We start from the raw sequence: 72,089 nt of genomic DNA, 5'->3' as shown, positions 1-72,089 counted from the left end.
CCCGAGGTATCTAACCCAGTCATCGGCTAGCGCACCCCCTCAGCTTGCAGATAGGAGATTTGATCGTTCTACATATTCAGGGCCTAGTCAGAATTCCAGGGCCTCAAGTTCTCAGTATAGGGGTGAGTCAAGTCAGATGAGGCTGCCCTTGCCATAATGTGCTCAATGTGGTAAGCAACATGTCGGGTAGTGTCGTATGGGGTTGGGTGTTTGTTATACTTGTGGTTATCCGGGCCACGTTATGAGAGATTGTCCAACGAGAGGTGGTACAAGCATAGTTCAGCCAGCGGGATCTGTAGTTGGTTCGTCATCATCAGTACGCCCCCTAGGCAAGGTTCACAAGCACCAATCGGTCGTGGTAGAGGTAGAGGTGGAGCATCTAGCTCGACCGGTCCTCAGAACTTCATTTATGCATTAGCAGGTCGACATGATCAGGAGTCGTCACCTGATGTTGTTACAGGTATATTATCCGTCTCCTCATATGATGTATATGCATTGATTGACCCAGGTTCTGCCTTATCATATATTACTCTGTTGGTTGCTAGTAAGTTTGGAATAGAACCTAAGTTGGTTAAACTTTTTGAGGTGTCCACACCTGTTGGGGATCTAGTAATAGCTAGGTGGGTATATACAGATTGTACATTAGTAATTCATAGTCGATCTACAGTAGCAGACCTAATTGAATTAGATATGGTAGAATTTGATGTTATACTGGGTATGGATTGGTTGGCTTCTTGTTATGCCAACATTGATTGTAGATCAAAGACGGTCCGATTTCAATTTCCAGGGGAGCCTGTTTTGGAATGGAAAGGTACTACGGCATTGCCGAAAGGCAGATTTATTTTCTATCTCAAGGCAAGGAAGATGATCAGAAAGGGCTATATTTATTACTTAGTTCGGGTTCAGGATGTGAAAGTAGAGCCACCAACCATTCAATCTATCCCCGTGGTTAATAAGTTTTCTGATGTTTTTCCCGATGAGCTTCAGGGTCTTCTGCCAGAGCGAGAAATTGAGTTTGCTATTGACCTATTACCAGATACTCAACCAATATTTATTCCTCCCTATAGAATGGCACCCGCGGAACTGAGAGAGTTGAAGGAACAACTAAGGGACTTGCTTGAAAAAGGCTTTATCGTACGTTAAAGTTTAGTCGTAAGTTAATCGACGTAGATTCGGGAATGAGATTATTTTTTAGGTTATAAGCATTTATGCCATTTATAGCAGGCGATAAGTAAGTGCCATGAAGGTTAAAGGGTAAACGAATCAAAGAAAATGAATTTCGTTGAAGGTTGTCAATTTGGGATAAAATACGGTCTGAGTTATAATACCCGGTATTTATGGACTAGTGTCATACAAGGTACCACATGACCATGATAGTAAGGTGTATAAAGTGTGTTAAAAGTAATTAGTATTTTAAGTAATCTGAGATAATTCATAATTATGTAGATAATTGGGTAATTAATAATTTTTTATGGGAGATTAGCTAATTAATTATAATCTTTGGATAAGTTTAGTAAGCCTCCCAACGTAGCAGCAGTTGAGGTCTTGATCAAAGCCAAAATTCTGACTCTTAATTCATGTAAAAGGTGCCACATTTAGAAGGTTTTTGTGTCTAAGTCACCACATAAGTGGGGCCCACACCCAAAGATATTAAAGACCTCTCTAATTCACTTTGTATCTCTACAATGTAATGAAGAAAGCTTCAGCAAAAATTATATTATGTGCTAGCAACGTGATTTGCTACAAAATTCATACAAGACTACTTAGCAACGTGAGAATTGCGATTCTAAGAGAACATGGTACAATCTTTCTCAAGAATATCATACTGATTTTTTCCTACTCTGATTCGCCGTTACGTGTTTCGTCGCAATTGGCGTGTGTTCGAGGGATTGTCAAGAGAATCGATTTAGGTATGTTAAGTCTACCCCTTCTTTATTTTTGGCATGATTCATACGATACAAATGAAACGAGCAAATGCACAGCTTTCATAAATGACTCTATTCATAGAGGTACTAGGGGTGTCTATGTTCTTTATTCCCAATGTGACTTATTATTATATCTTCTGTTCATGAGTCTCAGAAAAATATGTAGTTGATAAAATTTATCCGAAGGCATATTGATCTTATGACATACCGAGAAGTCTTATAAACTTACTTCTTATGCATTTCATTCATTTATACATGTACATTCATCCATGACCATATGGCATTATATATGCATATATTATATGTATATGGGATATGGGAAAAGGTTACGACGTTATATACGCACCACCACAAGATCAGCTGGTATACGTGATGATTTCACCCACAGAGGCCGAGATGATATGACGGGATCCCCTCAGAGTCTATATGATGTTATGAACACATATACCTATGCATGATACAACATTTATATGCACATACATGACTTTATAAATATTTCAGGATTCACAAAGTTATTTAGACTTACAGGTGGATTCCTTTACTCCATGTTTCATTTATGTCTTTTATGGACTGATTTTCATGCCTTACATACTCGGTACATTATTCGTACTGACGTCCCTTTTGCTTGGGGACGTTGCGTTTCATGCCCGCAAGTGCAGGTTGACAAGCTGACGATCCCCCTTTTTAGGATACTTGATCATTGTGAGTTGGTGTGCTCCACTTGATTTGGAGTTGTTATTAGTTTTGGTATGCTACTGTTTTATGTAGATATGGGTACGATGGGGCCCAGTCCCATCCTTTATACAGTTGTACACTCTATTAATGGTATGTAGACAGTCATGTATAATTGGATAGTATGTGGCCTTGTCGGCTTCCAATTTTGGATATATAGTTGTCTATAGTAGCCTTGTCGGCTCGCCCTACCGTATTCCGGATGTATATGTATATATGTCTCTTGGACATGTTTTCCTCACGTATGTTATTCACGTGCTTCAGCAGTTTAATGGCAGATGTTATTCATGACCTACCCTTAATTCATGTTTATATCTTAGACGTATGCTTATGGATGTTCGATAGGTAGGACTCGGGCACTCATCATGGCCCATCAGTTTGGGTCGTGACAGCGCCCCCGGCAAAAGGGATGTGAGTACATGTGGAATAGTACTCATATGTAAGGCAGTCAAAACAACATATGAAAATACGGTAACTTAAATAAGAGGTAAATAGAGTACATCAAGAAACTACGAAACATCCCATAGAATCACATTTCAAGTCTTATTATACTTGCATCATTCTAAACTTCTTTTAGGATCAACTGAGCCATATGAACTATACGTGGAATACATAATATAATGTAATTGTAACAACATGTACAAACAAGGCCAATGAAAGTGGCACCTTCCTCCCTTATTTTATACATATACACTTCATAGACCGTCCTTAGTGTTCACATATCATATTATACACCTATGCGTCTCATAGACCATTCATAGTATCACATATACAATACATATGTGTGTTTCATAGACCGTTCATAGTATCACCTATACAATACACATGTGTGTTTCATAGACCGTTCACAGTGTTTACTTACACAATACATATGTGTGTTTCATAGACCGTTCACAGTATTTACTTACATAATACACCTGCGCATTTCATAGACCATTCACAGTCTTCACTTACACAATACAAATACACATATTCAAGGGCTTGGAAATAAAACATGAATATGATGAATCATGGTAACAGTAAAAGGTCTTAGATACCATTAACGTCAAGCAAATCTATTAAGAGCTTCCATTAAAATTTATAGATATTAAGTCAAGGATCCTCTATATCCACCTTCACACAAAGCGGTCATGCCGCCTCACCCCAACATATACGGGTGGAGGTGTATCATGATACCGCAATCTCTACACAAAGCGCCCCTGCCGGCTCATCCTAATATATGCGGGTGGAAGTATATCATAATACCATAATACCACAATCGCTACACAAAGCGGCACTGCCGCCTCACCCCAATATATCAAGATGGAGGTGTATCACAATACCATCATCTCTACACAAAGCGACCCTACCGCCTCACCCCAATATATGCGGGTGGAGGTGTATCACAATACCACAATCTTTACACAAAGCGGCCCTGCCTCCTCACCCCAATATATGCGGGTAGAGGTGTATCACAATACCACAATCTCTACACAAAGCGGCCCTGCCGCCTTACCCCAATATATGCGAGTGGAGGTATACGAAAATACCACAATCCCTACACAAAGAGGACTTGCCGCCTCAACCCCAATATATGCAGGCGGAGGTGTATCACAATACCACAATCTCTACACAAAGCGGTCCTGCCGCCTCTCCCCAATATATGCGGGTGGAGGTGTATCACAATACCACAATCTCTACACAAAATGGCCATGCCGCCTCACCCCAATATATGCGGGTGGAGGTGTATCACAATACCATAATCTCTACACAAAGCGGCCCTGCTGCCTCACCCTAATATATGCGGGTGGAGGTGTATCACAATACCACAATCTCATATATAACTCAAAGCGACATAGTTTGTCATTACATTTAAGGTCGTAATTTCCTATATCATTGGAATACTTCATGTTCATTCTCATCATAGAGAAACACAACTCATTATATTAGCACATGCATGGTAAATCAATAAGTCGATTTCAATGGCACATGAGCCCAATTTCTTTTCTTAAGGTTCATCATCATTTAGCATAGGACATCCCCCCTCCATCTCGTTATTCACTCCCTTGACATCTTGAGGTCATTAACTAGGTTCATGAATCTTGAGGACTTAACAACCGAAGTCATTTACAATCATTATTTCAAAAGCATACAACTATAGTTGAAACCATTGGGACATACAACACCTCATAATTCTCTTTTTGGCAAACGACTACATTTCATATTCATACCATCACTTACTTGTACTTGCCATGGGTGATCATAGGATATCAAGAACATTTAAAATATTTAGGAACACCATAGCCTCTGCTCATGAGGGCGTAGGAGCTTATAACACATTGGAAACATAAGTACAAATACGTTCATCTCATAACCTTACCCACTATATATCACTTCACAGTTACTTTCAACTACTTACAACATCATTATTTCATTGACTCCCTTGGCCATACATATTATTCTTCATTCATGGCATTGTGGACGTATATCATATTCAACACTTTTATTTCTTTACATTCAAGTATTATCATCACAAACACCATCATATAGAATATTCTTGAAATACCTTTCCCCAAAAAGGGCAATACACAATCTCAACTCATGAATATGTAAGAACTAAAAACATATTGGAAATACCTATCAAGCATAGCATACGTTAGAACAAGCACATTTGGACATGACTTGAGTACATAAGCTTTTGGACAATTCAATTTTGAGTCGATTTGTAACAGTTGAATCAAGGCTCATTTTATAATATTTCACACATCATTTCATTTCATTGGCACTATTGGCCACAAGTATATCTTTCATTCTTGGCACGGTGGCCACACTTTATATCACCAACTCACTTCTTTCACTTTCGAGTATCTTTATATATTATCAACAACAAGGCATTTCCAATCAAGACATTAGGTACACATATGAGAAATTTAAGAGTCTAAGCATATCGATTTTTCTCACACAATTTGGCATACTAGCTTTCATTTGGAGCGCGACTCAAAGCCATAACATTTTAATGCACAACCCATACTTTGAACATATATCTTTTGACATAACGCTCATTCGGAATAGTCAAGTTTATAAGGAATAGCTCGGAACATAGGAATTAGGAACTTTAGCCAACCATACTTGAAACTTACGGGAACATTATGGAATTCGATTCTGAGAGAGAAGTTTAGCCAACATACCTGAAATTCGCCCCTTAATGATACTACAATGATCCACTACACTAAGAAACTTCAATCTACAATAACAACATCCAATGGGGACAACATTAGTAACAAATCCCATAGTTTAGGCCATTTAGGCATTTTATCAAACACCTAGTAGACATGAATCTCTACATCTCTTAACCATAGAATTAGTTCATCCAATTACTACCATTTACCAAAAATGTACCCCACCATCATTCTTAAATAATTCATAACGTCCAACATCACATTCATGACCATCCATCCACACCCAACCAACAAAATTCCATCAAATAATCACCTTTCAATCTCTACAATGGTTATGTATTTAAATTAGGAACTTATGGCTTCCAATCACCATAATATAAGTTCAAATACTTAATTCATACTCATATTCCCATAATATATCCATACATGTAAGTCTAAGGGTGTAGGATTACCTTTTGGAAGAAATCTTGCAACACCCTCCTTTCTGTTCTTGAAGAAATTACTTGAAAGTCTATGTATTTTATGGAGGATTGAGTTAGTTTTAGGGTGGAATTGATGGAATGAAACACCAAATTAGTACGGATTACTCACCTGGAAGATGGGGGAGTTGGAGGTTTTGAGAGAATGGAGGAAAACCCCAAAGTTCGGCCAAGAGAAATGGGGGAAAATGAATCCCGAAATGAGTATATAATATTTCGGGCGCCACAGGTGGCGTAGGGCGCTGCCTGTGGCGCTGGTTCCAGAACCTCAACATTCCCAATTCCAAGGATAGCACCCCACATTACCCTGGGCGGTGGCAATGGGAAATCATTTCTATTTCGCCCGAAAATGGGCATAACTCTCTCATACGATGTCCGAATTTGATGTTTTTTTTCTATGGCTCCGTAATTTCCATACGGATCTAATGCTTTAATCAAAACTGAATTTGGAGCTCATTTTCTTAATATGATACCACTTATGCTTGAAGAAATAGCGTCGACGCATCCTAGAAATATCCAAATTAAATTTCGAGCATACGCCCGAGTACAAAATCACCATCCGAACCTAATGAAATCATCAAAACTCCGATCCGAGGTCGAATACAAAAAAAACTCAAACTTGGTCAATACATCATATGAAGCTACTCAAGACTTCAAATAGTTGAAAGGAGCGTAAATGTTCAAAATGACAAGTCAGGTTGTTACAAAAACTCTGACACGGTAACTTATAGACTCGGCTGCACTCCAAATGAAATGGTGTCTTACCGATCCTTTGTTGAATGCTAATGTAATACCCCGGAAATAAATTGAAGTACTTAAGTGTAAAGCCAGGTAAAATTTGCAAAGAAAATAATGTTTCATGATGCCGGGAAAGTAAAGGAAATTTTTTGGCGAAAAAGTGCATTTCTACGATCCATTATGCGACCGCAGAATCACTCTGCGGACCGCATAATGGCCGCAGAGTGAGGCAGTTAAATGGGTCAGTTGGAAGCAATTATGCGGTCGACTATGCGACCGCATAACTGTTATGCGGTGTACTATGCGACCGCAGAACAGTTATGCGGACCGCATAGTGACCGCAGACTCGGGCAAATTTTTGGTCATTTTGGACACCAATTATGCGACCGATATGTGGTCCGCATAACCATTATGCGGTCGCATATGCGACCGCATAACCTATTCCGGAGCTTCATCTTTAGGTTTTTTTAAAACCCGACCCTACTTCGTTAAATACACGCAAAGGGTCATTTTTGAGCAAATATTCTGATGTTTTAGAGAGAAGGGAGAGTGTTTTAGAGAGAGAGAAAACCCTAGGCTAATTATTCATCAAGTCTTGCTCAAATCTTGGAAGATTAACAAGGAAAAACCCACAAGTTCTTCATCTAAGAGGTAAGATTCCATACCCTAGTTTTCAATTTCAAATTTGGGTAGAAGATGGTTGATTAGGAGTATGATTCTTGGGTATGAGAGTATTATCTATACATGCATGTACCAAAAATATTTGTGGGAAGATTGTTGAGCTTAAATAAGTAAGTATTGGGTTGTGTAGTGAAGGAAATCTTGTAGAAGAACCTTGTGGTTAAATGTGCATACCTACTATTTGATAAAATGCTCAAAAGAGCTGAGACCATGAATATCTTCCTAATTGTTGTTAAATTTTGTTATGTCTCAAAATAGATTGGGATTGCTAGAATTTCCGGAACGTTGTAGTAATTTAAGGAAAGCTCAATTGAGGTATGTTGGCTAAATTTTCTCTCTTGGAATTAAATTCCATAATGTTTCTGTGAGTTTCAAAGTATGGGTTGCGTATTAAAATGTGGTGGCTTAAATCGTATTTCAAATGAAAGCTAGTATGCCAAATTGTACGAGAAAATCTCAATATTCTTAAGACTCTTAATTGCTCATATGTGTACCTAAAGTCTTGATTTGGAATATTTTATTGTTGATAACTTATAAAGATGGTTGGAAGTGAAATCAGTAAATTGGAAATATAAAGTGTGGCCAACGTGCCAATAGTGAAAGTTATACTTGTGACCAATGATGCCAATGAAATGAAATAATGTGAGAAAGATTATGAAATGAGATTTGACTCAACTATTTCAAAATTGACTTCAACAATATAATCGGCTAAAGGTTTATGAACTCAAGTGATGCCCATATATGGCTGTTTTAGCTAATGCTATGCTTTGTTAGTAATTTTCAATGTGTTTTGCGTTCTTACATATTCGTGAGTGGAAATTGTGTATGATTTTAACTTGTACTTCGATTGCCAATCATTTTACTCCATTTATTGGAAAGAAATCGATTGTGTTTAAAGCCTTCATTACTAATGAATTTAAAGTTGTGATTTCCAGAATATTCTACTTGTTGATAATTATGATGATGATCTATGAAAGGGAAGAAATGAAAGTGTGGAATATGAAATACGGTCATTACGCCATGAATAAAGAATCATATGTATGGCCAAGAGAGCCAATGAAATAATAATGTTGTAAGTGGTTGAAAGTACGGATTAGGTGATATGTGGTGTGAAAGGTTATGAGATGTACGTATTTGTACTTTTGTTTCCAATGTGTTATGAAACCCTATGGACGGTCTATGAAACACATAGGTATATTGTGTTATGAAACCCTATGGACGGTCTATGAAACGCATAGGTATATTGTTTTATGAAACCCTATGGACGGTCTATGAAATGCATAGGTATATTGTGTTATGAAATCCTATGGACGGCCTATGAAACTCATAGGTACATTGTGTTATGAAATCCTGTGGACGGTCTATGAACGCATAGGTATATTGTGTTATGAAATCCATCGTGATATGAAATCTTGGGGACGGTCTATGAAACGCATAGGTGCATTGTGTATAAGAGGTATAGATGTACGGTATGAATAAACACTATGGACGGTCTATGAAACGCATAAGTGTATAATATGATATGTGAACACTAAGAACGGTCTAATGAGACACATTATTAATGCATACAATAGGTGGCCCTTTTGTTGTCCTTGTTTGTACAGGTTGTTTCAATTACATTATATTATGTGTTCCACGTATAGATCATATGGGCATTCTATTTTGAAAGAGGATTTCTAGTTATACATACTAGTGCTATTCGACAGTAATAACGTCCCTTTTGCCGGGGGCGCTGCATCTTTAATGGATGCAAGTGATTCTACAATAGGTGGCATTGATCAGTGATAGCAGTACACTCCTTTCAGCTGATTTGGTGAGCCCCACTTCATTTTGGGGTCATGTATCTTTTGTTTCTCATGTACTTTGTGGTTGAAGTATAGCTGGGGCCTTGTTGCCGGCATTTCCATATTACTCTTCAGTTGTTCTTAGAGGATCCGTAGACAGGTTGTGGGTGGTATTTGATGTTGGCAATTGGATTAGAACTGTTGGTATTTGGCAACATATTTTTCATTAAATCTATAAACTCGTACTATTTTGGAAATATTGAATGATGTTGTTAATGGGAATAAAATGGAAGCGGTTAATGAAATCTCTTCAGTATTTGATTAACGGAGTACATCTCCTCTTTATTCACGAATGAATTTGGGTAGAATAAATCTAACAGGCTTGCTCAGTTGGGTTCACTCGGTTGAGCGCCGGTCGCGCTCCTCGGTTTTTAGGCGTTACAGCTAACCTCGTCTACTATGAGGGCTCAACAAACTGATTACCTACACCTGCAGGCATGAATGCAGTGTTCACATCAAAAAGGACGTTAGTACGAATAGTGTACCAAGTATGTAAGACAGAATAGAAACATGACAATAATCCAACATTAATGAGAGAGATATAAGAATCAACTTGAACCACTGAAGTGCCACTGAGGTCCATGATATGCATACTAATGATACTTATATATGTAATGCCTCTCTTTAGGACTACTATCCATATCGTAACATGACTGCCCAACTGATCAGTGATATCTGCCTGAGCGGCCATAGCGCGATGGTAAATACATGACTGCCCGACTGGCAATAGCTCGGTGGTCGTGTAACTGCCCAGCCGATCGTAGCTCGGTGGTAAATGCATGACTGTTCGACCAGCCGTAGCTCGGTTGTAAATGTATAACTGCCCAACCGACCATAGCTCGGTGGTAAATAAATATGCATATAACATTACATTATGAACATTAAAATCTTTATTGTATGCCTCAATAGAGACTTATGAACATATTTAGACATGCTTTGAATTACATTTTACATGTATGAATAACGTAGACATCCTTAACTACTAAGAGTAGAACCATTTATGGAATAACATTACATTTACGTTTATTTACTTGGATCATACCAAAATATGGAAGGATTAACCTTAACATACCTCATAATATCATGTCCAATCCTCAAGTGAACTTAACATGCAGATCCTTTTGTCTATAAGCAATGAACAACACTATCGTCACAATATGAATGCCATAACTTATCGCATTTGAACGCACATTTATTCTATTATAAAATGGATAGCACCTCTCTTGTTTATATATAACTTATCACAAGTTACAACAATCACCAAAAGGCCCAAACTATACCAACAATAATCATATTAAGCCTCTCAAACTGTCCAACAATCAACAACAACACACCTACGATTTTCAGAAAATTGGGCAGCACATATATCACTTCCTTCCAATTCAAACCAACACCAAACAATGACAAGAACAAAATCAACAACAAATATCTAATCTACTACATCATGAACCAGCCGAAACCTAGCTTAAAAACTTTCCAAAACAGTCTCATACGTACAACACCTCAAACATATTTTCAACTTCAAGTTTAACATATTTTCCTTCAACATCTATGCTTGCTATGGCCTAAAATGACTCAACCCAAGTAGATGGGTGAAGAACATACATTATAGAACATAAATCCCCAATTTTCATAGATTAATTCGTTGCTATATCTTCTTCTATCAGCCACGAAGAGAGGAAGAGGCAAACTATCGACAATAGTTCGGGTTCCTTGGGCTTGAATCCACTTGTTGTACCTTCTCCACCTTTTAATTGGATTCCAAACCCTAAGGATATTTTTAGGAGATTGAGAGAGAGTTTTATTCTGATTTGGATCGAAAATGAGGCTTGGAAACGAAGGCCACAACTTTATATAACAAGATAATCATGAACTGACCTTGTGGGTCCCGAAGGGAGCTGCTTGCCCAGTCTCGCAAAAATACGAATATCTTTTTACTCTGACAGCGTATCAACAAACAGTTTAATGCGTTGGAAACTAGACTCGTAGATATTCACTTTGGTGGGTGGATCACACCTTAAATCCAAGTATATTGGGACAACAACTCATTGATATTAGACCTAAATTTCAAAATAATTATGAGCGTAACTTGTGAAGACTTTTATCAACTTTTGTTTCATAACTCGCTTGACTTTAAAACTTAAAATAAGAATATTATACGACTAAAATACCTCATAACATCACCTTCTTATCATGTTAAGCATCCTAGTCTCTCCCCAAAAGTATGGATTATAACATTTTCAACTTGCCGACTTTCGACGAAACTTATTATTTTCGATTTGCTTAGCTTCTAAACCTTCCAACCCTATTGATACTTGCAGTTCATGATCTTAAATATTTTTAACCCCCAAAGTAAAATGATTAACTTACTTTATGTACTTCCAAAGATGATCTCATTTCCGAGTTTACATCAATTGATTTACAACATACTTTTACGTACGAACACATGGGGTGTTACAATTTCATTCTTGTAATTTCCTTTATTATGTAAATGTTAATGTTATTAAACTTGATTTTTTTATTATTATTGAATTTATTAGTGTTTAAGGTTTGATTTGTTGATTTAGTCTAGGTGTATTGAGAAATTTTTAGGGTTTAATTATATGTTAAATGTAACTAGAATTAATCTTAAATTGATATTTTCATATATTTTTATTTTGCTATTACAAGTTCAGACCATGTAAGGAGAGTACAAAAATAATCACTAATACCGTTGGCATGCTGTATAATGGCTCCTATGCGATGTGAACTGATTTTTCATTCGAGCTCAAGCATAATTAATCATGTTGCCATCTAAATTTAGACATTTGATTGTCACGATCCAAAATCCTAACTTGTCGTGATGGCGCCTATCGCGGTACTAGGCATGCCGACATTTACGAAATAACTCCAACACTTTTAACAGAAAATGGAATTAAGCAGTTTAAACAATAAAAAATTTCATAAACGGGATATAAACACAAAATACAACGCGGAAATTCCCAATATCGGGGTGTCACTGAGCACATGAGCATCTATACATCACAAGTCCGGAAAAATAATGTCTATGATAATCTGAAACTAAATACAATAAGTGGAAAGATAGGGAAGGAGAAGCAAGGTCTGCGAAATGCCAAGTAGCTACCTCGATAGTCTCCGAGAATCCTAACTCCACAACTCAGCAACCGTCGTGACCGGATGCACCTGGATCTGCACACAAGGTGTAAGGTGTAGCGTGAGTACAACCAACTCAGTAAGTAACAAGACTAAATAAAGAACTAAAAGTAGTGACGAGCTTCACAGTTATAGTTCAATTACAGTGATTTCAACATAGGAAAGTAGGCATGCTCTCAAGTTTGATAAATTAGGTCAAACAGTTATTCCATGACAAGTTTAAGTGAAACAGAGTGTAACATCTTTTACAAATTTCAAGACAGTGATACATGGCAGCTAAGTGCAACAATAATAAAATCAAATGCATCCTCCTAGGGCCACAGTCACTCAGTCCTCACATTCACTCAGCACTCGGCACCGCACTCAGTAGGTATCTGCGCTCACTGGGGATGTGTGCAGTCTCCGGAGGGGCTCCTTCAGCCCAAGCGCTATAATCCGCACGGACAACTCATGTTCTATAGTATAATATCTGGATCCGCACGGACAACTCACGTGCTATAGTATAATATCTGGATCCGCATGGACAACTCACGTGCTATAGTATTACTATCTCACAATCACACCCTCGGCCTCACTCAGTCATAAACCTCTCCAGTCTCTCGGGCTCTCAGCAGTCATGAAAGTCAGCCCCAACAGAAATGATATAATGTATCATCAAGGAACAATAGAGACTGAGGTATAATAAACAAGTAAAACTATGACTGAGTACAAAACAGTAATTTAGCAGATAATTCAACATGTACACGACCTCTGTGGGTGCCTACAGTGCCCACGCATAGTCTAAACATGATTTCTAACATGATTTGAGGTTCAATTTCCATACTACATGGAGAATGTACAGAAAACAACATATTATACCACTACACGGTTCCACGGAATTTGACCAAGTCACAATTCCTATGGTGCACGCCCACACGCCCGTCACCTAGCATGTACGTCACCTCAGAACCAAATACATGATACATAATACGGGGTTTCGTACCCTCAGAACCAAATTTAGAATTGTTACTTACCTAAACCCAAGCAACTCTCTACTCCAAAACACCCTTGCCTCGCGAAACGGCATCTGAATGCCTCGAATCTATCCATAAACAATGTGATATAATCAATACGGGCTAAAGGAATCAACTCCATAAGAAAATGCTAAGCTATTAATCAAAATCAAAAATCGGCTCAAAAGCCGGCCCCCAGGCCCATGCCTCGAAATTCAATAAAAGTCACAAAAACCCGAAAGCTCACTCAACCACTAGTTTATCCATACCAAATTCATCAAAATTCAACACCAAATCGTCACCCAAATCCCCAAATCAAACTCTCCAAATCCCTAGCCTCAAACTCCCAATCTACACCTTAAATACACACCAACTAGGTGGTAAAATCAATGAGGAAGCAATATTATTGATCCAAAATTAGCACAAGGGAATTACCTCAAGAATCCCCTCGAAAACCCTCTCAACAATCGCCTAAACCGTGCTTGAAATGTTTGAAATGAAGCCAAAATCGCAAACCCTTGTATTTAACTTTCTGTCCAGCTTTTTCGCTTCTGCGGACACTTAACAACATCTGCGGTGTCACAGAAGAGACCAAAATTCCGCTTCTACGGTGAACCACTGGAGTTGGGCCTCCACTTATGCGGTCCTTGCCCCGTATCTGCGCAACTGCTAGTGCGGAATTCGCCGTCGCACCTGCGAGCCCTCCGCTTCTGTGCTCTTAATGCCGCATCTGCGACCACGCAGGTGCGGAAATAACCTCGCACCTGCAACCTCTAATCACTTCCTCCCTGGCCTCTTTTGCGGCTCCCTTCTCGTTTCTGAGAGAACGCACCTGCGATCCCCACTCCGCAGGTGCGATTACACCAGAAGCTGGTGAGCTTCAGCATTCCCTCAAACTTCAAAATCGATCCGATAACCATACGGAATCAACCCGAAGCCCCGGGACCACAACCAAACATACCAACGAGTCCTAAAACACGATACAAACTTACCCGAGCCCTCAAATCATCTCGAACAACATCAAAATTATGAATCGAACATAGATTCAAGCCTAATGAATTTTGAACTTCCAATTTCTACAAACGACGTTGAACCCTATCAAAACACGTCTGATTTACCCCAAATTTTGCACACAAGTCACATTTAACATTATGGACCTACTCTAACCTCCAAAATTAGAATCCAACCCTGATATCAAAAAGTACACTTCTGGTCAATCTTTTCAAAAAATTTGACTTTCGCCATTTCAAGCCTAATTCCCCTATGGACCTCCAAATCACAATCTGGACTCACTCCTAAGTCCAAAATCACCTAACGGAGTTAACGGAACTATCAAAACTCCATTCCGGAGTTGTTTACTCAAAGATCAACATACGGTCAATCATTTCGACTTAAGCTTTCAACCTTGAGACAAAGTGTCTCATTTCATTCTGAATCATTTCGACATGCTACGCCCTCGACCTCACTCAGTCATAAACCTCTCCAGTCTCTCGGGCTCTCAGTAGTCATGAAAGTCAGCCCCAACAGAAATGATATAATGTATCATCAAGGAACAATAGAGACTGAGGTATAATAAACAAGTAAAACTATGACTGAGTACAAAACAGTAATTTAGCAGATAATTCAACATGTACACGACCTCTGTGGGTGCCTACAGTGCCCACGCATAGTCTAAACATGATTTCTAACATGATTTGGGGTTCAATTTCCATACTACATGGAGAATGTACAGAAAACGACATATTATACCACTACACGGTTCCACAGAATTTGACCAAGTCACAATTCCTACGGTGCACGCCCACACGCCCGTCACCTAGCATGTACGTCACCTCAGAACCAAATACATGATACGTAATACGGGGTTTCGTACCCTCAGAACCAAATTTAGAATTGTTACTTACCTAAATCCAAGCAACTCTCTACTCCAAAACACCCTTGCCTCGCGAAACGGCATCTGAATGCCTCGAATCTAGCCATAAACAATGTGATATAATCAATACGGACTAAAGGAATTGACTCCATAAGAAAACGCTAAGCTATTAATCAAAATCAAAAATCGGCGCAAAGGCCGGCCCCCGAGCCCACATCTTGAAATTTGATAAAATTCACAAAAACCCGAAAGCCCACTCAACCACGAGTCTATCCATACCAAATTCATCAAAATTCGACACCAAATCGTCACCAAAATCCCCAAATCGAACTCTACAAATCCCAAGCCTCAAACTCCCAATCTACACCTTAAATACATACCAACTAGGTGGGAAAATCAATGGGGAAGCAATATTATTGATCAAAAATGAGCACAAGGGACTTACCTCAAAAATCCCCTCAAAAACCCTCTCAAAAATTGCCTAAACCGTGCTTGAAATGTTTGAAATGAAGCCAAAATCGAGAACCAAAATTCCACTTCTACGGACACTTAATCGCATCTGCGGCGTCGCAGAGCAACCAAAATTCTGCTTCTACTGTGAACCACTAGAGTTGGGGCTCTGCTTCTGCGGTCCTTGCCCCGCATCTGCGCAACCGCAGGTGCGGAATTCACCGTCGCACCTGCGAGCCGTCCGCTTCTACACTCTTAACGATGCATCTGCAGCCACACAGGTGCGGAAATAACCTCGCACTTGCGACCTTTGTTCACTTCCTCCCTGGTCGCTTTTGCAGATCCTTCTCACTTCTACGAGAATGCACTTGCGATCCCTACTCCACAGGTGCGATTACACCAAAAGCTATTGAGCTCCAGCATTCCCTCAAACTTCAAAATCGATCTGATAACCATCCGGAATCAACCCGAGGCCCCCGGGACCTCAACCAAACATACCAACGAGTCCCTAAAACATGATACGAACTTAATCGAGCCATCAAATCACCTCAAACAACATCAAAAATATGAATTGCACATAGATTCAAGCCTAATGAATTTTGAACTTCTAATTTCTACAAATGACGCTGAAACCTATCAAAATACGTCTGATTAACCCCAAATTTTGCACACAAGTCACACTTGACATTACGGACCTACTCCAACTTCTGGAATTGAAATTCGACCCCGATATCAAAAAGTCCACTCCCGGTCAAACTTCTAAAAATTTTGACTTTTACCATTTCAAGCCTAATTCCACTACGGACCTCCAAATCACAATTCGGACACGCTCTTAAGTCCACAATCGCCTAATGGAGCTAACTGAACCATCAAAACTCCATTCTGGAGTCGTTTACTCAAAGATCAACATCTGGTCAATCATTTCGACTTAAACTTTCAACCTTGAGACTAAGTGTCTCATTTTATTCTGAAAACTTACCAGACCTGAACCGACTACCCCGGCATGTCACATAACAGCTATAAAGTACAAAATGAGCAGTAAATGGGGGAATGGGGCTACAACTCTCAAAACGATCGGTTGGATCGTTACATTGATTTGCATATCGAAGTGTGCATGGGAAAACTACTATAAATAGGAGGTTGCTAAAAAGTTTAGTACAAGTGTAAGAGATTGTGTGACCTTTTCTCAACTGGTCACAAGGTAAACAAGATGTCACGACCCCAGTTCCCTCCTTAGGATCTCATGATAGAACCTAGTCTCTACGACTAGGTAAGCCTAACATGTAACAATAACTTAACAGAAATAATCAACAGAAATACTAAAGCAAAACTGATAAACTCATATAAACTTCTAAAATGGGATCGCAACCACAGCTCTCCCAAAATCGGTGGAACTTAGTCATAAGCTCTATAGAATAATCTAGAATGTCTACTACAACACTGTCTGAATAAGAAATATAATAGAATGAAAAGATAAGGGAAGGTGACTCTGAGGCCTGCGGACGCCGAGCAGGTATACCTTGAAGTCTTACGGATAACAGCTACAATCAAACACTAACGTCCAGCATGGGCAGACGTACCTGGATCTGCACAAAAAGATGTGCAGAAGTGTAGTATGAGTACACCACAATGGTACCAAGTAAGTATCAAGCCTAGCCACGATAGAGTAATGACGAGGCCAGATCAAGACACCTACTAGGAAATAATAAACAGATGAAACATAATAATGAGAAGAAATGGAAAGCGGATAAATAAATGATACAAAACAAGTTAGTAACATGGACTAATGACACAATTGTGAGCATAGAGATAACATAAAGGAAGCATTTAAAGAGAACCACAATAGTCAAATACGGACAAAACTGATAAGACAAGGAAGAATAAAAGCAACAAGAAGTGTTCCACCAATAACTCTTTTCGACATGAGATGCACAACAAGAATCACAACCGAGGTACCGCCTCGTATACAACAAGAATCACAACCGAGGTACCGCCTCATATACAACAAGAATCATAACCGAGGTACCGCCTCGCATTCACATTTCTCAAATTTCAATCACATTTTTTCCTTATGCCGCCGCGTGAACCTTACATTTAAATAGTTTTTGAAAATACTTTTCCCGAAATAGCTACACGCACTTTAGCCCACCTTATGACGTCGTGTGACTTCAAGTAATTCTCTTACTAGCAACACACACATAAATCCCACCTTATGCATAAACATTAACCCCTATCCTTATACCGCCACATGTGCATCAATATCACAATACAATAACAACTCGCACCACAAGTGCCCATATGCCACAACTTGCCAAAAATTAACAATATCAATATTTCCACAACAATAGTCTATGGCTCAACCACAATGTGTACAAGAATATAAACAATAACAATGAATGTAAATTGCTCAAAAAGGAAGATATCTCAACAATTAACAATTTCGCCTCAATGTGATCACGGATTTCACAACTTCAACACCAACAACTCAACAAGAAGATAATTCACGAAATAACGACTTCAAGTAAAGTAATTCAACAATTAAGGATGTTACAAGGCAATAAGGAAATCAATAACTTCAACTAAATCATAAGAGCAAAGTATCAAGTAAGATGTAGAACAAGTGTTAACAAAGTCAAATAAGGCATGTAAGGATATACTAACATAAGTAAGAGTAGATTGACAATGAGAATTAAGACATTATATGAAAATTTAATTAAAGGCATGAAAAGAGTCTAAATAGCCTAAACCGGTCAAATACCATATATAACTCGTGTACCCACTCGTCACCTTGCGTACACGGCTTTCACATGACACAATTAACACAATCAATCCCAAATCCTAAGGGGTAGCTCCCCCATGCAAAGTTAGGCAAGACACTTACTTCAACAAGGCCAACTCAACCCTCAGAAATAGCTTTTCTCCTCAAATTCGCCTACACAGGGCTCAAATCTAACCAAAATTGACTTAATATCATCAAACAATGAAAGAAAACATAATTACAATAGATAAATATATGATCTTTACACTTTTCTCAAATAGTCAACAAAAGTCAATCCGGGGCCCGCCCGATCAAGATCGGGTCCACGGGTAGATTCTGACTACCAATAACTCCACGAGTCCATATATATGATTAGTTTCAAAATCCGAGTCTAAATCAGCTCTCAAAACTCAATTTCTTATTTTTCAAAAACTTGACAAACTTTTCCAATTTTTTCCTCTTTGATTCACATGATTTTGATATTAAATCTAAGATATATTAATGAAATATAGTTGGAAATTGATTAGAATCACTTACCCAATGTTTGTAGATGAAAATCCCCTCTCCAAATCGCCTCCTACCGAATCTAGAGTTCTGAAATGAGAGAATATGTAGAAATATCCTCACTCCCAGCCCTTTTGATCAGTTGCAGTTGTCGCAATTGCGAAGAAATTCTCGCAAATGCGGTCATTAACAGTCTAAGAGGACATTGGCTTCGCATTTACGAAACCTATCCTCGTCGCATATGCGACTATTTTGTTGCAAATAGGAACTACCCAGCCTCCTGTCACTATTCACAATTGTGACCCAGGTATCGTAATTGCGACACCTGAGCCTCCCCTCCCCCTGCTAAGGTCGTAATTATGACCCCGGTGTTCGCAAATGCGATACCAGAGGCATCAGCACACAAGATCCTATTTTTCAATCCAATGTCACGATATAGAACTCCCACCCTCGAGACCATGATGGCGCCTAACATTTCACGTGCTAGGCAAGTCAAGTTTCGATATAGTTATTAACCATTTTTAACAATTCAGGTCAAATGAAATCCAATAAGCTAAATAAACTAAAATAAAGTAAATAAATAAATAAAAACGGCGATATCCAAATACAATCCCAGAACTGGTATCACGAATACATAAGCGTCTAGAGTACTACAAATAATAGTCTGAATAAAAGCATAAATGTCTTAATCGAAATAAACAACTAAGATAATGTAGAAGGGGACTTCAGGGCTGCGAAAGTTGTGCAGTTGTACCTTAAGATCAACAACAGGATCCGAGCAAATCTACTAGATGCCTCTAGGATCCACTTCGAATTTTGCACAAGAAGTGAAAAATGTAGTATGAGTACAACCGACCCCATGTACTATATAAGTGACGAGCCTAACCTCGACGAAGTAGTAACGAGGCTAAGACGGGTCACTTATAATAACATGTATGCAGTAATAGTAATAATAACCGGGAAGAAAAAATAGAAAATGAAGGTAAGGCAGTTAATTTATGAAAATGAACTCAATCCTCGCAATCAGAGAACCCGAAATAACCGATCTCATAATTTCATATAACAATTGCTGGAAACCAACACAATAACAACAACGAATACAACATACATAATCCGTTGCGACGTGCAACCTGATCCCACCGTACACACACAATCCTCCCTTATTTCACCATAACATCATTTATTAATATCAAGAATCACATATAAAATTTGTTGCGATGCGCAACCCGATCCAACCATATCATCATAATCAACGTCATAATCCTCCCTTATTTTACCATGTATAATTTATCAATACCAAGTAATACGTTCACAACTGTTGCGGAGCACAGCCCGATCCCACCATATCATTTTAATCAATATCAAATCCTCCCTTATTCCACCATTTCATTTATCATTCTTCCCATTGCGGCGTACAACCCTATCCACAAACAATTTCAATAAACATAAACAATCCAATAATTTAAATTACAAGAACTTCTACAAGCAAGAGTATGAGTACAAGGTAATAAATGAACCACGTAATAATCAAGGAATGCAACAAATATTACAATAGTAACAAGACAAGTCAAGTACATGACAATTAAGGCGGGCAAGTAAAACAGTTAAAGCAAGTAGCAATTAATCACGGAGTCATGGAAGGGGACGAAAAATTCAATACAAGAGTAATTATGACAATTAACAAATTACAGCATAGAAAGCAATTAAAGCATGTAACAATTAAAGCATGGAATGAGATAATTCATAAAATACGAGAAAACATGGAAAAAATTATTTTGACAACGTATATATACTCGTCACCTCGCATATACGTTGTTTCACACATAATTCACATAACAAGTAGTTCAAGGGTTCCTAACTCCCTCAAGTCAAGGTTAGACCCAACACTTACCTCGTTCCACAATCAAATCAAAGCTCAACAGGGGTCTTTCCTCTAAATTTCGCCTCCAAAACCAATCGAATCTAACAATACTAGGTAAATCAATCACAGTAGATAAAGCTAAGATCTTTACACTTTTTCCAAAAAGTCAACAAAAGTCAACCAGGGGCTCGCCTGGTCAAAATCCGAGACCAGTGGTGGATTCTAACTACCCATGATCCCATGAGCTCATATATGTGATTAGTTTCAAAATTCGAGTTCAAATCGACTCTCAAAACTCAATTTCTTATTTTTCAAAACCTTGAGAAGGTTTCACAAATTTTCACTTTGATTCACATGATTTTGATGTTAAAATCTAAGATAAATTGATGGAATAGGATTAGAAATAGATTAGAATCACTTACCCAAAATTTGTAGATGAAATTCCCCCTTCAAAGTCTCCTCCTACCGAGTCTAGGGTTCAAAAATGAGAGAATGAGTTCACAAATCCCATCTCCCAACCCTTTAACCAGTTGTAGATGTCGCATTTGCGACACAGGGTTTGCATTTGCGAACCCTCGCAATTGCGGACCAGGGCTCGTATTTGCGAACCCTGACAAACTCATCATTCATCGCAATTGCGATTGTGTATTCGCATTTGCAAACTGGAGGGTCATCGCAAATGCGAACTATTGTTCACAAATGCAAATTAGGCTATAATATTGTTGGGTTCCCAAATGCGAAGGAGAGGTCGCAATTGCGACAACTTCCCCTATTCTATCATCTTCGCAAATGCAACCCAGGTGTTCGCATTTGCGACACCAGAGCACCAGACATCAGATTTTCTGCATTTTCAGTCCAAACCTCTCCAAAACATATCCAAAACTCATCCGAGCCCTCGGGGATCCAAACATCCACACAAGTCTAAAAATATCATACGAACTCACGCGTGCGATCAAAACACCAAAATAACACCTATATCTACGAATCAATCCTCAAAACGGTTCAAAGTGAAACTCAAGAACACTAGAATCACATTTAGGCGTCTGAATCATGTCAAATGAATTCCAAATTAAACCACATTTTGCAGACCAGTTTCAAATAGAAATACGAAAATATTTCAAGTTTTAACATCAAGATCTGAACCCGTTAGATAAGAAGTCAACTTAGGGTCAAACTTAGTAATTTCAAACTTTCAAAAATGCTAGTTTTCGGCAAAATGAGTCAAAACAAGTTAGGGATTTTCGAATTAAATTCCGGGCATACTCCCAAGTCCAAAATCAAGATACGGACCCATCGGGACCGTCAAAATACTCAGGTCCGTTTACACAAAATATTGACCGTGGTCAACTCAAATCATTTTAAGGCAAAACTTTACATTTTCGTCAATTTTCCACATAAAAACTCTTCGGAACAAGGCACGGACTGCGCACGCAAATTGAGGAACACTAAACGGAGCTAGTCGAGGTGTTGGAATATAGAAATAAAGGCCAAAACTGAAAATGACTTATCGAGACATCAGATTCTCCACCTTTAAAACAAATATTCGTCCTCGAGCGGACATTGAAAGGTACCTGGACTGGTGAAAAGGTGTGGGTATCTACTCCACATGTAGGACTCGGACTCCCACGTGGTTGCCTCGATCAGATGGCCTCTCTACTACACTCGAACTGAAGGATAACTCTTAGACCTCAACTTCCGGACTTGCCGGGCTAGAATGGCCACCGGCTCCTCCCCATAAGTCAAATCCATGTCCAATTGGACAGAGCTGAAATCTAACACATGGGACGAATCACCGTGATACTTTCGAAGCATGGAGACATGGAACACCAGATGGACTGCTGATAGACTAGGCGACAAGGCAAGCCTGTAGGCCACCTCACCACCCTCTCAAGAATCTCAAAGGTCCGATGTACCTAGGGCTCAACTTGTCCTTCTTTATGAACCTCATCACGCCCTTCATGGGTGAAACCCGGAGTAGAACCCTCTCGCCAACCATGAATGCAACATCACAAACTTTACGATTGGCATAACTCTTCTTCCTAGACAAAGCTATGCGAAGTCGATCCTGAATCATCTTGACCTTTTTCAAGGCATCCTGAACCAAATCGGTACCCAACAACCGAGCCTCTCCCGGCTCAAACCAACTGGCGAATGGCACCGTCTCCTGTATAATACCTTATAGGGAGCCATCTGAATACTCGATTGGTAGTTGTTGTTGTAGGCAAACTCTACAGCGGTAAGAACTGGTCCCAAGAACCCCCGAAATCCATAACGCAAGCGAAAAGCATAACCTCTAATATCTGAATGGTGCGCTCCGACTGTCCGTCTGTTTGGGGGTGAAATGTTGTACTCAACTTAATCTGTGTGCCTAACTCACGATGTACCACCCTCTAGAAGTGTAAGTAAACTGCGTACCTCGATCAGAAATGATGGACACCGGCACACCGTGAAGACGGATGATCTCACAGATATAGATCTCAACCAACCACTTTGAAGAATAGGTAACTGCTACTAGAATGAAATGTGCTGACTTGGTCAACCTGTCCACAATAATCCATATCGCGTCGAATTTCTTCTGAGTCTGTGAGAGCCCAATAACAAAATCCATTGTAATACGCTCCTACTTCCACTCGAGAATCTCAAGCTTCTGAAGCAAACCGCCAGGCCTCTAATGCTCGTACTTTACTTGCTGACAATTCAGACACCGAGCCACATATGCAACTATATCCTTCTTTATTATTCTCCACCAATAATGCTGTCATAAGTTTTGATACATCTTGGCGGCACCCGAATGAATGGAATACCGGGAACTGTAGGCCTCCTCAAGAATCAACTTACGAAGCCCATCTACATTGGGCACACAAATCCGACCCTGCATCCACAACACCCCATCATCTCCAATAGTAACCTGATTGGCATAGCCATGCCGCATCGTGTCCTTAAGGACACGCAAATGGGGGTCATCATATTAACACTCTCTGATGCGCTCAAACAAGGAAGACCGAGAAACCTTGCACGACTAGGCTCCGAAACATCTAACCTCACGAATGGATTGGCCAAAGTCTGAACACCTGATGTTGGTGGTCTCTCACCAACTGGAATATACTCAAGGTTACCCTTACTCGCAGCCTTTTTACACAAGGCATTGGCCACCACGTTGGCCTTCCCTGGATGATACAAAATGGTGATATCATAGTCTTTCAACAGCTCCAACTACCTCCGCTGTCTCAAGTTGAGATTCTTTTGCTTGAACAAATACTGTAGACTCCGATGATTTGTGAACACCTCACACGACACATCGTAGAGGTAATTCCTCCAAATCTTCAGTGCATGAACAATGGCTGCCAACTCTAAGTCATGAACAGGGTAATTCTTCTCATGAACCTTCAACTGTCGTGACGCGTACGCAATCACCGTGTAAGATCCTGAACCTGTGGGCAAAACCAACATGGGTGTTGTAGTCAAAGTAGTCTTGAGCTTCTAAAATCTCAACGCACACTCATCTGACCAGCTGAATGGAGCACCCTTCTAGGTCAATCTAGTCAATGGGGTTGCTATGGATGAAAACCCCTCCACGAACCAACAATAATAACCCGCCAAACCCAGGAAATTCCGAATCTTTGTAGCTGAAGTAGGTTTAGGCCAGTTTTGAACTGCCTCAATCTTCTTAGGATCCATTTTTATGCCCTTGACTGATACAATATGCCACAAAAAGGTGATCGAGTCTAACCAGAACTCACACTTTGAAAACTTGGCATATAACTGACTATCTCTCAGAGTCTGAAGCACAACTCGAAGATGTTGCTCATGCTCCTTTCGACTGCGGGAGTAAATAAAGATATCATTAATGAATACAATCACAAAAGAATCCAAATAGGGCTTAAATACCCGGTTTATCAAATCCATAAATGTTTTTAGGGCATTTGTCAACACAAATGACATCACTAGGAACCCATAATGCCCATACCGAGTCTGAAAGTCATCTTAGGGACATATGATGCCCTAATCTTCAACTGATGGTAGCTAGACCTCAAATCAATCTTCGAAAACACCTTGGCACCCTGAAGCTGATCAAATAATTCATCCAACCTCGGCAACGAATACTTGTTCTTGATAGTGACTTTGTTCAACTTCCGATAGTCTATACGCATCCTCATCGAACCATCTTTCTTCTTCACGAACAACACGGGTGCACCCCATGGCGAGACACTAGGTCTAATAAATCAGGCGGGGCCATACGGTATGGTGGAATAGATATAGGCTGAGTTCCCGGAAACAAATCAATACATAAGTCAATATCTTTATCGGGAGGCATCCTCCGCAGATCTGCAGGAAACACCTCTGGAAACTCAACACAATAGGTACCAAATCCATGGAAGAAACCTCCGCACTAGAATCACGAATATAGGCCAAATAAGTTAGACATCCCCTCTTGACCATACGTCGAGCCTTGACATAAGAAATAGCCCTACTGGTAGAATAGCCAGGAGTTCCTCTCCACTCTAATCGAGGCAACCCTGACACGGCTAAGGTCACCTTCTTGGCGTGACAATCAAATATAGCATGATAAGGTGACAGACAATCCATGCCCAAAATAACATCAAATTCTACCATATCAAGAAGTATGAGATGTACACTAGTCTCAAGACTCCCAACAATAATCACACACGAGCGATAGATACGGTCTACAATAATAGAATCTCCCACAGGCGTGGACACATACACAAGAACACTCAAAGAATCACGAGGCACAACCAGATATGAAGCAAAATAGGATGACATATAGGAATAAGTAGAGACCATATCAAATAGAACTGAAGCATCTCTATGGCAAACTAGAACAATTCCAGTGATAACGGTGCCAGATAAATCAGCCTCAGGCCTAGTTGGGAATGCATAAAATCGGGGTTGAGCCCTACCACTCTGACCTCCGTCTCTTGGATGGCCTCCACTTCTAACGGCCTAACCTCTACCTCTAACGACCTGACCTTCACCTATGGCAGCATGACCCCTGCCCCTAGCTGGCTGAGCGGGCAGTGAAGCAACCGGTGCCAGAACCATGGCACGAGAACTCTGTTGTGGCATGCTGCTCAACAATATCGGGTAGTCACTCTTGATGTGACCAGTACCCCCACACTCAAAACACCCCTCATGCTGTTGTGGCTGCTGAAGCTGAAGCTGACCCAAACGGGCTGAATAACCACGGTGGTAGCTCTGGATCGGAGGGGCACTAATAGGAGCTGATAGTGAACTATAGGCTAGCTGCCCAGGATGGGATACATAAGGACCATGACTACCCCAAGCACTGTAGGATGCCTGAAGCGCTGACTGAAATGGCCTAAGAGGATGGCCTCTACCAAAAGTACCCCTGCCTCCAGATGAGGCACCACTGAAACCACTGGAATGACGAGACCTCTTATTAGACACCAGCTCCCTCTCTTGACCACGAACCATCTCGATCCGCCTAGAAATATCTACGACCCTCTAAAAAGAAATATTAACTCCAGTCTCCTTGGCCATCTGTAGACTGATACTGAAAGTGAGCCCATCAATGAATCTCCCCATTCTCTCCCTCTCAGTAAGGAGTAAAACAATTGCATGGTGAGATAGGTCCACAAATCGAGTCTCATACTGGGTGACGGTCATGCCACCCTGCTGAAAGCACTCAAACTTCCTGCAATACTCCTCCCTCAGAGTGAAAGGAATGAACTTCTCTAGAAATAGTTGTGAAAATTGATCCCAGGTAAGTGCAGGTGAACCAGTTGGTCTAGTCAATATATAATCTCTCCACTATATCTTGGCAGAACCGGTCATCTAAAACCCTGCAAAGTCGACCTCATTGATCTCAACAATACCCATGTTGCGCAACACCTCGTGGCAACGATCCAAGTAATCATGTGGGTCCTCAGAAGGTGCACCGCTGAAATGAATAAGAAAGAGCTTGGTAAACTTATCTAGCCTCAGCAAGGCCTCAGAAGACATAGCGGGCCTATCCCTGACCTGTGCCGCCATAACCGACTGAACTACCCCAACTGGCTAGGCCACTAGAGTCTGATATAGGGGAGCCACCTGCTCCGGGGTGTGAGTAGCGGGAGTATGTGCTCCTCCCCTAGCTTGAGAGATGTCTGGTGCCACCGAAAATTCACCGGTCTGGGCCACACTCTCCATAAGTCCTACCAAGCAGACTACAGTGTCCTGAAGCACTAGAATGGCTATGAAACCCTTCGGGGCCTGAGCTAGGACCTACTCCTCTTGATCAATCTGAGGCTCCACTGGCGGTGCTGCTGCTCGAGCTCTAGGCTAAGCTCTGCCTCTGCCTCGGCCTCTGGCTTGACCTCGGCCTCTTCCCCTAGTAGAATATGTCACAGGGGGCTTCGGCTCCCGTTCGGCTGCAGATGTTGTGCGTGTTCTCGCCATCTATTAGAGAACAAGAATAGAATGGTTCAATCATCAATGACAGAATGAAATCGCATGATAGAGAAATAAGGAAGTGAAATTTTTTTCCTAAAACTCCATAGCCTCTGGAAGATAAGTACAGATGTTTCTGTACCGATCCTCCAGACTCTACTAAGCTTTCTCGTGACTCCTGAGACCTAGGCAACCTAGTGCTCTGATACCAACTTGTCATGACCCAAAATTCCCACCCTCGGGACCGTGATGGCGCCTAACATTTCACTTGCTAGGCAAGCCAACGTTAGAAATAATAATTAACCATTTTTAACAATTCAGGTCAAATGAAATCCAATAAGCTGAATAAACTGAAATAAAGTAAATAACCAAAACAAATGGCGATATCCAAATACAATTCCAGAACTGGTGTCAAGAATACACGAGCTTCTAGAGTACTATAAATAATAGTTTGAATAAAAGCATAACTGTCTAAACCGAAATAAACAACTAAGGTAATGTAAAAGGGGACTTCATGGCTGTGAACGATGTGCAGTTGTACCTCAAGTCTCCGTCAAGAACAGGATCCAAGCAAATCTACTAGACGCCGCTAGGACCCACTTCGAAATCTGCAATAGAAGTACAGAGTGTAGTATGAGTACAACTGACCCCATGTACTCTGTAAGTGTCGAACCTAATCTCGAGGAAGTAGTGACGAGGCTAAGGCGGGTCACTTACAATAACATGTGTGCAGTAACAATAATAATGGGGAAGGAAATATAAGAAATAAAGGTAAGGGGTTAATTTATGAAAATGAACTCAATCCTCGCAGAATAATCGATCTCATAATTTCATATAAAAATTGCTGGAAACCAACACAATAACAACAACGAATACAACATATACAATCTATTGCGGCGCGCAACCTGATCCCGCCGTACACCCACAATCCTCCCTTATTTCACCATAGCATCATTTATCAATATCAAGAATCACATATAAAATCTATTGCGGTGCGCAACCCGATCCCACCATATTATCATAATCAATGTCATAATCCTCCCTTATTTTACCATGTCATAATTTATCAATATCAAGTATTACGTACACAACCGTTGTGGCGCACAACCCGATCCCGCCATATCATTATAATCAATATCAAATCTTTCCTTATTCCACCATTTAAATATATAATTCTTCCCGTTGCAGCGTGCAACTGATACACAAATAATTTCAATAAATATAAACAATCCAATAATTTAAATTACAAGAATTTCTAAAAGTAAGAGTATGAGTACAAGGCAATAAATGAACCACGTAATAATGAAAGAATGCAGCAAATATTACAAAAGCAACAAGACAAGACAAGTACATGACAATTAAGGGGGCAAGTAAAACAGTTAAAGCAAGTAGCAATTAATCACGGAGTCATGGAAGGGGACGAGCAATTCAATGCAAGAGTAATTATGACAATAAAAATATTAAGGTATAGAAAATAATTAAAGCATGTAACAATTAAAGCATGTAATGAGATAATTCATAAAATACGAGAAAATATGGAAAACAATTATTTTGATGGCGTATATACACTCTTCACCTCGCATATACGTCGTTTCACACGTAATTCACATAACAAGTAGTTCAAGGGTTCCTAATTGCCTCAAGTCAAGGTTAGACCCAACACTCACCTCGTTCTGCAATCAAATCAAAGCTCAACCGGGCCTTTCCTCAAAACTACGCCTCCAAACCAATCGAATCTAACCAAAATTGACTTAATATCATCAAACAATATTAGGGAAATCAATTACAATAGATAAAGCTAAGATCTTTATAGTTTTTCCAAAAAGTCAACAAAAGTCAACCCAAGGCTCGCCTGGTCAAAATCTGGGTCCAATGGTAGATTCCGACTACCCATGACCCCATGATTTTATATATGTGATTAGTTTCAAAATCCGAGTCCAAATCGACTATCAAAACTCAATTTCTTATTTTTCAAAAACTTGACAAGGTTTCACAAATTTTCACTTTGATTCAGATGATTTTGATGTTAATATCTAAGATAAATTGATAAAACATGATTAGAAATGGATTAGAATCACTTACCCAAAGTTTGTAGATAAAATTACCCCTTCAAAGTCTCCTTCTACCGAGTTCAAAAATGAGAGAATTGGTTCAAAAATCCCATCTCATAGCCCTTTAACTAGCTGCAGGTGTAGTATTTGCAATACAGGGTTTGCATTTGCGAACCCTCGCAATTACGGACCAGAGATTGCATTTGTGAACCCTGACAGACACAGTATTCATCGCAATTGTTATTGAGTCTTCGCAACTGCGAACTGGAGGGTCATCGCAAAAGCAAACTATTGTTCGCAAATGTGAACTAGGCTATTATAACGTTCTCTTCGCAAATGCGAAGGGGGGTCGCAATTGCAACAACTGCCCCTCTTCTGTCACCTTCGCATATGCGACCCTGGTGTTCGCATTTGCGACACCAGAGCACCAGACACCAAATTTTCTGCATTTTCAGTCCAAACCTCTCCGAAACATGTCTGAAACTCATCCGAGCCCTCGGGGCTCCAAACCAAACATCCACACAAGTCTAAAAATATCATATGTACTCGCTCGTGCGATTAAAACACCAAAATAATACCTATATCTACGAATCAATCCTCAAAACAAATGAACTTTCAAAGTAAAACTCAAGAACACTAGATTCATATTTAAGCGTCTGAATCATGTCAAATGAATTCCGAATTGAACCAAATTTTGGAGAAAAGTTTCAAATAGAAATACGGAACTATTCCAAGTTTTAACATCAAGATTTGAACCTGTTAGATAAGAAGTCAACTTACGGTCAAACTTAGTAATTTCCAACTTTCAAAAATGTTAGTTTTCAGTAAAATGAGTCAAAACAAGTTAGGGACTTCCGAATAAAATTTCGGGCATACGCCCAGTCCCAAATCACGATACGGACCCACCAGGACCGTCAAAATACTTATCCAGATCCGTTTACACAAAATGTTGACCGTGGTCAACTCAAATCATTTTAAAGGCAAAATTTCACATTTGTTTTAATTTTTCACATAAAAACTTTCCGGAACAAGACACGGACTACGCACGTAAATCAAAAAATATTAAACGGAGCTAGTCGGGGTCTCAAAATACGGAAATAAAGGCTAAAACTCAAAATGACCTATCGGGTCATCATATCCGAACATTCTGAAACATGTCCGAAACTCATCCGACCCCTCGGGGCTCCAAACCAAACATCCACACAAGTCTAAAATCATCATACGAACTTGCTCGCGCAATAAAAACACAAGCATAACATCTAAAACTACGAATCGGACACCAAAACACATGAATTTCAAAGCAAATTTCAAGAACTTCTAGAATTGCAACTAAGCATCTGAATCCTATCAATCCAAATTTTTCAAGCAAGTTATAAATAGCATAACGGGCCTATTCCAAGTCCCAAAATCAAATTCCAAACCCGATATCCAAAAGTCAACCTACATTTAAACTTCTAAACCTCAAATTGCCAATTTTCGGCAAAACAACACAAAATCAACCTATGGACTTCCAAATTCAATTTCAGGCATACGCCCAAATCCAAAATCACGATACGAAGCTGTCGGAGCCATCAAAATACCGTTTCATGGGTCATTTTTACAAAAGTCAAAGTTTGGTCAACATTTCTAACTTAAGCTTCTAAGTCAAGAACCAAAAGGTCTAAATCAATCTGAATCTGCCCGGAACATAAACCAATCAATCTTGTAAGTCATAAAACCATAAACACATATGTGTGAAGCATCAAAAGGGGAAACGAGATGCAATTACATAAAAACAACCGGTCGGATGGTGGCTCCAGCATTTATGGGAGGATCTAGGGCAGTGAGCAACTGAAATTTTTTAAGAAGAAGAATAAACAAAGAAAGAAAGCCCAAGCTTCTGAGAATGGTGGCTCTTTGCACTGTTGAGGTGCTATCATCATGAGAACGATTAGGAGGCAACTCGTAATTCCTTACAGCCTTATAATCTTATTTTTTTTAACTATATTCAATTTAATTTATTTAACATTTTATTTCATGTGTAGGGAAAAAAAGTTGATCTATATTTTTCTTTAATAAATATGAGTTAATTAATATTTTCAAAAACAAATTGTATAATCATGTAAAGAAACTAAAAACTTTTAGAAACGGAGTAAATTTTAATTATTCAGTTAAGTGTGGTTTCTAAGAAAACTAGGCCAAAATCATCTTTCTCCATCAAATTTGGTCTAATTCTCTTATTCTATAAGTGAGAGTTTAGTAGCCCTCCGTCAACATGTCTATTTCACTATGAGGATATTTATAAGATTTCATATCTTACATGCTTTAAAGGTATTGTATATACTAGCTTTATCACATGTACACGGTGATAAGTTAGCCAAATGAATGTCCCATGCCACGTGTTCACTACAGCATTTAAAGTTGCCACTTCTTGATCATGTGGGCCACACTTTGAATGTTTCGAAGGCCTTTCCTAGTAGTCTAGCTCTCCGTTTTTTATCGAGCAATATATTCTATATACCTACTTAACATAAATTAATTACCCTTTTTACCTTCTCTCAAAATAGTTACACTATACACCTAGCCGACCAAAAATATTTACTCTGTGTACTTTCTTATTTATTCTTCTACTGCAACTATGCAGTTTAAAGTTGCCTTGTACTTTTTCCCCATATTTTTCTTCTCCCTTTCTCTTTCTTCACTTTATCTAATTGGATTATCTCCCTCCGTATAATCTCTGATCTATCCACCTTTTCTATCTTCTCTTTTTCATGTTTTTTAGATAAACAAAGCTAGAAAGTAAATCTATAAAAAAGAAAATTAGGGTTTCAATAGCTTCTTCTCAAAATTCTCAAACTCATTGAGCTAGAAGATTTTGTTGTTTGATAGTGGATATGTTGTCTATAGTACCTTTGGGAAGTTTATACTAAAATTTTATTGCATTTGGAGCTTATTTAAGGTGATTATTGGAATTAAATTTTTAAAGACCTTCCATTGTTGAGCTTGAAGCTTTTTAATCTGAAGAAGAAACACAATTTTCCAACAATATATCATTACAGTATGCAATATAATATAAATGTATATTGACATATTATACAGTTTACTACAACAATATAATTTAGCAGTACATACAATATTTTTACTACAATAATAGTATATAATATACTATAATAGTATATAATATACTACAATAGTATAAAATATGCAGCAACAGTATCATTATAATTAGACCATTTTTCAGATTTTCAAATTTTTCAGGTCCTTATTCAACTTTTAGACGACGTTTTTATGGTGGAGATTTCGTAGTAATTTTTTTTAAAATTTGGGTTAAATCTGAGTTAGAACTAGAAAAGAAGAATTTGGACTTTATATCAGAATGATATACTATATACCATTTTGGTATATAGTTTATTCCAACAATATTATTACAGTATACTATATAACGTAACAGTATACTATTACAATTTGGTCCTTTTTGAATTTTTCATTCAGTTCTTTTTCAACTTTTCAATGGAGTTCTCATATTTTTTCAATATTTTTATTAAACCAAAATATTTAATTTGAAATATTTGATTGGAGGTTGTGACTACAGTTTGAGTTAAGTTGGTGGAAATTCTGGAGTAAATTTTTTAAATTGAGTTGAACTAGCGAAGAAGACTAATTTATACTATATACCAAAATACCATACTATATATCATTTTGGTATATAATATTTAATTCATTAACTTATAATTTATTGCGTTGAACTAGTGAACAAGAATTTGTACTATATACTAAAATGATATACTATATACCATTTTGGTATATAGTTTATTCCAACGGTATACTGTTGCAGTATACTATATAAAGTAACAGTATACTATTATAATTTGGTCCTTTTAAATTTTTTTGAAATTTTCATTGAATTCTTTTTGAAATATTTGATTGGAGGTTGTGGTTAAAGTTTAAGTCAATTTGATAAAAATTCTGGAGTATATTTTTATAATTTAGGTTGAAATTGAGTTGAATTAGCAAAGAAGACTAATTGGTACTATATACCAAAATAACATAATATATATCATTTTGTTATATAAGTTTTTATTCAATAGTGTATAATTTATTGCAACAGTATACTATTTACAATATATGGTATAATGTAACAATATAGTTAAATTGTTTTTTTTTAATTTTTTTTAAAACATTCGATGGGTCCTTTTAATTTTCTAACCGAGTTCTCGATATCATCTACCTAGTCAATATATGATATATAGCATGTGGGTATCATACTATACTGTAATAATATACTTCAACTGCTACTAATATATTATTTTTTATATACTATATGCTAAAGTAAGTTATTTTCTAATAATTAATATAAAAAAATATATAAGTAAATAAAAAGAACAAAAATAAAGGAGCCAAAAATGTGTGCAGAATTATATTTATGAAAAAAAGAAAATAAAAAATAATTTGAAATAATGATAAATAAGAATTTTAAACAAAAATCAAAAAAAGAGAAAATAAAATAGTTATAATGTATAAGTTATTCTAATAATTGAATTAAAAAATAAGAAAATAAGAAAAACAAAAAAAATGTATATTATACCAGTTATATTTTTAAAAAGTGAATAAATATTTATTTTATCAGTTATCTTTTCTTATTTTATAAAAAAAGAAGAATAATAAAATAGAGCAAAAAAGTCAATGAAATTAGATTATGAAGAGAAAAAGAAAATAAAGAAAAAAAGAGTTAAATGAATTTAAAAAAAGAACAACAAATAAAGAAAATTAAAAAAAATAAATAAAGAAGGAGCCAAAATTAAGTGTGAAATTAAATTATAATAATAATAATACGATTTGGAAAAAAAAATGAACAGAAAAGAAGAAGAAAAATAAAAAGAAAAGGAGAAAAGAAAGAAAAAAAGCAGAGAAAAAAGAGAAAATTACCTACAAAAGTTACCATGGATAGGAAATGTAATTAGTTTAATGGGTAAAAAAGTAAATGGACAGGCAAGGATAAATAGTTTTATTTTTGTGGGTAATTGTATCATTTACCCTTTTTATATGGGTTTTGCTATTGTGTTCTATTCGAAGAAAACGTTTACATTTTCAAATTTTTAAAAACTTTATTTTTCAGAGCAGAGGAATTATGAGGAAACGGATAATTTAGTTGGATTTAGAAGGTACTAGTACTGAAGTTATAAGGAAGATAAAAAGGGTACTACAAACTTTAAATGATACGCATTTGCTTGAGGAGGAAAATGATCTAATTTTAAAGTTTTTAACTTCCAACACTAATCCACTTGTTCACTAAAAAAATTAATTTTTTCGGCTATTTTTATTTTGTCACCGCATTGAATAGGCTTTTAATATTAAGACCTAATGTTTTTAGTGAACACCCATGTCACGACCCGAAATCCACTATAGATCGTGATGGCGCCTAACGCCGCCGTCAAGCAAGTCAGCGGTGATTTACCAATTTAATTACTCATTTTAGTATTTTGAAATCATAAGTTTTCCTTAATTGAACAGTATAAATTAGAATTTACAGAGTAAATGAAAATTTTTACACGAACCACAATAATGAATAACCTGAAAGAACCCCCAAAACCCGATGTCACAAGTGCATGAGCATTTTCTAAGAAGCACAACAACAATACAACATCTATCCATAATATAAATAAGACATGATAAAATAATTAGTACGATGGAGACTTGGTGGACTGCGATGCGTAGCCCGAGTTACAGCTCACGTAATGTCTCCTCAACAGATGCGCCTACGCGCCAAGATAATCATCCAATGAACCTGTCAGATCCTGCACATTTAGTGCAGAAGTGCAGCATGAGTATGTAAATCAACGCATATCCGGTAAGTATCTAGCCTAACCTCGAAGAAGTAGTGATGAGGGGTCGACATCGACACTTACTAAAAATCCAATAAAGCAATATAATAAAACATAAGCAGATATGAGGCATATGGCAATGATGGGGTAAGTATGTAAGTTACATAATCCTCCAATTTCTTCTTTCAAAGCATAAATTCTAAATCTTGTATTCTACCTTAACAGCTCGGAAAAATGTCAAGTATCATTATCCAATAAGTAAAGAATACCATATAAAATGCCGGGCATCAGTGGAAGGTTTATCTCGTGAACATTCGGACTACTAGCGATATAACGCACGATTCCGCCGAGGTCGTTCGGCCCGATCCAGAATAATATGTACACTGCCTCGCTCTGAAGTTCCATAACAGGCTCCAAAGCCTCTCTAACACCTCAAACTGATGCACGTCGATCCAAAACTAGTCAAACAAGGTGCAAACCAATCAATATATACCCTAATACCCATAATTAATCAATTTAAACAATTTCCAACTCCGCTCGAAAAGTCGATAAAGTCAACCCTCGGGCCCACGTGCCCGGATTCCAAAAATATTTGAAGATAAACCTTACCCATAACAGCACGAACTCAAATATATAATTTATCCCTAATTCCATGTCCAATTTCGTGATCAAAATCCAAAGATACTAATTTTCTAGGTTTTCTACCAAAATCCCAATTTCTACAAATTCTCATGCTTAAATCCATATATAAACCATGTATTTAACTCACAATGTGAAAAAATCACTTACCCCGTGATAGTTGATGAAGATGGCACTCCAAAAGTGTTCCAAAATCGGCTCCCATAGACGAAATGAAGTGGGATTGAGCCAAACCCTTGTTTTAAAGAAACATACTGCCCAGCCCGACCTTTGCACATGCGGTCCAATAGCCGTTCATGCGGCTCCGCACCTGCGGAAAATCCATCGCAGGTACGGCTCTAACTCAACCCAGCAGCCTCCGCTTTTGCGGCCCAAATAGCTCTTATGTGCTTGCGCTTCCGCTTCTGCGCTCATGTACCTGCGCGCCAAAGTCCGCTTCTGCGGCCCTAGGCCTTCTTGGCCATTTCCGCTTCTGCGATCTCCCCTCCGCATTTGCGGCTTCGCAGGTGCGGACATTTTCTCGCACATGCGCTCCTGCCCAACTCGCCCAGAACTGCTTCTGCGACCCTCTTGGCCGCTTCTGCAGCTCCGCACCTGCGGCCAAAACCTTGCAGGTGCAGTTACACCAGATGCCAGCTGCTTCAACATTCCTCCCAAGTCCAAACTCGATCCATTTTCAATCTGACTCGCACCCGAGGCCCCCGGGACCCCGTCCAAACATACCAACACATCCCAAAGTACAATACGAACTTAGTTAAACCTTCAAATCACATCAAACAACGTTAAAATCACGAATCGCACCCCAATTCAAACTTAATGAACTTTAGAACTTCAACTTCTACATTCGATGCAGAAACCTATTAAATCAAGTCTGATTAACCTCAAATTTTGTACATAAGTCATAATTGACCTTACGGACCTACTCCCACTTCCGGGATCGGAATCCGACCCTGATATCAAAAAGTTCACTCCCGGTCAAACTTCCCAAAATCATCCAATTTTTAACTTTCGCCAATTGACGCCGAAATGACCTACGGACCTCCAAATCGACATACGGACACGCTCCTAAGATCAAAATCATCATACGAACCTGTTGGAACCTTCAAATTTCGATTCCGAAGTCGTTTACTCAAAAGTCAAACCTTAGTCAATTCTTCCAACTTAATGCTTCCGAAATTAAATTTTTTTTTCCAAATCAACTCCGAACTTCCCGAAATTCAATTCCGACCACGCGTACAAGTCATGAAAGATGAAGTGAAGCTACTCGAGATCTCAAACCGTTGAACGATACGCTAGAGCTCAAAATGACTGGTTGGGTCATTACAACCCATGTGGCCAAATTAGCCTGAAATTGATAAGATAATATTGGTTAGTGACAGGCTGTTAGTTATTAGATAATCGATCATTCATAAGAAATAAAAAATTAAATTACGCATATCCATTACTCCTAATGGTCAATATTAATTTCTTATGAATAAACTCAAATTGAGGCCAATAGTTGTCCTAGAATGCTAGCTTTCGCTGTTTTATTCTTTCATGAAAATTGAAACGATCAAAACCTTATTTTATTTCTAATTAGAAGACATGTGAACGAATCATGATATTTAGCATACTTTCATTTATAATATTTACTTGCTTCCGTTTATAACATATGGTAATTCTATGTATGTATATAAATCTAATCTATATATGCACAATGCATTATTATACTATTGGTAAAGGATTACAAACAAAATGAAGGGAAAAAATAGTTTCTTTCTTTATGATTCTTATAAATTGGCCACACAAAAAAAAACTAAAATAGATTTGTTTAAGGTAAAGAAGGATTTATGATGGGTTTGGGCCTTTTTTTTAAGGTGGGTGAAATTGCTAGACAATTTTTGAACCGCTAGGTGGACGGAAGGTATATTTAGCCCGGGCCAATAATTTTGGGACAGTTTTGGCCCTTTTTTATTTATTTAATTTGATTAGACCAGTAATAAAATAATATGTGAATTTAAATGATTTTTTTAATTCAAGTTGACCGTTAGACATAAGGGCAGAAAAGAGCTAAAAAAATAATTTTGGGGCCATTTTTCGGCCGATGGGATGGACGGAGGGTATATTTAGCCCTCGACCATCAGTTTAGGGTCAATTTTGACCCTTTTCCATAAAATTAAAAAGTATAGTCAAACTGCAATCTTTTCCGGAAGAAAAAAGTGTACTCTCTTCATTCTCAAGAAACAAATAGTTCAACAACTTTAAGATAAGAGTATCATATGATACTTTCTCTTTAACTTTTTAATAACTATATTGTACAAATTATTTTTCTTTTTGAGACTATCCTTGTTTTTTTTTTATAATTTTACGTATTTTAATTCATCACTCGAAATTGCACAGATAAAAAGGGAACTCAGAGATTACAATTTTTTATGTTTTAAGAATAAAATTTAAATGTGTTGCTATTAGGAAGAGCGAAAATTGCTCTATACTTTCAGTTTCATGTATGCTTTTTGAAGAAAAAACTTTTTTGTTTCCTCATCAATAGTATGGAATATAACGAAAACCTACAAAATATAGATAGACAAAAAAAATTAGTACATAACTAGGACATCTAATTTGACATGAAAAATGGTCGATTTAGCCACATTTATGTCTAATTATCAAATATTAATTAAAATAAATTTCGTGTGAATAAGCTTGTAATAGAAAATTAAAGAAAGAAACATAAAAAATTCTACCGCAATCCTAACTGCAAGTAAACTCATTATCTTGATACACTTCTGCAAAAGGATTGAGAGGTTCCTTGCATGCGGGATAAAAATCATTTTTTTCTATAGATAGGTTAAGAATATGAGAACTTAAGACTATTTCACTTCCGAAGTTCTTCATGTACATTCTACTATATTTTATTTTAATTATATTGTTAATAGAGTATACAATAAATAATTTTCTAAATGAGTCAATCCTTAACAAACACTGTACAATATCAGAAATACTAAGATAGCATATACAGGTACAAAAAGAGGCAGAATCATTCTTTGTTTTCACATTTGAAGTTATTCTTCAAATAAAAAAGTGGGAGATGACATTGTATGTCACTCTCAAAATAATAATCGAAAAAATATATATTTTTTGTATATATATACATTTTATATGTTATATACAAAAATGCATATTTTTGTATATATATATTTTTATATACAAAAATTATATAAATTTTATACACTTTTTCGGCTACCAAATGTAAATAGTTTCTGACGCGGACTAAAAGTGATAATACCCAAAAAAAAAAAAAAAAAAAAAAAAGTTTTAGAAAAGGTCAAACAGATCACTTTATAAGTACCATTAAAAAAGATTACAGCTATATGTATCATGCTGAGCCCGTGCAGCACGGGCATACCCTACCTAGTATTTGCTAAATGATGACATTACTTCACTTGTTCAATGACCGCTGCTGCAATTTTTGCGATTGCGAACGTTTTTAGTCTATACTTTTACTCCATACGTTACAAAGAAATCCTTATAGAGAACTGAACCAGAACAAAATTAACCTTGTGCCTAGTTTGTATAAAGGAACATGCATATTAACGTAAAACAATGCCAATGTTGATGAAAATCAAAAGAAAACATAGGGAATTAAATGCAAAGCCAGAAAAAAGCAAATTATTCTGTCAAACTAGAAGAAATGATGAAATGCAGCGTGTTAAATTAAACACCTAAGAAATCACTAGTAGAATATTTCAGTTCCCTGGAATTGGGAATTAGCCTCACAATGCACAAAACAAATCCTGCAAGAAAAATGTTTCTTTCTCAACTCCATCAGGCTTCAAATCAATGTTTTGCATCTTCTTCTTCACAGAACTTGGAGTACTGGTCATGGTCCATCAAGGATTTGAGCTCGTCATTGTTGTTCATCTCCACCTTTATGATCCATCCATCTTGATACGGGCTTTCATTAACCTAAAATTTTGGAAGAATATTGTCATTTTAAATGATGAGAAAGAACTAGAAAATGAAAAGATAACACGAGAAAACCAACATCATGCTATCTGGTGTTAAAAAAAGAGAACACTTGAACTAGTAAAATATTCAGCAAGTAATCCCACGGAGTACAAGAAATTAGCCTCGAGATGTGATATTTAATCAGCTAAGTCTCACCAATCAATTTTGTTGTCTCCAGATTCGGTGAGGAAGTTACACATTCTTCTTTCTTTGTTTTCCTCTTTTCTGTGATATTATTAGTGAACAAACAAACTTTGCGCACCTCAACTAATCCACCACGCAGGCAGATTGTCCAACCGACAAGCGCATATTGCCAAGGTTTCCCATCAAGGATGTAGCAGATAGGGTCGAACTAAGTGTTGTAGCAATGATGTGTACCTGCAATCTCCAGGTATTATTGTCATCCCTCAACCATTTCACCATCTCTTGGGGACAAGAAAGCTACACGTTCTTAGATAAACAAAATCCAAGTAAACAATCTATATCCTATCTCTCCCGTTAAAAGCTAAGTTGCTCGGACTCGGGAGCGAGTGTCCGGTATGGGTGTGGATCTAGAGGTTAGGTTCTTCGTGATCTAAATTTTAAGATTCAGGAGTACGGATCCGGGTACGGATCCTGGAGTAGGGATTCAACTAAAAATAATTCATTAAATATCAAGTTATAAACACATACCTAAATTATGAGACATTATTTGAAAAACTTAAGTGGTGACTAAATCCAAGAAGGAGATATAAGGAAAAGGACTGGCATAGAAGTTTCTACATACAAGGTATTTTATTTCTTCAATTTCACTCTACCTTTTGTTTTGATTCCAGAAATCGTTGTATTTGTCTCAAATTTTTCCGTTGATTTTCGTTAAAGTACCCAAAATCGATTGACTACATCTAGTACGGATCCCATATCCATGTTATGTCGACACGGGTGTGGCACCGACAGTGAAGAGTCTAAGACGGAGACTTGAGGTCCTGTGTGAATCAGGCAGAAAAATAAGTTTAAAACTAAGCTAAAGAAGGCAACGATAGCTTCAAAACCTCATGGGACAGTTGTAAAAGTTATTTGTTTGCTAAAGAATCTGCTCGACAATTTCACAACAGATTCAAGCTAACTCAGATATACCACTAGCTTATGATATTTTTCCTGATAATGATAATTATGAGTTGAACCAACTCTCATATTTTTAGAAATGCAAATATCCTGTAGTTTTACCAAAATTCTGCAAGGTAGTGTTTGACGAATCTCTAAACATCAACAATTAATCCATATGGATTTCGGATACCTATGACAGCTAATTTTGCACAAAAGCAAGCATTGTCAATAGGTAATCGAGCAACCAAAGCAGTATGGGAGTTCTTTGAGTGGGTTGAGAAAAGATAAACAAAGTTCATGAAGTTTTACACAAATGCCTTGAGAAAGGTCTTAAAGAGTCAATAGTGAATCTACATAAACTGGTGACCGTGACCTTTATAGACTTTGTAAGGGAGCTATTTTTTGCATTAGCAAGCATTGTGATTCTGAAGTCCACAAAAGAGAGCTGTTTTCTTTCTTCTTCTTCCTTTTCTTTTTTTTTTTTTTTTGGGGGGGGGGGGGGGGAATTATATTTATAGGAACGCATAACAGAACTGTTTATAGCACCATTACTTTAACATATTCACCAAATCATCATATCCAAAACTCAGAATGACCTTCTGGATTAATGACAGTACATTTGTTTGAAGATAAATACACTTGGTTTCAGCTGTTGGGTATGTGTAAATAGTTCTTCCAATTTACTAGCTTGAAGCATATGCCGTAGATTAAACACCAAAAAATCCACTCAATTTGCAAGAATGTCATGTTGAAGTATTCAGCATTTTACTTCAACCTCTAAGGCTATACCTCAACATCAACAACAACTATGCCTCAGTCCCAAATAAGTCGGATTCGGCTATATGAATCCTTATTGAACATGTTTCTCTATTTAAAAATTCAACCAATAAACAAAAATACAAATAAAAAGCACTAGAAATTCTCTATATTTTCTACTAAAAGCTACACCTCAATGAAAGAAAATAATCTAGAGAACTCGGAAACTCACCAGATCAGGAGTGTTGTTGAGCTTCTCGTTAACTTCGACCACCTTTCCTGAAACTGGAGAATTGATATCGCTGGTGGCCTTGACACTTTCAACAGCGCCAAAACTGCCAGATTGAGTAACAAAAGCCCCCACTTCGGGTAATTCAACATACACAACATCACCCAAATGATCCTGAGCATGATCTGTGATGCCTATTGTGGCAGAGCTACCATCAACTTTGACCCATTCGTGAGAGTCTGCATACTTCAAATCCTTGACAACTGCAAAGGAATTTGAACCAAACAGTCAATACGCTGACGGATCATATTCAAACATTAGTACGTTACTTAATCTTTTTACATTCCCTCCCTTTTCTGCTTTTCCCTTTCCTTTCTTTAACAAGTTTTTTCTTCTTTGTTCTCTTTATCAGTAGAAAAAGAGAGAGCGGTTTTATCAAATGGGGTCACTAAACATTGTCTGCCAGTTCACCCCCTTTTGCAGGAGGAGGCATTATTTCTTGCACCCACTACCAACCCTTCTGAGTTTTATATTACATACTTTTCTATGTTCACATGGTCCAAGAAATAAACACCTCCCATAATATACCATTAAGTCCAAGGGACCAGACATATCATGGTAGAAACCAATTATCACATGGAATTCCATCTAAAAATTTAGCATACGAGTGAACAAAATCGACAAAACCAATTGATATAAGGAAATCCAATATGATCACTCTAAACTATATCACCATTCAGAGTATAACATAATTCAAATTTTTAATTGGTACGATTCTTTTATCTGTATTCATTTTTAACTGAAGGACTATGGTACCTGATTTCCATTAAATTCATTTTCCAAGAAGCTTTGTCATCACCAAGGTTCCTGGGTGAAGGATACTCTTGGTTATGAATTGAACGTACCCTCCAGCTCAAGCATGATACCTCAATCAAACATGACGAGGGATTATAAAGAGTTGTACATCTTTTGGCAGTGATTAACTCAATGGAAAAAATCGTATAGCAGCACGCTTAAATCCTGCTAACTATACCCAGATAATACACCCAAGCAAACTCAGTTAAAGGAGTTCCATATTCTTTGCATTTATCCATATGAAAACATATGGTAATGCATTGATAAAATGCCTTTGTATTTGAAGCTTTTAGATAGAAGATATGAGAAAAAACAATTAAATATAGAGAAGTCCTAGCTATAGAAAAGGATAACAACTAACATATACCATAATTCTTCATTTAGGCATACTAATAGACACTGCTTTAGAACTTCTCTTTGATTTGGTAGAATTTAAAGGGAAGATCTTATTTGAAAACACCGAAAATTAAACAAAAGAAGAAGAATTGCTATAAGTTACTAATCTGATCTAACAAGTTATACTCTCGTTCTCCATTAGTGAATCCTTTAAAACAAATGCAAAATTTCAGAGGTCCACCACTAAAATTTGGAAACTGTCAATGCTGAGATATATATTCATTGCCATTTTCCAGTACTACATCAAAGTAATGAACATCAAATGCAAATAACATTCCATTTCATTATTAATCTCGATGATAACCGATCCCACAACCAAGGGAGTGGCCTAGTGGTCAATGGAGTAGGCAAAAATCACTAGTTGATTTCTTCCCCGTTTACCTAAGCTTTGGTGGACAGAGTTATCCGATACATGTACTGGTCGGAGGTAACAGGTATATCATGGAATAGCTGAGGTACGCCAAAGTTGGCCCGGACACCACCATTATCCCACCAAAAAAAGAAATATTGATCCAGCATATACAGATCTCACAGAGTATAACACATTTTTAACAACAAATAGATAAAGCAAATAACAGTAACATCATTTGCCCCTCAACACGATCTTGATAATATTCACATGACAAAGGTGACAGATTGTAAAATCAAGAAAACATTAAGAAGAAAAAAAATCCTAATACTTCTATTGATCTAAATAGACAAAATAAGCACAACCAATTTCCAAAAATCGGATCTTTAATCGACGGGATGACAGATCAAGAAAAATCTTGTAAAACAAATTCATGATTCACATTCATACAACCCAAAACAAAACAAGAGAAAACATGATAAAAATGTTATATATATAAACGTGAATCTATGTCCATATATATTACCAGTAGCAAATGCTCTGTGAAACGTTGATACCCTGAGGTATGAAGCAGCCCTTGAAGCCCACAACTTGGTAGCCATCTTTTAAAGTACTCAAAGTAGTGCTCCTCTCTGTAAGTGCGGCACACACACTCTCTCTTTTGCTAGGCTAAAAGCTTTAAAAAATTATGCAAAAAGCTGGAAGCTATAAATAGTTATTAATGATTAAATACATAAATAATCAGGGAGAAAATTTGGCAATTGGCAGAGGAGTTGGTGGATCGATGTGTCACTAGAACCAATATGGAGAAGTTGGAGTGTTGTTGTAACCTTTTTCTGGCAGGTCATTCCATGTGGAGTGTCTCATGGTAGCTTCCTGTTTCCTAGCTTTGACTTTTGACTTTTTCTTTTGTCACTTCATTAGTAATTGACGTAGGAAAAAAAAAGAGATGTAATTGATTCAAGCAACTAATTTGTGATTGAGATATAATTGGTCAATTATTTTGTAGAAAAATAAAAAATAAAATAAGGAAGTAACAATATATAACGATAAATTTATTTTTCTCAAAAGAGACTTAGTTGCATGCACTTACCAAAATTGTCCTTACATTTAAAATATGATAAGGAAGTACGAGAAACTAGTATGTACCAACTTTTTGAAAAGAATTTATTCTTATAAAGTTTTCAGTTTTACGATAGACCTTTACAACTTGTTTGGATAGTTGTTATGTATCATTTCATAATGTATCGTATAATATTGTATTGTATTGTACTGTATCGTTTTGATATAGATAATATTTGGATAAATTGTATTGTTTGTCGTCATTTCATGATGTCATGCACCAATAATATGAAGAATAAACTTGCAAAATTATTAAGAAAAAAGTAAGGTACGAGGTAATATTATTATATAAAAGGCAGGGTAAAGGATAATATAGGATTATTTAATAATAAAAAAGGGCAAGATTAGAGAAAAAAATAAGAAAACGACGCAACCACACCAAATCGGTCATTCCATAAATTGGCACTTTTCGTCGTTACGTAACCACGGATTTAAACGATACGATACAATAAAATTTAAGTAACAATCAAAAAAAATATTGTAGTTAAAGTAACAATATGATATAATATTGTATGGGATAAAATTGATTAGCAACAGGTGAATGAATGACGAGATGACACGTGGATCTGGAGACATGTAAGAGATGAGTCAGCGAATAGTTAACACCGGATAAAACATGTGATCGGTGCTGAATAAATTTCGAAGGCATGGGAACCGAGAACGAAGATTTGAAAGGAAAAAACAGCATTCAATGACCAACCGTTACAAAGAATCTTTGTATTCATGATATGTTGTTATGCAGCCATCAAAAGGGGTTTTGTTCTAATTAAAGAAGAGCTTGATTTGGGGATCTTGTCTCCCTGAATAGAGCTATAAATAGAAAAATTTGTATCTATAGTTGGACACGAAAAATCATATATACTCAAAAGGATATAATTTGATCTTACTATATCAAATTACTCTCTTTCTTTATGTTCTTAATATTGCTCTTATTATTGCTTCCGGAGAAGCTACGTCTACAGCTACGCTTGTATTTTTCTTCAAGTTATTTCTGTAATATTACTTTTGTTCTTATTTTCTTATATTATTGGATCAAATTAATTCACGTGTCTATAAACCACGGTACAAATTCAACTGTACTGTTTTACGGGTAAACAGTTTGGCGCCCATCGTAGGGAATAGACAATTGTGCAATTACTTTGATCCATTTATCTATTACTATTGAAGTTTGATTTTTTTTTAATAAAAGAACAATAAGATATGGTAGCTAACGATGTGAACAATTCTTACAATGTTGAAACACACAACGAGCATGAGGATATGTTCCAACGTGATGATTCAACCTGTATAACTCACAACAAAGGAGATGAAACAACTCCGGTTCATGGAGAAAAAAATCCTCGGCATGTGAGAAAGCCAACTCCTGACGATATGGATGATGAACGAGTGGTTGAGATGGTTAAAATTTTAAGGGAGCAACAAAGGGAAATTATAAATCACCTTTCAAGATAAGACCGGGTGATGACGAAATTCAAGTAGGTGCTTACAAAAAGATCAGAGAGCGAGAAGTGATTGATTTCATATAGGACAACATCATTTGTCGGTTTGGAATACCAAAAGAAATTGCTTGTGATAATGGGCTGCAATTTATAGGTTCCAAAGTCACAAAGTTTTTTGAAGGATTAAAGATCAAATAGGTTACATCTTCTCCATACCATCTAAGTGCTAACGGACAAGCGGAGTCAACCAACAAGGTAATAATTCAAAATCTCAAAAATAAGTTAGAAGATGCTAAAGGTAATTGGCCGGATGAGCTACCAGGTGTGTTATGGGCATATCGAACAACGACGAAGTCGAACACGGGTGAAACTTCATTTTTACTTGTGTACAGTGCGGAAACTTTGATCCCGGTAGAGATTGGAGAACCGACTATAAGGTACTCCCGGGCAAACGAGGAGGCAAATAATGAAGTTGGTTAAGTTGGATTTTCTTGAGAAGCATCGAAACTTAGCATATGTAAGGATGGTAGCACAAAAGCAAAGGATGGAAAGATATTATAACCGCAGAGCAAATCTTAGTAATTTCAAAGTTGAAGATTTAGTTTTGAGAAAAGTAACTCAAAATACCCGAGAATTTAATGTCGGGAAGCTGGGACTAACGCCGGAAGGACCTTACTGAATTTCAGCTATAACCGGTAAAAGTTCATAGCAATTGGAAAATCAAGATGGAGTTAAATTGCCAAGCAATTAGAATGTGACTCGCCTCTAAAGGTATTAGTGCTAAAGATCCTTATTGATACTGAAAGTATGTGCTGCACTCTTTTTTCCTTTGTCCCAATTGAATTTTTCTGGCAAGATTTTTAATGAGGCAACAATGTAAAGCATACTACGAAGAAAGGGTCATCGACGATAGCAAGATCTCCTGTGTTCGAATTATTATACTTAGCATCCAAACGCTGGGGGAAACTATTGCATATTAGAGCACTAAAAGTGTAACAAAGATCAAGGAGTGTCAGAATCGGATGTTATATCTTATCAGGACCGGGGACTGCATGATAAGTCCCATAGAAATAAGTTGTACGAGTTAGCCACATGTATTGACAGCTTTATTTACTTAAGCAACTGAATGTTTATGTGAATGTACTTTTAAAGATGGAAAGAATAAATCAAGTCCTTTTATTTTTATCTTATTTCTTGTCCAAATGATATGTTAAATTATTTTATATTTGATAGTTAATTAAACTTCAAATGCTTGTGCCAGAATAAACAGAAGACGTCCTCTTCAAGAGCACCGTAAACATAAGGTCTCTCTCTTATGAAACCCTCACAGTCAAAGGGTAGATTCCGGAAGTATGAATGCCCGAGATTAAAGTTATCGGATGTAAAAAGAATTCTCGAGCTTTTTTAGTTAAATAAAAAAGAATATTTCTTGCACAATACTTAAGCAAAAACTTTCTTTCATTACTTAAATTGCCAAACTCAATAAAGAAGTTTTGGCATAGTTACAAAGAAAAAGTGAAAATATATACATCAATTATTTTTACATGCGGAGCCCAAAGGAAGAGAATTGTCTTCAGTTTCTTTTGAAGGTGAAGGTTGTTCCGCATCAAGTTCAAGGCCTTCATCCTTATTTTTTCTTCTTCTTCAGGTTACTCTTCGATTTTTGAATACTCGGAGCTGGTGTTCGAAGAGCTTGAAGCAATGGGTCGAGCAGGAATGTTGTCGAGAGCAGTTGTCTCCAATCCACGAGCTTTGGCAATGCAATCATCTATGTTTGCAATTCCCTCTTTGGCCTCCTTCAAAGTCTTCCTCCTCATATGATAAATTGCATATGTTTTCTCAAGGAGGAAAAAGTCTTCTTGATCTTAGAGTCAAGCTCGGAGCCTCTCAATTTTGGATTTCAACTAATCATTTTCAACCTTCACAATGCCATAGGTTCGGTAAATGTCCGTATTTGTCTTTGCATGCTCACGGTTCTGCTCCATCACCTTTTTAGCCTTTCCTCCATTTTGGATCTCTTCTCTTTGGCAGTGGCAGACTCCTTGGTTTTGGAAAGTAAGTTTGCTTCCAGGTTGTTGATTCGTTTCATGGAAGCAGACTCACGTTCGGCCACGACAGTTACTGCATCATGCAATTCAACCCACTTAGCCTTCGCCTCGTTAAGCTCTTCATGTAATTGAGCGGCTTCTTGGTTGTAGGTCATTTTATCTTGCTCGGATTGCTCTAATTGAGCCTCGAGCTCACCCATTTGAGCAACTTTGGCTTCCAAAAGTGGGAGGCGCTCGGCAAGCTAGTTCCGTTTGGCAACAAGTTGATTACGTTTAGCAGTGAGTTCCTCTTTGTCTAATATCAACTTTTGTAGCCCCTCAGGGGCAAGGAGGTTATCCTATAAAATTTGATTAAGGGTATGAAGATAAAGTCTAGAAAGAAAGAAAGGAAGAGAAGAAGGTTAGACTGATACATAAGCTGAATAATGCATGTTGTTGTTGATCAAACACTCAGCAGAGAGAATCCATCTTTTTCCAATCTTTGTCTGTGACCAGAGGCTTCAAGTAATTGGCGACCTCTACCGGCTTGGAAAGTAGGTGGCACTCATTCGAAACCATGAGAATGACACTCCATTTTCTACTAGGGTTTTGAGTGGGTGCCGGGTAAGTGTTCCCTAAATTTCCATGGTCGGATGACCATGGGGAAGGAACATCTTCTGCCTGTTCGGTTGGGCCCGATGGAGAGGTAGTAGTTGGTGTAGAAGGTGTTGCAGTTAATGTAGAAGTTGATGGCGAAGGAATGTCAAGGGTAGAACTCCTTTGAACGGAAGCATCGACAGGAGCCCAAAAACGAGACTCAACATTTTCAACAATTTCTATTTCCATGAAGAGTCCTTGAAGTTCTCCTGGTTGTGGTGCTTGACGTTCTCTCGGTCGAGCATCCGGTTAAACTGATGAAGATATTTTTCTTATTTGAATAGGAACCACTTTATAATTTGTTCCTTCATCATCAATGACCATTGTGGTTGGTCCTATTGGGGCTTCTTTTGTTGAAGCTTTCTTCTGAGTCCCATCTGAAGAGGACGTCTTCTCTTTAGTTTTTTTATCTTTGGGTTGGGGACTCCGGGATGAGGCACCTTCACTGAAAGCGAGAGAGGCTTCATGATCCCTCTTTCGGTTAAGGAGATCTTGTAATTGTTGTTGGGCTTCCTCTGGGTCCTCAACAATGGGGCAAACAACAGAACCCTTCGGAAGGCATGTGTATTGCAAAAGGGAGTCAAGGTTGGTTCTAAGTCATGTTGAAAATTGAAAGAACGAACGAAGAACTTTTACTTATCATGGTTTTTGGCTTTCCAATTAAATCTGGGGACAATTTCTTTCCACCTACGAGAGTCAAGGGTGGAAACATCTAGAATTTTTTGTACCCATTGGACCAGGTTCTTAACCGATGGTGGTTCCCAATGAGTAGCTGGTATAAAGAAAGTAAAAGTTAGCAAAGAAGGTAATTATTTTTAAACATGATAAGGAAAGGATATCTGAATACTTACAAGCGAAATTCCAAGATTCAGGAATGGAAGGGGATGTTGCCGGAAGAATGTCCCTGGTGGCAATGACAATGAATCGTTCCATCCAGCCATGATCGTTATCATCATCGATGCTGGTAAAAATGGCATGGTGACTGCGTTTGCTGAGTTTAAGCACACCCCCATGAAAGTTATTCTGGGAGTAGAGATTTATTAAATGTGCGAGAGTGAGGGTTTCTCCGGTCTCGAAGCATAATTTTCGAAAGTAGGACACAATACGCCATATTGATGGACTCACCTGAGCCAAATAGATTTGGTAGCAGTGGCAAAATTCTAAAATTATGAGGTCAATTTCTTTACCAATTTCAAAGTAAAAGGGTATATATAAACATACATGAACCCTGGCTTGCTAAAGGTGACCCTTTTTACCTTATTAGAGGCAAGAATTTTGATGTTATTCCAGTCGCAATCTTCCTTTACAACTGAAATACTGACAGGGCGGATGGAAGAAGGATACACGCGGATAGGATAATTTCTATCACTGTGGGGGTTGATAGTTTTCTTTTGAACTTGAAGGTCTAACTGGAAGTTAAGTTGAAGATATATGATGGTGTTAATGGTGGGAGGCTCGGATTCAACATCAATTTCCTTTATTTTGTTCCTTTTAGGGCTACCACAGAAGAAAAGGCTAGAGTTTCTAAGAGCAACGGTAGTAGAAGACATGGTATTAGGAAATCTGAGTAATGAGATTTTACTAAGAGAAAGGGTTTTGCAGTCAGGTTCTAAGGAAATTTGAAAAAGAAGAAGAGTTTGTAAAAGTGAAAGGTAAAAGTAATGAGTAGTGGAGAAGTTTATAGACGACAAAATTCATGGTCATGAGTACCTTAGAAACTGGTGAAAATATTTGCCAAATCAAGGGATAACACATGTTCGGCTCATTAAATGCGAGGAAACGTGCGTCCTTTCAAGTGACATAAACTGTTTAGGAACTTTTTCGCCAAGAAAAAGGATTTTATCTACCTTCGGGTAACATAAAGTTTTGTCACCGAAAAGTAGGGAGACTATTTGTATGGGGTAAAATTGATTAGCGACAGGTGAATGAATGATAAGATGACACGTGAAACTGGAGACAGGTAAGAGATGAGTCAACTAATAGTTGACACCAGATACAAACATGTGATCAGTGCTGAATACATTCCGAAGGCATGGGAATTGAGAACAAAGATTTGAAAGGAAGACATCAGTTAGAAAAGACAACATTCAAGGAGCAACCGTTACAAATAATTTTTGTATTCATGACCAGTCATTATGGAACCATCAAGAGGGATTTTATTCTTATTAAAAAAGAGCTTAATTTGGGGATCGTGTCTCCCTGAATAGAGCTATAAATAGAAAAATTTATATCCATAGTTGGACACGAAAAGTCATTTGTACTCAAAAGGCTATAATTTGCTCTTACTATGTCAAATTACTCTCTTTCTTTTTGTTCTTAATATTGCTCTTATTATTGCTTCGGGAGAAGCTACGTCTACAGCCAGACTTGTATTTTTCTTCAAGTTATTTTAGTAGTATTACTTATACTCTTATTTTCTTATATTCTTGGATCAAACTAATTCAAGTGTCTATAAACCACGTTACAAATTCAATTGTACCGTTTTACGGGTAAACAAATACAAAAGATAACAACCATCCAAACAAGCTATTATTTGTATGGTCGATCAGTCTTTGTGTCACGACCCAAAATCTCCTAAAGGCCGTGATGACGCCCAACGTCGTTGTCAGGCAAGCCAACGGTGAATTATCAACTTAATTACTCATTTTAAATTTTTTGAAATCACATTAAATAAATAAAATAAACACCTGGTACTCGTAGGAGCCAGTGAATTCTCTTTATAAATTTACGTATAAAGTATAAATTACAGGGTAAAATGATAATAATTATGTGAACTACAATAATGAATATCCAGTAGAAACCCCCAATACCCGGTGTCACAAGTGCATGAGCATCTACCGAGCAATATAATAAAATACAACATCTGTTTGGAATACAAGTTAGATAGGAGAATGTAAATAACTCTGATGGAGACTCTGTATGTTGCGGATCGTAACATGGAATGCAGCTCACCATAAAGTTCCTGCAATAGCCGCGTCTCTGCGCCCAAAAGACTACATAAAAAAACCATCAGACATATAAGTACCTGCACAAAAAGTGCAGCAAGTGTAGCATGAGTACGTAAATCAACGCGTACCCAGTAAGTATCTAGCCTAACCCCGGAGAAGTAGTGATGAGGGGTCGACATCGACACTTACTAGTGGTCCAATAAATCAAGTACAACGGAAAGTAAACAAGTATAAGGCATGGTAAAAATAGTGTAAACAAATATTTAGCACGTGGTACGATCCTCCTCTAAACAGTAAATGCAAGCCCTCAATCATCGGTCACCTCCTGAACCGAAGTGGATATGGAAAATGGTCCCCGCCAGATAGATTATCACAACTCAAATCAGGAAAACTCACGGATACGATGGCTTCTTGCCAAATATTATGCACAACGCTACCGAGGCGAACGACCCGATCCCATAAGAGTATTTATAGAAATGTCAAGGCGTACGACCCGATCCCAAAATAGTGTGTGCACTACTGAGGGTCGAATGACACAGACCATAGATGCATCTATTATACAGCCGAGGCGAACGGTCCGCTCCCATGAGAATATGATACTTTAACGGGTCCTTGACCCCACTCACAAAGATACGTGTGAGTTATGAAATTTAAAGAAGGTCTTCAGTGAAAACACACAACGTGAGAGGAATTCGTAAGGGAGACACAGTTGTTCCACGACTAATCAAGTAGCTCATCAATTCTTTACAATAGTGAGTCTATCACTCTACGCAAGCCTAGTCTCAGGTCTCAACGCGAAATAAGGGAATTATACAGGCAAGGATAACTCAAATAATATAATAAAAGCATGGCGTGAACCTAAGTCTACCCGAACATAATCAGGAACTCTAGCATACGCACGGACACTCGTCACCTCATACGTGCGTCGCTCCCACAACATGTAGCATACAACAAGAACAACACCTACGGGGTAAATTCCCCCTCATAGGGTTAGATGGGAGACTTACCTCACTCCGAAGTTCCATAATCGGCTCCAATGCCTCTCTAACTCTTCAATTCAAAGCCAAACGATCCGAAACTAGTCAAATAATGTGAAAATCAATCAAAATATACTCCAATGCTTATAATTAATCAATTTATAATAATTCCCAACTCCGCTCGAAAAGTCAATAAAGTCAACCCTCAGGCCTACGTGCCCGGATTCAGAAAATATTTGAAGATAAACTTTACCCATAACGCCACGAACTCAAATATATAATTTATCCTAAATTTCATGTCCAATTTCGTGGTAAAAATTCAAAAATACCAATTTTTAGGTTTTCTACCAAAATCCCGAATTTCAACTAATTTTCATGTTTAAATCTACATATAAACAATGTATTTAACTCACAAAATACGGGAATTACTTACCTTGACATGGATGATGAAAATCTTCCCTCCAAGAGCTCCAAAAATCGCCCAACCCAATGAAAATGTGAGAGAACTGGGCTAAGTCTCGGATTAAAAGCACCCCACTGCTCAGCGACTTTCGCACCAGTGGACCATTAGCCGCACTTGCGGACAAATTCATCGCAGGTGCGGTTCTCCCTAAGCCCAGGCAAATCTGCTTCTGCGGACCAAATTCCGCTCCTGCGCGACCGCTTTTGCGGTCCAACCTTTGCTCCTGCGCACTCGCACATGCAGAACCCTTCCGCTTCTGCGACTCCAGTCTTGCCTAGCTCATTCCGCTTCTGCGATCACTTCTCCGCATCTACGACTTTGCAAGTGCGGAATTTTCCTCGCACCTGTGCCCCCAGGTCCCTTCCACCACGATCGCACTTGCGATGGCCCCTACGCACCTGTGGCCATTTCCCACGCAGGTGCAATTGCACCAGATCTCAACTGCCTCAGCACTTCTTCCAAGTCCAAACTCGCTCCGTTTTCAATCCGATTCGCACCCGGGGTCCCACGGGACCCCATCCAGCCATACCAACGTATCCCAAAATATGACACGAACTTAGTCGAAGCATAAAATTATGCCAAACAACATCAAAACTATGAATCGACGATCGAAACCTTTCTTTAAACTTTCAAACATTCAAACTTCGCCGATTGCGTCCGAATTATGCTTAAACATACCGGAATGATGCCAAATTTGGCATGCAAGTCACAAATCATGATACAAACCTATTCCAAGGCTCGAAACCCCAAACGGACATCGATATCACCAAAGTCCACCTCAAACCAAACTTAGGAAATTCTAAAACCTTCAAAATGCTAACTTTTCACAATAAGTGCCGAAATGCTCCCGGGGTGACCCGTTACTCAACCCGAACATACACCCAAGTCCAAAATCATCATATGAACCTATTGAAACCTTCAAATCTCAATTTCGAGGTCATTTACTCAAAAGTTAATTCTTCCAACTTAAAGCTTCCGAAATTAGAATTTTCCATCCGAATCAACTCCGAACTTCCCGAAATTCAATTCCGACTATGCGTACAAGTCATAATACATGAAATGAAACTACTCAAGGCCTCAAACCGATAAACGACGTGCTAGAAATCAAAACGATCGGTCGGGTCGTTACATTTTGCTTATGACTACATGATAGTAGATCTTTCTTCAAAGTTATGTATGTCTTGCTCAAAAAAAATGTACAAGTAATTCTATAAAACAAACAATTACAATCTTACATCAAATCAATTTGCTTGTATGCTTCTTTTAAAAAAAATATTTTTCTATTGAGAATTTCAAAAGACTTAAACGTGGGACAAACTCATTGCTAGGGCTCGTTTGGTACGAGGGATAAGGGATAATTAATCCCATAATTAAATTTGAAATAAGTTTATCCCACGTTTGGTTGGGATAAAATCGTTGTATAAATAATTCAGGGATTAGTTATCCTGGAATTGTAGAGTTTTTTTTATCCTCATGGAAGGGTGAGATAACTAATCTCGGAATAACTAATCACGGAATAATTAATTATGGGATAACTTGTTTCCCAACCAAATGACCCCTTAAAGTGTTATATACACATGGAACTTTAATCTCGTCCAGATTTTTCAAATATTTCTGTCACGACCCAAAAATTACACATGTCGTGATGGCATCTATCCCGATACTAGGCAAGCCGACAACAACAATAAACCATAATTTCTTTTAAATATTGGAAACATAATAATTAATTTAAGGGGGGAAATCCCACCAATACTAAATATAATTTACTCCCAAAACCCGGTGTCACTAAGTACATGAGCATCTATACATTACAAGTCTGGAAAACACAATCTATAATAGTCTAAGATCAAATACAGTAAAGAAGAGGATAGGGAAGGAGAGACAATGTCTACGAAACATGACAGCTACCTCTGAATCTCCTGAAAATCGACTGTGTGAAATAATCAACACCCACTGTGTCCGGGATCACCTGGATCTGCACACGAAGTGCAGGGTATAGTATGAGTACAACCAACTCAGTAAGTAACAATAATAAATAAAGAACTAAAAGTAGTGACGAGCTTCTCAGTTAAGTCCAATTACAGTACTTTCCAACACAAAAGGGTAGGCATGCTTTCGAGTTCAACATTTAAAACTCCACAGTAATTTCATATCAACTTCGACTGAAACAGAAGAGAATGTCTTTTAGAAAATTTTCCAAATCAGTAATATATGACAGCTGAAATGCAGCAATAATGAAATCAATGCATCCTCTCAGAGCAACAGTCGCTCAGTCCTCCCATTCACTCAAACCTCATAGTCACTCTTTTCTCACAGTCACTCTTTCCTCACAGCCACTCATCACTTGGCACTCGCACTCAGTAGGTACCTGCTCTCACTGAGGGTGTGTACAAACTCCGGAGGGGCTCCTTCATCTCAAGCGCTATATCAAGACAATCATGGCATAAATCAATGAAACATGTTGTGGCGTGCAACCCGATCCATAAATATCCTCACAACTAGGCCCTCGGTCTCACTCAGTCATCAACCTCTCCAGTCTCTCGGGCTCTCAGAAATCATGATAAGCAGCCCAACAACAATGATATGATGCATCAATAATGAATAAGAGAGACTGGGGTAAAAATGTGCAAATAGAACTGTGATTGAGTGCAAAACAGCAATTTAGCAAATAATTTCACAAGTACACGACCTCTGTGGGTCCCAACAGTGTAAACATATGATTTAAACATGATTCATAGATCAATTTCTCTAATACGGGGAAAAATGTACGGATATCAACATATTTTTCAACTACATAGTTTCATGAAATTGACCAAGTCATAATCCTACGGTGCACGCCCACATGCCCATCACCTAGCATGTGCGTCTCCTCAAAACCAATCACATAATACATATTCCGGGGTTTCATACCCTCAGGACCAAATTTAGAACTGTTACTTATCTCAAACCGTAAAATTCTTTATTCTTCTATGCCATTGCCACGAGAATTGGTCTCCGAAAGCCTCGTATCTAGCCACAATTAATTTGATTCAGTCAATACTAATTATTGTAGTTAATTCCATAAGGAAATACTAATTTTCCAATAAAAATCCGAAATTAACACAAAAGTCGCTCGTGGGGCCCACATCTCGGAACCCGACAAAAGTTATAAAATATGAACGCCCATCCAACCACGAGTCCAACCATATAAATTTCACCAAATTCCGACATCAACTCGACCCTCAAATCTTCAATTAAAATCTTTGAAGATTTCTACCATTTTCAACCCAATCTTTACCCAATTTGAACTCAACAATCTTTCCATAGACCTTATTGATACGTATAAATAATACTCTTACACCCAAGAATTATACTCTTAATCATCCATCTTTACCCCAAAAAATTGAAATTGAAGAATTGTGGGAAGAATTTCTTACCTCTTTGAAGCCCTAGCTAGATCCTTGTGAAATCTTCAAGTCTTGAACAAGAATTGATGAACAATTGACTAAGTCTTCACTTTCTATCTCCCTTCTCTCTAAAAATGTCAGATTTTTGCTCCAAAATGAGCTTCAAGGGCTATAAATCAAAGTTGGGTCGGGTTAAAAATTAGAAAGAATTGAAGCCCCGACGCAGATTTGCGATCGCATATGCGATCGCATAACACGTATGCGGTCCACAAACTGACCGCATAATTGAACCTCCAAAATGAGGGTTACCTGTTTAGGTCTGCGGTGATTATGTGGCCCGCATACCTGTTCTGCGGTCGCATAATACACCGCAGAACAGGTCTGTGGTCGCATAATGCACCACAGATTTCCTCAAATCTTGCCTCACATCTTCTTCACTCTGCGGCCATTTTCGCAGAGTGATTCTGCGACCGCATAGTGGGCCACAGAAATGCCCTCTTCTACTGAAAATTTTCCTTAATTTCCTTAGCAAAAATTCTCCGGAGTCGTTACACATAAGTTCACATCCAGTCAACCTTTTCAACTTAAATTCTAAATCTTGAAACTAAGTGTTCCAAATCATTACAAAACCTCACCGGACCCGAACCAATTACCCCCGGCAAGCCAAATAACAACCGTAAATCACAATTTGAGCAGTAAATGGGGGAAAAATTGTAATACTCAAAACGACCGGCCGAGTCGTTACATTCTCCCCCTCTTAAACGAATATTCATCCTCGAACGGGTTTAGAATATACTGGAGTCTCAAACAGGTGTGGATATTTGCTCCCTATCTCCCGCTCAGTCTCCCAAGTAGCTTCTTCGATTGGCTGGCCTCTCCACTGCACCTTCACTGAAGTTATGTTCTTTGATCTCAACTTCTGAACCTGCCGGTCTAAAATAGCCACCGGCTCCACATCATAAGTCAAATTACCATCCAACTTCACTGTGCTAAAATCCAAAATATGAGACGGATCCCCGACATACTTCCGGAGCATAGATACATGAAACACTGGATGAACATTCGATAGACTAGGCGGAAATGCAAGTTCATAGGCCACCTCTCCAATCTTCTTAAGTATTTTAAAAGGCCAAATATACCGAGGGCTCAACTTGCCCCTTTTCCCGAACCTCAACACACCCTTCATGGGAGAAATCTTGAGCAGAACCTTCTCCCCAACCATGTAGGCAACATCACGGACCTTCTGGTCGGCATAACTCTTCTGTCTAGACTGCGTCGTGCGAAGCCGCTCCTGAATCAATTTAACCTTCTCTAAAGCATCCTGAACAAAATCAGTACCCAATAACCTAGCCTCACCTCACTCAAAACAACCCACCGGAGATCGACACCATCTCCCATATAAAACCTCATACATAGCCATATGAATACTCGATTGGTAGCTGTTATTGTAAGCAAACTCTGCCAGTGGCAGAAATTGATCCCAAGAACCCCCAAAATCAATGACACAAGCGCATAGCATATCCTAATATCTGAATAGTGTGCTCGGACTGTCCGTCTGTGTGAGGGTGAAATATTGTACTCAACTAAACTTGTGTGCCCAATTCTCGCTGCACTGCTCTCCAAAACTGTGATGTAAACTGCGTGCCCCGGTCCGAAATGATGGACACTGGGACACTGTGTAGGCGAACAATCTCGCTGATATAAATTTCAGCCAACCGTTCTGAAGAATAAGTAGTACCAACTGGAATAAAATGCATAGATTTGGTCAACCGATCCACAATCAGCCATACAGCATCAAACTTCCTCAAAGTCAGTGGAAGCCCAACTACGAAATCCATGGTAATACTCTCCTATTTCCACTCCGGAATTTTAAGTCTCTGAACCAATCTCCCCGGTCTCTGATGCTCATACTTCACCTGTTGACAATTTAAACACCGAGCTACAAACCCAGTTATAGCTTTCTACATTTGCCTCCACCAATAGTGCTGCCTCAAATCCTGATACATCTTTGCGGCTCCTGGATGAATGGAGTACAACGAACTGTGAGCTTCCTGGAGAATCAACTCACGCAAACCATCTACATTAGGCACACATAGCCTACTCTGCATCCGTAATACACTGTCATCTTCAATAGTGATTTCCTTGGAATCACCGTGCTGAACCGTGTCCTTAAGGACAAGTAGATGTGGATCGTCATACCGGCGCTCTCTGATGCGATCATATAAAGAAGACCGAGAGACCACACAAGAGAAAACTCGGCTCGACTCGGAAATATCCAATCTAACAAATTGGTTGGCCAAGGCCTGAACATCCAAGGCAAAAGGCCTCTCTGCTACAGGTAAGTATGCTAAGCTGCCCAAACTCTTCACCTTACGACTCAAGGCATCGGCCACCACATTGGCCTTTCCGGTATGATAGAGAATGGTGATATCATAATCCTTAAGCAACTCCAACCACCTCCGCTGCCGCAAATTAAGATCCTTCTGTTTAAACAAATATTGTAGACTCCGATGATCGGTATATACCTCACAATGGACACCGTACAAGTAATGCCGCAAAATTTTCAAGGCATGAACAATAGCTGCTAACTCAAGGTCGTGGACCGGTTAATTCTTCTCATGTACCTTTAACTGTCTGGACGCATAGGCAATCCCCCTACCATCTTGCATTAATATTGTGCCAAAACCAATACGCAACGCGTCACTATACACAGTATAAGACCCTGAACCTGTAGGCAACACCAATACTGGAGCTGTAGTCAAAGATGTCTTGAGCTTCTGAAAGCTCTCTTCACATTCATCCGACCATCCAAACGGAGCACCTTTCTGGGTCAATTTAGTCATAGGCGATGCAATAGACGAGAAACCCTCCACGAAGCGACGATAATAACCGGCCAAGCTGAGAAAACTCCTAATCTCGGTAACTGAAGATGGCCTGGGCCAACTTTGAACCGCCTCTATTTTCTTTGGGTCCACCTTAATCCCTTCACTGGATATTATGTGTCCCAAGAATGCCACCGAGCTAAGCCAGAACTCACACTTAGAGAATTTGGCATAAAGTTTCTCTCCTCTCTCAGCCTCTGTAATACAATACCTAAGTGTTGTGTATGCTCCTCCTGACTATGTGAGTACACCAGGATATAATCAATAAATACCACAACATATGAGTCAAAATACGGCTGGAATACACTATTCAACAAGTGCATAAATGTTGTTGGGGCGTTGGTCAGCCCTAAAGACATCACAAGAAATTCGTAGTGACCATAACGAGTCTTGAATGTCGTCTTTAGAATATCCGAATCCCGAATTTTCAACTGGTGATACCCCGATCTCAAATCAATTTTGGAGAACACCCTCGCTCCCTGAAGCTGGTCAAATAAGTCATCAATACACAACAAGGGATATTTATTCTTAATTCTAACTTTGTTCAACTGCATGTAATCGATGCACATCCGTATAATACCATCTTTATTTTTAACAAACAGAACCGGTGCACTCCAAGGTGACACACTAGGCCTAATAAACCCTTTTTCAAGGAGTTCCTAAAGTTGCTCTTTTAATTCTTTCAGTTCAGCTGGTTCCATATTATACAGAGGAATAGATATGGGCTGTGTGCCCGACACCAAGTCAATACCGAAATTAATATCCTTGTCAGGTGGCATACTCGGCAGGTCTGCAGGAAATACATCCGAAAAATCTCGCACTACCGGTACTGAATCAATTGTAGGAGTATCTGCATCAACATCTCTCACAAAGGCCAAATATGACAAACACCCCTTCCCCACCATACGTTGGGCCTTCAAATAAGAAATTACTCTATTGTGAATATAATCTAGAGACCCTCTCCATTTGACCTTTGGCAACCCTGGCATTGCCAACGTCACGGTTTTTGCATGATAATCCAGAATAGCATGACATGTAGACAACCAATCCATACCCAGAATTACATCAAAATCAACCATTTTGAGCAATAAAAGATCCACTCTAGTCTCCAATCCCCCAATAGTTACAACACACGACCGATATACACGGTTCACAGTAATAGTATCACCCACCGACATAGATACACAAATAGGTGAAACTAAGGACTCACTAGGCATATCTAGATAATGAGTAAAGTACGATGGCACATACAAATGAGTAGAACCAGGGTCAAATAATATAGAAGCCTCACTATGGCACACTGAGACAATACCTGTGATAATTGCATTTGAGGCAACAACATCTGGCCTGGCAGGAAAAGCATAGAATTGGGCCTGACCGCCACCTGATCGGCCTCCCCCTCTTGGGCGACCCCTAGTTGACTGACCCCCACCCCGCGTTAGCTGGGCGGGTGGGAAGTAACTAGTGCTGAAGTCGTAGTCTAATTCCTCTGCTGCACTGGACCTCCCGAGCGACGAGGACACTATCTCCAAATATGCCCAAATTCCCTACACTCAAAGCAGCTCCCTGGTACTAGTGGTGGTGCGGACTGAATCGGGCCCCGAGAACTAGAATAACTGCTAGAAGCACCCGGTGCAAATGAACCCTGAACTGAAGGGGCACAGGACAAACTCTGGGCTGGCAGGGTACTGAGAGATGGCTGGCCCTGATGAGAACTATATGAACCCTGGTCGGATGATGCACCACGGTGAACTGGATGACCCGTCTGAGCGTGTCTATAAGGACGACCCCTACCGCAGTAAAACTGACCCCCTGAAGGAACACCACTAAAATCACCTGGTCCACGAGGCCTCTTGGTCTCCCTCTCTCCACATTCCTAACTACTGACCACCTCTATCTGCCGAGCAATGTCAACTACCTCATCAAAAGTAGTACTCGATACTCTCTCCCGAGTCATAAGTAACCGCAACTGATATGTGAGGCCATCAATAAACCTCCTAATCCTCTCCCTATCAATGGGAACCAACCAAACTACGTGACGAGCCAACTTAGAAAATCTCATTTTGTACTGCGTCACAAACATACTATCCTGACGTAACTCTTCAAACTATTTACGCAGCTCCTCTCTGCGAGACTGCGGCACGAACTTCTCCAAAAAGAGAAAGGAGAATTCCTGCCATGTAAGTGGTACTGCACCAACTGGCCTATGCCTCTCATAAGCCTCCCACCATCTGAAGGCAACCCTAGAAAATGGAAAAGTAGTGAACGAGACCCCACTAGTCTCCAGAATACCTGCTGTCTGCAGCATCTGCTGGCACTTATCCAGAAGTCCCTGAGCATCCTCTGACTCAGCACCGCTAAATGATGGAGGTCGAAGCCTCCCAAATCTCTCAAGTCTCCTCTACTCATCATCTGTCATAACGGAGACTACCGGGGCCTGAGCAGCTGCAGCCAGCTGGGTTGGTAGTGCCCCCGGTATCTGAAGTCCCTGCACTACCTGCTTTGGAGCATGGGAAACAGGGGTATGAGTACCTCCCCCTGGCCTGAGAAGTGGCTGGTGCGGCCTGAGCCGAAACCACCTGAGCAAGGCCAGTGCAAACTGTCAATATCTGAGTCAAAGCCTCCTGTAGGCCTGGAATCTCAATGGGCACAGCTGGTGCCTGAGCGGGTCTAGACGGCTCAACTATATTTGGAATCTGCTCCTGATCTGGAGCAACTGGTGGTGCTATAGGTGCTGCTCCAACAGTTGTACGAGCGACACCTCGACCTCTACCTCAGCCATGGCCTCTACTACGACCCCGGCCTCTCGCGGCCCTAACTGGTGGCACTAGTGGTTGACCGTCTGATCCGATAGTATGTATCTTCACCATCTATGAGAGAATAAAATAATAGAATTTTTAGTTTTCCGGAATCAACAAGTTTGCACGATAGAATACAAGAAAGTGAAATTTTCCAAAGGGTTCGGCAGCCTCTCAAAGATAAGTACAAACGTCTCCGTACCGATCCGCAAGACTCTACTAAACCTACTCATGACTCGTGAGATCTATGTAACCTAGGCTCTGATACCAACTTGTCACGACCCAAAAATTACACATGTCGTGATGGCATCTATCCCGATACTAGGCAAGCCGACAACAACAATAAACCATAATTTCTTTTAAATATTGGAAACATAATAATTAATTTAAGGGGGAAAATCCCACCAATACTAAATATAATTTACTCCCAAAATCCTGTGTCACTAAGTACATGAGCATCTATACATTACAAGTCTGGAAAACACAATCTATAATAGTCTAAGATCAAATACAGTAAAGAAGAGGATAGGGAAGGAGAGACAATGTCTACGAAACATGACAGCTACCTCTGAATCTCCTGAAAATCGACTGTGTGAAATAATCAACACCCACTGTGTCCGGGATCACCTGGATCTGCACACGAAGTGCAGGGTGTAGTATGAGTGCAACCAACTCAGTAAGTAACAATAATAAATAAAGAACTGAAAGTAGTGACAAGCTTCTCAGTTAAGTCCAATTACAGTACTTTCCAACACAAAAGGGTAGGCATGCTTTCGAGTTCAACATTTAAAACTCCACAGTAATTTCATATCAACTTCGACTGAAACAGAAGAGAATGTCTTTTAGAAATTTTTCCAAATCAGTGATATATGACAGCTGAAATGCAGCAATAATGAAATCAATGCATTCTCTCAGAGCAACAGTCACTCAGTCCTCCCATTCACTCCAACCTCACAGTCACTCTTTCCTCATAGTCACTCTTTCCTCACAGTCACTCATCACTCGGTACTCGCACACGACACTCGCACTCAGTAGGTACCTGCGTTCACTGGGGGTGTGTACAGACTCCGGAGGGGCTCCTTCAGCCCAAGCGCTATATCAAGCCAATCATGGCATAAATCAATGAAACATGTTGTGGCTTGTAGCCCGATCCATAAATATCCTCACAATTAGGCCCTCAGCCTCACTCTATCATCAACATCTCTAGTCTCTTGGGCTCTCAGAAATCATTGTAAGCAGCACAACAACAATGATATGATGCATCAATAATGAATAAGAGAGACTGGGATAAAAATGTGCAAATAGAACTGTGACTGAGTGCAAAACAGTAATTTAGCAAATAATTTTACGAGTACACGACTTATGTGGGTCCCAACAGTGTAAACATATGATTTAAACATGATTCATAGATCAATTTCTCTAATACGGGATAAAATGTACGGATATCAACAGATTTTTCAACTACACAATTCTATGAAATTGACCAAGTCATAATTCCTACGGTGCACGCCCACACGCCTGTCACCTAGCATGTATGTCACCTCACAACCAATCATATAATATATATTCCATGGTTTCATACCCTCAGGACCAAATTTAAAACTGTTACTTACCTCATACCGTGAAATTCTTTATTCTGCTATGCCCTTGTCACGAGAATTGGTTTTTGAAAGTCTCGTATCTAGCCACAATTAATTTGATTCAGTCAATACCAATTATTCTAGTTAATTCCATAAGGAAATACTAATATTCTAATAAAAATCCAAAATTAACTCAAACATTGCCCGTGTGGCCCACATCTCGGAACCCGACAAAAGTTACAAAATATGAACGCCCATCCAACCACGAGTCCAACCATATAAATTTCACCAAATTCCGACATCAACTCGACCCTCAAATCTTCAATTAAAGTCTTTGAAGATTTCTACCATTTTCAACCCAATCTTTACCCATTTGAACTCAACAATCTTTCCATAAACCTTATTGATACGTATAAATAATACTCTTACACCAAAGAATTATACTCTTAATCACCCATCTTTACCCCAAAAATCGAAATTGAAGAATTGTGGGAAGAATTTCTTACCTCTTTGAAGCCCTAGCTAGATCCTTGTGAAATCTTCAAGTCTTGAACTAGAATTGATGAACAATTGACTAAGTCTTCACTTTATCTCTCTAGAACACTCTCCCTTCTCTATAAAAATGTCAGATTTTTGCTCCAAAATGAGCTTCAAGGGCTATAAATTGAAGTTGGGTCGTTAGAAAGAATTGAAGCCCCAACGCAGATTTGCGATTGCATAACACGTATGCGGTCCACAAACTGACCGCATAGTTGAAGCTCCAAAATGAGGGTCACCTATTTAGGTTTGTGGTGATTATGCGGCCCGCATAACTATTTTGCGGTCACATAATGCACCGCAGAATAGGTCTGCGATCGCATAATGCACTGTAGATTTCCTCAAATCTTGCTTTACATTTGCTTCACTTTGCGGCCATTATGCGGTCCGCAGAGTAATTCTGCGACCGCTTAGTGGGTCGCAGAAATGCCCTCTTCTACTGAAAATTTTCTTTTATTCCTCAGTGCATTGTTCAACCCAAAAAGTATGAGTTGCGGCTCGCAAGCTCGCCACGAGAAATTTCTATAACCTTTGTACTAATTAATCTACCTCGGCACCACAAAACCTTAATTTCCTTAGTAAAATTTCTCCGGGGTCGTTACACATAAGTCCACATACGGTCAACCTTTTCAACTTAAATTCTAAACCTTGAAACTAAGTGTTCCAAATCATTACAAAACCTCACCGGACCCGAACTAATTACCCCCGACAAGCCAAATAATAACCGTAAATCATAATTTGAGCAGTAAATGGGGGAACGTGGTTGTAATACTCAAAACGACCAGCCAGGTCGTTACAGTTTTAAAATTTAATAATTTTGGTTCCTCAAACTCCTAGTTATAGAATATTTTATGGATTATTTTTTATCGGATGTCCCCAAAGGGACTTTTATGGAATATAAATAAAAATTTGTATGTAATTACATAATGTGGCATGCTTGTCTGGCCAAGTAATTACTAGGTCAGTTTAAAACTGTATGAAATTTAAAGGGTGTAATTACACTCTCCAATTCTCAAGGGGAGGTGAGAATTTATGGCAATTACTATGACGACCCGATGGGTTGTTTTGAGTACTAGCCCATATTTCCGTGTTTCGAGACCATTATTAGTTCCATTTAATATTTCTCGATTTACATGCGCAATCCGTGTCTTTTTCCGAAAGATTTGTGTGAAAATTTGAAGAAAACATGATTTTTGGCTTTAAAAATAACTTGAGTTGATTACGGTCAATATTAAGTAAATGACCCGGATCGGTATTTTGACAATTACGGTGGGCTCGTATCGTGATTTTGGACTTGGGCGTACGCACTTATTTAAATTTGGAAGTCCCTAACTTGATTTGACTTGTTTTGCCAAAATCTAGTAATTTGAAGGTTTGGAAAATTTCTAGGTTCGACCGTAGGTTGACTTTGTGTTTATCGGGTTCAGATTTTAGTTTTGGGACTTGGTATTGGTCCATTTCGCTATTTTAAACTTTTTTGCAAAATTTGGTAAAAATCGGAGTTGGTTTGATAAGATTCAGACATTCGGTTGTGATTTTAGAAGTTCTTGAGTTTTCTTTAAAATTTCATGCATTTTGACGTCTAATTCGTAGTTCTAGGTGTTATTTTGGTATTTTAATCGCGCGAGTGAGTTCGTATGATTTATTACACTTGTGTGCATGTTTGGTTTGGAGCCCGAGGGGCTCGTGTGAGTTTCAGATAGACTACTGACCATATTACACTTAGCAATTTGCTGGTTTTCAGCTGTAGCTGATGTCTGGTACTTTGTGCTTCACGATCGCGAAGCTACTCTCGTGATAGCGAAGGGGAAGTTGGGCTAGGGCAGAATTTCTTGTTTGCAAATGCAAGGAGCTGGTGGCGAACGCGAAGTGTAGGGGCTTTACCCTTCGCGAACGTGACCTAATGTCTGCGAACGCGAAGCTTGTGGGGATCTGGAGGGGTGATATGTCTGTTACTCTTCGCGAAGGCGGGCAGCCCCGATCCCATAAATATCCTTACAATGGATGAACATGACTGAGTAAGAAATATGCTTTTTAAATATCGGCACGTAGCCTAATCATGATCTTTAATACGAGTCTCGGCTCAATTTCCTATCATGTGGAAAATATTTGGATAATAACCTGGTTCTTTAATTTTTACAACTTCAAAGAATTTATTCAGGTCACGATTTCAATGGTACACGTCCACACGCTCGTAAACTATCGTGTGCATCACCTCTAAACAATTTATATAACACAAAATTCGGGAATTCATACCCTCAGAACCAAGTTTAGAAGTGTTACTTACCTCAAACCGTGTAATTTCTTGCTCCGCTATGCCCTTGCCTCGTGAATTGGTCTCCGAAAGCCTCGTATCTAGCCACAATTAATTCGATTCAGTCAAAACAAATTATAGGAATTTATTCCATACAAAAATACAAATTTTCTAAAAAAATCCGAAATTTCACACAAAAATCACCCGTGGGACCCATGTCTCGGAACCCAACAAAAGTTATAAAATTCGAAAGCTCATTCAACCACGAGTCTAACCATACCAATTTTACCAAATTTCGACATCAACTCAACCCTCAAATATTCAAATTAAACCAAGAGGGTTTTCTAAAATTTTCAACTTAATTCACCCATTAAATGTTAAAAACAATCACGGATTCGGGTAATTTGACCAATATTGAGTTAAGAATAATTACCCCATTATTTTTCTTGAAAATCTTCCGAAAATTGCCTCTTCCCGAACTCTAATTTGTCAAAAATGGAAAATCCCATTTTCAGAACTTAAACTCTCTGCCCAGTGATTCCTTCTTCGCGAATGCGGCCACTGCCTCGCATTCGCGAAGCACAATTTTGTCCCGCCCAGTTTCCTCCTTCGCGAACGTGACTCTTGTTTCGCGTTCGCGAAGCACAAAAATCTACTGCCCCAATTTCTTCTTCGCGAACGTGAGATCCTACTCATGAACGCGATGGTTAACGACCTCAGGCCTTCACGAATGCAACGCCTCTCACGCGAACGCGTAGGCCAACGCGTTTGGTCCAACCCCAGCTCCCTCTTTTCTTCGCGGACGCGACAACCCTCTTGCGTTTGCGATGCACAACCTGTCCAACCCTTCACGAATGCGTCCTCTCCTTGGCAAATGCAAAGAGCAAATATTTCTTGTCACTCAGTTTCTCTTCGCGAACGCGAGACTCCTCTCGTGAACGCGATGAAGGAAACTAGATAGTGCATCAGAAAAATTCTAGCAAAGCTCCAAGTCCAAAAATTGATCCGTTAATCCTCCGAAACTCACCTGAGGCCCCCGGGACCTCAACCAAATACTCCACAAGTCCTAAAACATCATACGAACTTAGTCGAAACCTCAAATCACATCAAATAAGGCTAAAACGACGAATCATACCCCAATTCAAGCCTAATGAAACTAAGAGCTTTTAACTTCTACATTCAATGCCGCAACCTATCAAATCAAGTCCGATTGACCACAAATTTCGCACACAAGTCATAAATGACATAACAGAGCTATGAAAAATTTCAGAACTAGATTCCGACTCCGATATCAAAAAGTCAACTCCTCGGTCAAACTTTCAAACATAAATTTTTATTTTCGCCATTTCAAGCCTAATTTAGCTACGGATTTTCAAATAATTTTTCTGACACGCTCTTAAGTTCAAAATCACCATACGGAGCTATTGGAATCATCAAAACTCTATTCTGGAGTCGTTTACACATAAGCAGACATCCAGTCACTATTTTAACTTAAGTTTTAAACCTTGCAAATTTCCAATTCATTCTAAAATCTCACCGGACCCGAACCAATTTCCCCAGCAAGTCACATAACAACTTTAAAGCATAAATTGAGTAGTAAATGGGGGAACAGAGTTGTAATACTCAAAACGACCGGTCGGGTCATTACACTTAGCCTCGCCGGGCTCAAACCATCTGATGGGCGAACGACATCGCCGACCATATAAAGCCTCAAAGGGATCCATATTGATGTTGGACTGATAACTGTTGTTGTAAGTAAACTCAGCCAAAGGCAAGAATCGGTCCCACATCCCTCCGAAGTCAATCACACATGCTCTGAGCATATCCTCCAAGATCTGAATCGTCCGCTCTGACTGCCCGTCGGTCTGCGGATGAAAGGTTATGCTTAGCTCTACCCGGGTCCCCAGCTCACTCTGTACTGCCTCGAGAAATGAAAAGTTAATTGAGGGCCTCTATTTGATATAATGGAGAAATGCACAACATGCAACCGAACAATCTCCTGAATGTAAATTAGGGCCAATCTCTCTGAAGCGTACGCGGTCAAATTGTCGACAATGAACCAAACTGCATCAAACTTCCGCAAGTTCCGCGGTAACCCAACTACAAAAGCCATAGTAATGCGCTCCTATTTTCACTCAAGTATTATCTGCTGGAGTAGGCCACCTAGCCTCTGATGCCCATAGTTAACCTGCTGGCAATTAAGGCACCTCGCTACATACTCAACTATGTCCTTCATCCGCCGCCACCAATAATGTTGCCTCAGGACGGGATACATCTTCATAGCACCTAGATGAATAGAATACCAAGAACTGTGTGTCTTATCTAGAATCTTTCCCCTCAATCCATCAACATTAGGGAGACATAGACGACCCTGGAGTCGTAGAACACCATCCTCACCGATAGTAACCTCCTTGGCACCACCCTGTAGTACCGTCTCTCTGAGAACCAATTAGTGTGGATCGTTGTACTGGAGAGCCTTGATCTGCTTGAATAGTGAAGACTGGGCGGCGACGCATGCAAGAACTTGGTTGGGCTCTGAAATATCCAACCTCACAAGTCTGTTAGACAAGGACTGAATGTCAAAAGCTAAAGGCCTTTCCTCTGCTGAAATGAATGCCAAACTACCCATACTCTCCGCCTTTCTTCTCAAGGTATCCGCAACCACATTCGCCTTACCCGAATGATAAAGGATGGTAATAACATAATCTTTCAGTAACTCAAGCCACCCGCGCTGCCTCAAGTTGAGATCCATCTGCTTGAACAAATGTTGCAAGCTACGATGATCGGTGTAAACCTCATAGGACACCCAATAAAGATAATGCCTCCAGATCTTAAGAGCATGAACTATCGCGGCCAACTCCAAATGAAGTACGGGGTAATTCTTCTCGTGGGGCTTCAGCTGACGTGAAGCATATACAATAACTCGCCCCTCCTGCATCAATACACAACCCAGGCCAATGCGTGAAGCGTCGCAATACACAGTATACATCCCTGAACCGGAAGGCAACACTAACATCGGTGCTGAAGTCAATGCGGTCTTGAGCTTCTGAAAGCTCACCTCACAATCATCGGACCATCGGAACGGAGCACCCTTCTGGGTCAATCTAGTCAAAGGTGCTGCAATAGATGAGAAGCCCTCCATAAACCGACGATAATAACCTGCTAACCCCGAGAAGCTCCTGATCTCAGTCGCCATGGTAGGGCGAGGCCAACTCTGAACTGCCTCTATCTTCTTGGGATCCACCTTAATAACCTCGCTTGATACAACATGCCCCAAGAATGCCACATAATCTAACCAAAACTCACACTTGGAGAACTTAGCATATAACTTTTGTTCCCATAAGGTCTGAAGCACCACTCTCAAATTCTGCTCGTGCTCCTTCATGCTACGCGAGTAGATCAAAATGTCATCAATGAAGACAATGACAAATGAGTCAATATATGGCCTGAACACCCGGTTCATCAAATCCATAAATGTCATAGGGGCGTTAGTCAAGCCAAAGGACATCACTAGAAACTCATAGTGGCCATATCTAGTCCGGAAAGCCGTCTTCGGAATGTCCAAATCATGAATATTCAGTTGATGGTACCCCGATCTCAAGTCAATCTTAGAGACACCCTAGCACCCTGCAACTGGTCAAATAAATCATCAATACACGGTAACGAGTACTTGTTCTTAATGGTAACTTTGTTCAACTGGTGGTAATCAATGCATATATGCATAGTCCCATCTTTCTTCTTCACAAATAACACCGGTGCACCCCAAGTCGATACACTCGGTCTGACAAACACCTTCGCTAGCAACTCCTCAAGTTGATCCTTCAACTCTTTCAACTCTTTCGGAGCCATGCGGTATGGTGGAATAGAGATAGGTTGGGTACCTGGAGCCAAATCAATACAGAAATCGATATCACGATACGGTGGCATACCTGGAAGATCAGAAGGAAACACATCGGAGAACTCCCAGACCACGGGCACTAAATCAATCGCCGGAGTCTCTGTGGTAGTATCCCGAACATAGGCTAGATAAGCCAAACAACCCTTCTCGACCATGGGTCAAGCCTTCAGAAAAGAGATAACCTGACTAGATGCACTGACAGACTAACCCTTCCACTCCAATCTAGGCAACTCTGGCATCGCCAAGGTGACAGTCTTGGCATGACACTCAAGGATGGAGTGATACGGAGACAACCAATCCATGCCAGGATGATCTTAAAGTCGGTCATATCGAGCAACAGAGAGTTCGCTCTAGTCTCATAATCAAAGAAGGTAACAATGTAAGACCGATAGATCCGACCCATAACAATAGAATCGCCCATCGATGTGGACAGATAAACATGAGTACCCAAGGACTCACGAGGAACACTTAAGAAATGAGCAAACAGAGATAAAACATATGAATATGTAGACCCTGGATCAAATAGTACTGAAGCATCCCTACCGCAGACGGAGATAATACCTGTGATCATGGCATCTGAGGCCACTGCATCTGGTCTGGTCGGAAAAGCATATAATCTAGCTGGAGCGCCACCTGACTGGCCTCCACCTATCTGACCTCCACCTCTAGGATGGCCCCTACTCACCTGCCCTCTACCTCTGGGTGGCTGGACGGCTGGTGCGACAGCTGGCGCTATAATCATAGGTTGATGACCCTGTTGTACTGCCTTACCCCAAAGTTTGGGACAAAACCTCTTCATGTGGCCAGGATCCCCGCACTCGTAACAACCCCTCGAAACAGTGGACTTCTGACATGAAGTCTACCCTGCTTGAATACCCACTGGAAGAACCCTGAATAGATGGTGAGCGGTAGTAACTCTCTAGCATGGCACTGAAATAGGGCCGCACTAGATTGACCCCTCACGAATTGACCTCTGCCCCCAGCCGGGGTACCACTGAACTCTCTAGAATATCAAAACCGCTTATCCCTCGCCGCCTTCTCTCTGCTCCGCTGACGGACACCCTCGATCCTCCGAGCTATCTCCACAACTAGCTCGTACAAAGTCCCCATCTCAACCTCGCGGGCTATAGTGGCCTGGATACCAGAGTGCAAACCGGCAACAAACCTCCGCATTCTCTCTGCATTGGTGGGAAGTATCATAAGTGCATAGCGAGACAACTCAGAGAATCTCGCCTTATAGTCGGTCATTGACATCTGACCCTGCTGGAGATGCTCGAACTGAAATCGTAACTCTTCTCTCTGAGAGGGTGGAATATATCTGTCCAGGAAGAGGCGTGTGAACTGGTCCCAAGTCATGGGAGGAGAACCTGCTGGTCTGCCGAGAAGATAGGACTGCCACCATCTACGGGCCCTTCCCTC

General features: G+C 39.1%; 1 protein-coding gene across 1 annotated transcript; it reads right to left on the bottom strand.

Annotated features, from left to right (window-relative positions):
- Positions 1–39,639: 39,639 nt before the first annotated feature.
- LOC107785161 (glycine cleavage system H protein 2, mitochondrial) lies at positions 39,640–44,425 on the bottom strand. Its single transcript, XM_075234218.1, has 3 exons — positions 44,229–44,425; positions 42,106–42,365; positions 39,640–39,989 (listed from the first exon to the last, which is right to left on the bottom strand). Exons 1-3 carry the CDS (start codon positions 44,302–44,304, stop codon positions 39,861–39,863), a joined length of 465 nt encoding a protein of 154 aa, XP_075090319.1. The 5' UTR covers positions 44,305–44,425; the 3' UTR covers positions 39,640–39,860.
- Positions 44,426–72,089: the final 27,664 nt, after the last annotated feature.

The sequence above is a fragment of the Nicotiana tabacum genome, chromosome 17 (assembly GCF_000715075.1).
Source record: "Nicotiana tabacum cultivar K326 chromosome 17, ASM71507v2, whole genome shotgun sequence".
Taxonomy (NCBI): domain Eukaryota; kingdom Viridiplantae; phylum Streptophyta; class Magnoliopsida; order Solanales; family Solanaceae; genus Nicotiana; species Nicotiana tabacum.
The sequence above is the reverse complement of the archived record's forward strand: the minus strand, read 5'-3'. Positions and strand labels throughout refer to the sequence as shown.

Coding starts and splice junctions, on each gene's coding strand:
- LOC107785161 (XM_075234218.1), bottom strand. CDS start 44,304: ATGGCTACCAAGTTGTGGGCTTCAAGGGCTGCTTCATACCTCAGGGTA. Junction 42,366..44,228: donor TCACAGAGCATTTGCTACTG/GTAATATATATG, acceptor ATTCCTTTGCAG/TTGTCAAGGATTTGAAGTAT. Junction 39,990..42,105: donor TCAACAACACTCCTGATCTG/GTGAGTTTCCGA, acceptor CCAAAATTTTAG/GTTAATGAAAGCCCGTATCA.